Below are 72089 nucleotides of genomic sequence, written 5' to 3' on the forward strand. Positions count from 1 at the left end.
ACTTTCCAATCTATCTTCTTCATCATTATCTTCATCATCTTCTTCATCATCATCTTCTTCATCATCTTCTTCTTCTGCTGCATCTTCTTCTTTTTCTTCTTCAGCATTTTTATCAACCTTCCTGAGCATCATAATCACCATTTTCATCATCCTCCTATCCCCACCTAAATCTTCATCATTACCGTATTTTTCTTCTTCAATAATTGTTTTTTCGGAAACCTGTTCTTCTATTTGAATTTGTGCTGAATTTATGTCCATGTCTTCTTCCTCCTCCTCATCAACACCCTCTAATGCTAACCTCCTTGAAACATATATTTTACTAACAGGTATGCCCTCTCTAGACCTTTATCTTGTTCTTTTTTTTTACTGATAGACTTTGATGGATCTTTGTTCTTTTTCCTCCTATCATGCTTAGAAATTTCAGCATTTCCTTCACTAGGAAATCTTTAGAAGTATCTACATTTTGTTTCCTGATAGTAGTTTTTGAAGGCTCAACATTTGCTTTACTTGGCGATGCTTCTTGTGTTTCTGCATTTCCTTTCTTGTTTGAAGGCTGTACAATTGCCTTCTTTGTCGAAGGAATATGCTTCTTAGCAATTGATTTCTTCCTTATGTTACCTACATACAAATATACAATGTCACATTTAATAATTTGAATTTATGATCGAAATAAGAAAAATAACCCCCAATCCCAGCAAACATCTATGACAAGAAGACAATCCATCACAGGTTTATCAATAAACATTAGTTCGCCAGTCCGACGATATTCTAAAATACAGAGCACAAATGTAGTCCAAGAAGCAAATATGACCACCCACGCCGTATAAGATATGGTTATACACAACCCAATCAATCTTGAACATGCACATGAAAAAATTACTCTACAAAATCCGAACTCACAAATGTAAGAAATGGAATTTTTTAAGGATTTACCAAAATTGACACGTTCTGAGCAACAATACAGTGCTTGTTGGGTTTATAGAGACGATTTTACCCAAAATCGAAGCTTGATTTTTGTCCCTTCCTGCCGGAAACCACCGTGGTCGAGAGGGTTGAGTGAGAGAGAAGAGAGTAGAGAGATAAGAGAGAAATTGGCGGAAAAATAAGAAAGAAAGATTGTTTTCAAACCTTATAGGTGACCCACAAGTTTTAAAAATGTTTAAAAGGCCACATCCACCTTAACCCACTCATTTAACCATTTTCCAACCCAAAAAAATTGAGAAAGAAAATAGGAGGTCACTACCAATTTAAAATTTGAGGAGGAGATCTTCTTGACAATTCCTTTCACATTTCTCTAGTATTTCAATTTGGTATTTTAAATAAAAACAAAAGATTTTTGTTTTTGTTTATGATCACCATTAATTTAATATTTTAAAAGTTATAATTTAAAATTCCTTTAATTATAAATAGAGAATTCTATTAGAAACTTGTTGTAAACTATACATTGGTATTTTTATTTGTATTATTTTTTATTATCTGCATTACATATTTATTCTAAAAGTTATTATTCTCCCTTTTTCATTTCGTAAATAAATTTTCAAATTTTGATTATTATTCGTAAAGATAGTGGTACACACAACTTATTCTTATTTAAAAACTTTTTATTTCTCATTGTTTAATGTAACAAAAAAGTTATTCTAGCTAAACAACTAAAATGATTAGCCACGAATATTTTTATATTTAACTACGATGTATCTGTATATGTAAACATTCTTGTGACTTTTGTTAAAAATATACCTTAATAGTCATTTATTTTCTATTTTCTTACCAATTATCCTAAAACTTTTAAATATATGATATGGCAATTATAATATGTATGATTAAAAAATAAATTTGAAAACATAAAACCGAAAGAAATTAAAAGAACTTATATAATGATCGACTAATGTTGATTTGACTTGATTTTTAAATTAACAAATCGACATAATTAATTTCGTCTTTTTAAGAAAAAGAATCACTCAAATTCAACTACGCCCAACCCTAGCCAGCACAATAATAATAGGTGTTCTTGTTCCATTTGGGTCAATTATCCCTAAAAAATTAAACTAGTTAAATTAATATTTTAAATATTGAAACCAAATCAAACCAATTAAATTAATTTCTTATTGTTTAGTCTTTTGTTTATAGTATTTTTTGTCGAGTTTTTTGAATATAAGACATACATTGCCAAGCACATATTCCGGCGATTGAATTTCAATATACATTATAAATCAATTACCCTCTTTGAAAAAATTTATCGTTTACCAAAATATATTGGTGATAATTAAATTAAATAGTGATACATTAATTAAGGACCATGAAATAGATATTTTAAGTTAGCAAACTAAAACTACCAATCAAGTTAGAACGTAAAATCAAAGAAGAAGCTATATTATCATAAAATAAAGAACTAGATCATAAACTAAGAGTGCAACGATTAATAAGTAGTACCATATGATTTTAAGAAATTTATGTAAAATATTACATATATTTTTGCAATAATAAAATTTAAATTGATATTTCTATAGTCGATTTACTAAAATTTAATTGATTTTTTAAAACTCAAAACCAAACCAGATCAAACCAAAAATTATTATTTTTCATCGTGATTTGATTTTTGATTTGGTTCGATTTATTGATTTTCATAAAAAACCCTAAATTCATGATTTATAGGCCTTCATGGTTCTCTTATGTGTAAAAGTAAATGTTTCAAGTATAAAAAAAAAATTGAGTCATAAAACTAACGGGAGGTTAAAAAAATAAATAAATACTATTTCCAATCAAGTATAGTAGTTTATAAATTTTGCAAATGACGAAAGAAAGAAAGAAGATAACGACGGACCCGATACGGGAAAAGTAAAAGAAGCGGAAACGGAACACTCATCCCGTAATAGATTTGATTCCAAAGAACGATTATTAAATTAAACCCATTTCCGGCAGCCGAAACAACTAAACCACTCAGCAGTGTCAGTAGGTCCTGCATCCACGAATTTCCCATTAAGGGCTGCTAATAACTCCGTTCCTATGGCTATTTAAGTCTTTAAACCCACATCTCGACATTTATCCTTTTCCCCTTCCACTTCAATAATTTTGCCATTTACTGTTTGAACAGGTAAAAATTAAACGAGAGATAGACGAAGGGACACTGGAGAGAGTAGTGGTTGGGGGGTGGGATGCGTGGCTTGGGAGGGGGAGGGTAGAGAAGAATGAAAAGAGAGAAAAAATGGAAGTTTACAAAAATCCCTAGAGACGATGATAGTGGTCAGTGGATATGAAACGATACAATTATTATTATAGATAAAAGAGGAACCTAAAAGATTTCCAATTGGGCAAAGTAATGGGGCGTAAGAAAGTAGAAATCAAACGAATCGAAGACAAGAGCAGCAGGCAAGTGACGTTCTCTAAACGGAGGAAAGGACTCCTAAAGAAAGCCAAGGAACTCTCTATTCTTTGCGATGCCGATGTCGCCGTTGTGGTATTCTCCAACCGTGACAGACTCTATGACTTCTCCAGCACTAACAGGTTCCTCATTAGATCTCTTCATATTGTTAGATCTTCCTTCTAATTAACAGTTTGTTCCTATTTTCCATACTTTTATGCTCTGTTTCTTTGTACTTATCCAAAAGGTGCACTCCATTATTATATTCTTTATTATTGTTACCTCTTCAACATTCGAGAAGCATTATTAGAATGATAACTGGTGAATCTCTAGGATGACACCTAGCCATATATGCTGACACAAAACACGCACGCTTGTACATTAATAGTCAGTCTTGTGCTGTTACTATCCGAGTTTTCCTTTCCAATGCATAGTAGAGACTGTCTTTTTGCATGTGATTATAGCGGTGCTCAGAGAAATTATGACGTGAATATCAGGAACTACCTTCTTGAACATGCTTTTACAGGAATTTTAGTTGGGGATATTCTCATATTTTTCGTCTGTGTATGTTAAAAGACCGATTCATAAGATTCACTTCTTGTTGCTGAAGACTTGTCACATTAAATATTGATATGTAGAAACATTGTTGTTTGAAGAAAATTTTGGAGAAAAAACGGGTTGGCCTGTTTTAACTACGGCTAGTAGGGAATTAGATTTCCATGAATGTATGGTATATTAGCTTAAAAAAATATTGTGCTTGTGGTGTCTTCTGTGAATGATTGCTATTCCACATGAGCAACCTAATTGGTAATAGCACATAGTGATGATTGCTATGATCATTTATAAGATATATCTCCTGAACAGAAGTAATGTAACAGTTCTCTTGTTAGGATTTTATAATTAAAAGTGAAAAATCCATTATTGACCATTTTTTCATTTTATATATGACTTAAGATTATCAACTAAATACTTTTTATCATCCCTATTAGTGGTTTCAATACGTTTGCTACTTGTGTTTGTCTTTTAATAGGATCAGTTAAGTGTATAAGTTTCTACTTGAGACTCCTCATATCCAAAAGATATATATCATATGTTGTTTGCATCTCTCAAGCAAAAATAAGAGGGAAAAACAAAAGCACCCCGCTGAAGTTTTTCACAAAACTAGCAAAATTCTTCAACTCACGTGAGATAAAAAGTATCTTACCCACTCGTTCCTCAATCCCGCAAGATTTCACAAAGTGTTGAATAAAGGAGGAAGAATGAAATAAAAGATAAGTCATGTTTTTGAAGCAAAGCTTAAAAAAACTAATCGTCAATGTTTAGTTTCAACATATTGAGCCCTTTAAATAGGCGTTACACTGAGTAAATGTGATGAGATTAAGGAAAACTAATCCGAATTAAACTGCAATAAGAAAAAGGTGAAGAAAAACCTTTCTTAACTAAAATAGAAAAAAGAATTCTAGTAGGAATTGAATATGCCAACTAAAAATCTTTGTTTGATTACAACTACAAATATAATATTGGCCTTACCCCTACCCTGGGAGGGCAGAGAGGCTGTTTCCAATAGAATCTCGGCTAAATAGAAAATGAAAAGAAGAAGTGACAACAAGTAGTAATAACAGTAAGGTTATAAGAAAATCAAAATGGAAGATATCAATCAACAGTATGTAGTAATAGCAATCTTCGAATAAGAAAGATACACTAGCTACCAGTCAGAGAAAGAAAAAGAAAAAAACGCTCAATTACGTACTAGCCTTCTACCCTAATCCTCGACCTTCACACTCTCCTATCAAGGGTCATGTCCTCGGTAAGCTCCAGTTGCTCCCTGTCCTGTTTAATCACCTCTTCTCAATACTTCTTTGGCCTATCTCTACTCCTATCCTCCAAGGTCAACCTCTCTGTCACGCCCCGAACTTAGGGAGCATGACCGGCGCCTCAACCGAGTGAACCCAGTCGAGCAAGCCTATGTTACATCAACCTCTCATCATAAGTCATGCATGATTTATCAAAACATAATTAAATCTTGACTTTCATATTGAATACATTTTACTCAATGGCCCATACTATTCTTTTTCTCTCGTGACAGGTACATAGTTTCATGAATGTCTGTGAACATAGATACATGGTGAAACTCAAAACATAAGTACATGACCCATAGTGTACATGGAGTTTCTATGACAATAGATACCTAAGTACATAAAACCAACTAGACTCGAATACCCACTGGAATTGTAGCGGGCTCACCATGATCTGTTGCGCAGAAGATCCCTATCAAAGATCCATATCATCCTGTAGAAGTATACCTGCATCCATTAAAAGATGCAGTGCCCCCGGCAAAATAGGCGTGAATACATGTGAAATAGTACTTGCATGTAAGGCAAACATAACAACATATGAAATCATGGTAATTCAAATGAGAGGCATACGAAGTACATCGAGAACTACAAAATATCCTATAGATTCACATTTCAAGTCTCGTTATGCTTACATCATTTAAAACTTCGTTTAGGATTAACTGGACCATATGAACTATGTGTGGAATACATAATATAAAGTAATTGAAACAACATGTACAAGCAAGGCCAATGAAAGTGGAAACTAATGTCTGCGTTAACCATGCGTCTCACTAGGCCGTTCACATCCCCCTCACCTTACAACTATACATTTCACCTATGCAGTGTTGTGAAGAGCGTGAAGAGAGAAAAAGCGACAACCCCCATTTCGCTTAAAGCGAGAAGCGAGAAGCGAAGCGCTTGCTTTTTTGAAGTGAAGCGGAATTTTTTTAAAAAAAAATTTAAAATAAATAATGCATAAACACATGTAATTGTAAGCAAATGTTCAATACTTCAATGTAAAAACTAAATAATAGCATCAATTAAAGCACAAAATGAGCATCCTATTCTTCTACAAAATTGTCAAATTCTTGTATTCCATTATCATTATTATATTGCTCGTCAACTTCTTCAACTTCTTCGCCATTAAAAGAACTACTACATAGAACATAAGAAAGATAATAAGAATTAACAATAAAGGATATAAAAATTAGAGGTGAAATAAAAAAAACTGGGCAGAGGAGAAAAAAAAAACTGGACAGTAAACTGGGTAATTTTTTCTTTCACTGTTAAAAATTGGCATCAATTCTGAGAAAGAACCGAAGATAAAAAAAAAAATCGTCAGCGTTTCGCTGCTTTTTGGACGTTTAAACAGTGAAAGAAAAAGAAAAAGAAGAAGAAGAAGGAGGAAAAAAATCAGAACATACTTGTCGCTTCAGCAGGGTCAGTGTTTTAAAAAGCGATCGCTTCGTCGCTTTAAGCGAGAAGCGAAGCGAAGCGATGGCTCCTCGCTTTTCCATGTCTGAGGCAACTCGACCAGATGAAGCGCTCGCTTCAGTCGAAGAAGCGCGAAGCGACTTTGAAGCGTGAAGCGCAAAAGTGCTCGCTTCAGTCGAAAGGGGTCCGCTTTTAAAAAAAAGAAAGTTTGGGTCTGTCTTTTTTTAATACAAAACAGACCCCTAAGACCAAATTGATCGACCATTTCTCTCTTCTTCCCAAAATCAATTGCTGCTGCTAGGGTTTCAGTCGCCAGAGACTTCCTCCAAGTAATTTTTTTTTCCTTTCTTCTCCTCCTTTTTTTCCTTCTTTCTTCTTCTTCCTTTTCCAGTCCAGGCGTCTGCTCACCCTAAGGTATTTTATCTTTTTTTCTTTCTTCTTCCTTCTTCTTCTTCTTCTTCTTCTCTTCTCTTTTTCAGTTTTTCTCCTCCAGCTTGCACAGCTAGGGCAGGCGCTGGTTTTCTTTTTCCCCACCTTTTATTCTTCTTATTTATTAATTTTAATATGTATTTTAGTTTATAAAATTAATCATTATATATATATGACCGTTCACAGTGTTTACTTACACAATACAACTGTGCGTTCATAGTCCGTTCGCAGTGTTTACTTACACAATACACATACACCTGTGCGTTTCATAGACCGTTCACATTGTTTACGTACACAATATACCTATGCGTTACACAATACACATACACCTGTGCGTTTCATAGACCGTTCACATACACCTGTGCGTTTCATAGACCGTTCACATTGTTTACGTACACAATATACCTATGCGTTTCATAGACTGTTCATAGGATTTCATAGACAATACACCTATGCGTTTCATAGACCGTTCATAGGATTTCATAGACAATACACCTATGCGTTTCATAGACCGTTCATAGGGCTCCATACACAATATACCTACCAAGCCTAGCATTGGGTAGAACAACCACATTTGGATATGACTTGAGTACATAAGCTTTTGGATAATTCTATTTTCGGAGTAAATTTGGATATGACTTGAGTACATAAGCTTTTGGATAATTCTATTTTCGGAGTAAATTTGGAATAGTTGAATCAAGGCTCATTTCATAACACTTCACACATCATTTCATTTCATTGGCGCTATTGGCCACAAACATACTTTCACTCTTGGCACGGTGTCCACACTTTATATCCCCAACTCACTACTTTCACCTTCAAGCATCTTTATAGATTATCGACAACAAGGAATCCTTAATCACGACTTTTAGTACACCTATGAGCAATTAAGAGTCCTATGCACATTGAGACTTCTTACACAATTTGGCATAATAGCCTTCACTTGAAACACTAGTTGGAGTCATAACATTTTTATACCTAACTCATGCTTTTAACACATTTTCGAAGGATAACATCATATGATAAGAGCATCCGGAACACATTTTTAACATATACCTTTCAACACAAAGCTTATTTGGAATAGTTAATTTATAATGGATAACTCGGGACTCACAAGAACATCATGGGATTCAATTCTAGGAGAGAAGTTTAGCCAACATACCTCAATGAAGCTTCCTTAAACTCTAAAATGTTCCGGAATTCTTAGCAACTTCAAGCTATTTGAGAAATATAACAAATTGAACCAAAATTAGGAAGATGATCATGGTTCTAGCTCATTTGAGCATTTTATCAAACACTAGGTGTGCATCAAGATTTCAAGGTCCTTTTATAGAGGACTCCATCATCCCACAACCCATTCTTTACCATTTTAGCTCAACAATCATCCTACACCCCTTGATAACACATGCATGCAAGATGGACAACTCCCATGCCCAAAAATTATCTTACTAATTACCCAATTCTAGACAAAATTCGAAATTGAGGGTTAGGGTGTAGAATCTTACCTTTAGGATGAAGTCCTTGTGGGTTTTCCTTGTTAATCTTCAAGATTTGAGCAAGACTTGATGAATAATTATCCTAGGGTTTTCTCTCTCTAAAACACACTCACTTCTCTCTAAAACATCAGATTTTTGCTCGAAAATGGTCCATTGCGTCTATTTAACGAAGTAGGGTCGGATTATAAAAACCCAAAAATGAAGCTCCGGAACAGGGTCTGCGATCGCATATGCGATCGCATAATTGATATGCGGTCCATATATAGGCCGCATAATTTGGCCTTTGGAACTGGGAAAAATCTGCCTGGGTTCGCGGTCATTTTAATGAACCGCAGACCTGTTCTGCGGTCGCATAATGGACCGCAGAAACACATTTCTCTGCCAAAAATTTTCCTTTAAAAGTCCGAGTCGCGGCGAGCTTAAAAAGATTTTATACAATCCTCAAACACGTAAGCCTACTCCGGCACCACGAAACAGTTCTGCGGTCGCATAATGGACCGCAGAAACACATTTCTCTGCCAAAAATTTTTCTTTAAAAGTCCGAGTCGCGGCGAGCTTAAAAAGATTTTATACAATCCTCAAACACGTAAGCCTACTCCGGCACCACGAAACCTTGAATTCATTTGCGAAATTTTACGGGGCTTTACACCCTCACAATGAAACCTTGAATCTGGAGAATCTGTGCTTCTCCTTTTCACATGCCCAAATCATCTCAGCCTCGCCTTCCGCATCTATCCTTCACTGGGGCCACTCCCACCTTTTCTAACCTGGTATATCTGCACATCTATCTCAACATCCTCATTTCAGCTACTTTCATCTTCTGGATATGAGAGTTCTTGACTTGCCAACATTCTTCCCCATACAACATAGTAGGCCTAACCACCACTTTGTAGAACTTACCTTCAAGTTTTAATGGCTCATTCTTATCACACAAAACACCAGATGTGAATCTACATTTTATCCATCCTTCTCCTATACGATATGTGACATCCTCATTAATCTCTCCATTTTCTTGTATTATTGACCCAAGGTGCTTGAAACTCTCTCTTGAGGATGACTTGTGTATCAAGCCTCACATCCATGTCTGTTTCGTGGGTGCTGTCGGTGAAATTGTACTCCAAATATTCTGTCTTGGTCCTGCTCAACTTGAAACCTTTAGATTCTAGGGTCCGTCTCCAAACCTCCAGCCTCTCATTAACAACACCTTGCGTCTCGTCAACCAGGACTATGTCTTTTGCAAATAACATATAATATGACACAATATAACATACAATTTGAAATTTAGTCTAACTAAATTTCAAATTTTAAGAATATATGTGTGTGTGTGAGAGAGAGAGAGAGATCAAGAGAGATCAAGAGAGAGCTTTAAGAGGAAAATGGGGTTGGTTTTTTTGCTCATCTTGTTTCTCCAACATACCTCAAATAATTCATATTCCTCTTTGAAACATATTCCTCATGCGGAATTGATTCAGTTTTAAGTAATCCTTCCTCTTGTTAATGCATATTTTTATGGACTTTAGGATTAACACAATATGTTGACATATTTGAAATGACAGAGTCGACAATCAAGTCAATGTTGTGTTGAGCATCTCTGAAAGACGGAATGTCAATGATGCACATGGTTGGATACTCCAATAGTTTTGTCATAAAACTTTGATAGTAAATCCTCAACTTGTAGATCCAATGCATGTTTCCACGTGTCTTTGATAATGAACTTCATTAGTCGTCATCTTTACTCCCTTGACTATCTCTGAATATTTATCTTATTGGGCATGGTGCCTTGAAACTATCATGCCTTGGTCAGCTTTAACCTCTTCAGCCTACACAATTCTCTATGCAGTTGAATTGATGAATATCGAAGTGTTTAACGTGGCAGTGATACTGGTATGTTATGTGGTGGAGGAGGTTGTAGGCGTTGTGGCAGATTTGATAGCTAATTTTGAAGCACGACCTTCAACCAATTCAGTCAGATGCCTCATTAATTCTGTCAAGCTATCTAGCTGCACTTTAAAGCCGTCTAGATGCACTTTAAAGCGAACTAGATGAACTATAATTTCTTCATTGCCTCGTTCAAGGACTTTCATTCTTAATTTTTGAATTTTATTCGGACCCCTTAAAGAGGATCCTGAACTTGCTATTTTCTTGTCTGATGACACGATGAATAAGATAGCAAATCAATAATTTGAACTGATACCTTTCAAGATTGTGTACCTCTCAAGCACACTGACGAGAGAAAAACAAAAGTGCCCCTCAATTGTTTTAACAAAACTAGCGAAAGCATTTTTCAAACTCTCGTGAGAAGAAAATAAGATGAAAGAAACTTTACATATTCGTTCTTTAATCCCGTAAGATTGCATGAAGTGTTTAATAAAGGAGGAAGAGTGAAATAAAAGATAAATCACGTTTTTGAAGCAAGAGTTTAGAAAAACTAATCACCAATGTTTATTTTCAGCATATTGAGCCCTTTAAATAGGCCTTACAATGAATAAAATTGAGGAGGTTAAGAAAAACTAATTCTAATTAAACTAAAACAAAAATAAGGTGAAGAAAATCTGTTCTAACTAAAATAGGATAGAAAATTCTAGTAGGAATATAATATCGACTAACAATAAAACAAAAATAAGGTGAAGAAAATCTGTTCTAACTAAAATAGGATAGAAAATTCTAGTAGGAATATAATATCGACTAACAATCCTAGTTTGACTAAAACTACAAATATATTCTTACTAAAACAAGAATCAAATAAGAATTTCTAATCTTTAAGGAAAAGAAACTCTAATCTTGAATGGATTCTTGGACTTCTTGAATTTCTTGGATTTTTGACTTTCTTGATCTTATGTTTCTTGTATGTGATACACTTCTCATTGTATCGAGTATTGATGTTTTAATCCATAAGCGTTTCACGTGGCAGCACAAAATATATAAACGAGTAGCAATCATGAACAATGTGCATAACATTGCATGTTAATTTTTCAAATCCAAAGGCATTCAATGTATGCAAGATTTGCTATTTGAATACTTTCAATTCTGACAATACTTAAGGGGAAATTCCTTCCATTTCTCCAATAGGGAACAGAGCTGAACGACCAGGTACAACATATGAATTCTAATTAACGACCATGGAGGTGTCCATTGTCATAGGGTAATCTTTCATCGAGAAATGATGAGAAAAAAGGACTAGCCGACTCAAGCTCTACTCCTTTTGCTATAAATTCTTCATTTAGTAAACCCTCAATCTCAACTCTAAGAAACTTTGTAAATAACATTTAGGAGAAAGAAACCCTAACATCGATTGTCAAGATTGAATGTGTAAATTATGCATTGGAATACTATTGAGTTAATTAGGGATTAGAGTTGGCGGCCTACCCATTATTTTTAAAGATATATGCATATTTTCTCAACCCACAGCCGTAAAGGAAAAAATCAAAATCCTAGATATCATTCTTTCAACATTGAACCAAAGAAAATATATTGCTCTATCTACTTGTAAAAGGTCTAAAAAAAAGAATTTGATCCAAGTGATCCAAATTCTTACCTATACCCAAAGTATTAGGAAAACCCTATTCAGTCATTTTGATGTAGTTTCAATTTGAATTTAAATTGCCAATTTATTTTTCTTTGGTTGGATAATGAAAGTATGACTATTGATAATATTGCTAATGGAAATTATTACTCAGACATCTTAAAAAAATGGGTACATCAATTATAAATTTACTGATCCATTACAAACACTTCAAAAGATGTTTATTAATATTAGCTTTTAAAATTTTTGTAATTTTTTTTTATTATATACCCCTAGTTAAAATTTCCGGAATAACTTATTAGCCGTAACATAGTGAAAGCGTCTGGCGATCTAACAATATGTGACTATACCATGTCAATAACTCTCCAAATGGATGGGGTTCATATCTTTAATCCCTCTTTCCGTTTCCAAAAATCTCTAAAGTTTGTTGGGGCTTTAAGCGCAAAGCGCAAATGAAGCTTTGGCTTTAAAGAAGAAAGGCGCAAATGGAGAAAAACTACAAATATGTACGTGTAGTCCAAGACTAATATATATAAGCATGAATGCCGAATATATTGACAAAGAAATTGAAGAGAATTTACGATAAAGTGAAATATCAATTGTTTAGTGTCACCTTTTCAGGATTACACTTATTGGCAAGGAAAAGTATGCCTTAGAGCCTTGATGATAACACTGAAGCGCCCGTTAAGCGAGGCGAAGCGCTCAACATGTTTTGAGCTTCGCTTTAGGGCTTAAGCGCGCTTTAAACACGCCTTTGATAACACTGGTTGTTTCTTAATATCGTCTTCTGAAAGAGGTAATGTTTAGTTTTTTGATATTTACTAGGAATTCGGGCTTCTTGACATAAGTTGCTTTTATGAGATCAAGTACATAGAAGGAGAATAGATATTCTACTCTACACATATGTTTAGTTTTTTGATATTTACTAGGAATTCGGGCTTCTTGACATAAGTTGCTTTTACGAGATCAAGTACATAGAAGGAGAATAGATATTCTACTCTACACAGATCCAACAAGGAAGACAGCTTGCAAAGTGTTGTGCTATAATGGTGCGCCATAAGGAGATATTTTGGAATTCAACTAGTTAATGTATGGAGATGTGTCGTGGATAAACTTTTTTATAATTGAACAAGAGTGAGTCTGAATGGGTATACTTAGTCGTGGAGCATTCCGAGTATTTGCTTTAGATGCACGATATTTAAGAGGTGGGTTGGTCAATCCATTTTTGCCATTGGAGAGGCACTTAGCAGCGAAATATGAGCACCATGGCTTTTTCTTTTCCTTTGGAAATTTTCATAGCCACTTCATAAGAAGGATTGATTTGGTTCTTTCTTGATCTAGCTACAAGGATGGGGCAGTAGGGAAAGATAAAAAGTAGAACCTAATAGAAATTACTAGTTTTAAAATCTAGTTGGAAAAAAAAAAAGATTTTTTCTAACGATTGTGTTCCATAGAGCTACGTTGCTCGAACTCTCCGAAAATTTTGTCGGGTACATGGTATTTTTTAAGGATCTGACACGGATGCAGCAGCATTTAGGAGAGTCCGCGCAACATAGCCGCATAGAGAAGTTATTAAGAGAGTCTTAATCTTGGCGAAAAACGTCGTTTGGAAGTCCTGAAGTGCTGTTATGGAGTGTGGTGCCAAGTTTTTATCTCATCGAAAAGATCAACATATTCCACAATATCACAATCTCGATTACACTTCATGCAAGGTAGTACTAGGCATTTGTAGCTATTGTTCAAATACAACTGTGGTAGAGTGCCTTCTGGAATGAGGTTTTTAGCTATTATTCGACTTTGTCTTTTTTTGGATGCGCTATCTATTCCTTCTTTGATCTTGGCTTGTTGATCCATGGAGGAACAACTCTACTTAGTCCCGATGCTCGCTTTGCTTCTTTATGTTAAACATATTTTGTGACCCTCACGCAGGTGTAATAATTTTGTGCTAGGTCTCTCACCATACTAGAGCATAATCTTGTGCCATACGAGGACCATTGCAGTTATTCCTTTGATTCTAATATGAAACTACTATACTACGGTTAATCAAGTTCTAATCTATCAAAGATTGCTATTATAAGTATGAAAGTTAGTATGAAAGTTAGTATAAGGTCTCTGACCTCCTACAGATGAATGAATGAATGATTTTTCAAGTTATACGAAGCTTTTAACGTCCATCTAATATGCTTTACACCCTTTTACCTCATAATAGAATACCTACACAGTATGGTATCACCTTTACCTGGCATGGTTATTCGAGTGATATGATTTTGTGACGATTCGTGTCACCTTAAAAAATTTCTCAAATTTTAGAAGATTATTTCCTTATCGCCAAGGCAACCTCAACAAGATTTGATGCTTCTTATTGTCATGCTCGTTCTTTTCTCGTCTATGTTTTTGGCATGTCAACTTTCTAGAGCATTTTTGCACATGCACTTTATATTTCTAGTTCAAGATATTTCATGTTAACAACAACGTAGAAAAACACACACCTTTGAAACCAATCAAGGGAGCTTGTGTAGCATCATCACCGAGACACCCCATTCTGTTGGCCAAATACGAACTCTATGCTTCGATAAAAGGTCCTTCCAGGCTTGCAACCCAAAGGGAAAAAAAGAAAAAAAAGTCAACGTATGCTAACGAGGTTGTGAATTAAAATGGAAAAAAAAAAAATCAAAGGCACAAGAAATACAAATGAGGGCTTGCAGCTCCTTGGAGAAACTATAAAGCACATCTAGAAAGTATACACCAGCTTGAGGTAATTGTGAAATATACTATATAGGATTGGATAAAATCAATTAAGTTTATTATTTTCCTGTGATTATGCAATTCTCAGCTTCTTTCATAGTTTAGAACATGTAAACTTAACTGCTTAAACATCAAATAACTTGAGGGAATAAGTAATTTATCACTTAATAATTGTATCCTACAATTTTGTGTACTTACACATTAGTAATCGCATCTCACACTTTTGTATGTTTCAGTCTCACAGAGATCGTTCATCGATACCACAGCCATGTGGAAGCAGAAAAAGAGAGCTCTGCAGAAGTTTTGGACACCGAGGTATATGGGTAGTTGACTTGGCAATCCAGTTTATTCTGATGACTTAAAGAGTTCTCTCTGGATACCTGAAATATGTTCACTGCCTGTAAACTAGTAATAACTTATGTACAGTACCCTGAATAATAATCAAACAACCCCATAGATGCATAGTCAATACATACTGATATATGATCAGTCAGAGACTATTTCCAAATGAACTGTATAATCCAGTGTAATTTCCTGTATCCTGAATACGTCTAAAGACACCAACATGCACATCGGGATATTGGCGTGCGGTGTGCCCTCTGACCCAACCTAGTATGTAGTGATTAATGATGGTAACTTGTCATCATGGCATGGCACCTAACAAGTGTCTTGTCTTGTTCATCTAAATGACTTGTGCTTAGACATGGTTAGTATTTTGTTGAAAGCAAAACAACCGGACAGTATTTTTTTCTTTTGATAAGGACAACCTCTGACAGTATTATTTTATAGTCCATTATTATATGGAATAACTTATTATCAATTCATCATGTGTTATTTGATGCATTTAGAGTAGTGATCAATATTTACAGTTCTGATTGCTGAAAGTTTTCTGTCCTTGTGAGGTGGAAATAGCACTCTAAATATGCAAGCTTCATGACAGTGGGACAACTGTTACAAACGGTAGAAAGGTACTGACCTCATGCTCCTCTTTCATTTCTTGAAAGGAATACTACTGATCTTCTGTCTCAATTTGAAAGGCAACTCGAGGAACCTGCTGTTGATGATCTCAGTGTAACTGACCTTGTCCATTTGGAAAACCAACTGCCAACTGCTCTAATGCAAGTCAGATCTAGCAAGGTCACACCAAGTTCCTCTCTACGTTTTTTACTTTCCTAGTTAAATTTGCATTTTTTAGAACTCTGGTAAATGTTGATCTGTACATCACGTTTTTTAGACCGTTACACCCCGTAGCTAGTGTACTTCAGTTGTGTTCTCATTCTTTATACCTCTTGTAATCTTATACCAGGTAGTAATTTGTAAGTTTGTCTTGATTTATTTTCTTGTCCAAAAGCCAGGGACCTGAAAATGTTTCGTGGTTTCACAAGCTAGTCATTTATTTTGACTATTTCGTAATTTTAGAAGTATTTGCATATTCTTTTTAAGTATATTTTGACATTTGTTTATCCTTGGAAGGAGATTTGACTAGTTTGTTTTATGCAGACGCATTTGATGATTGAATCTATCAAAAGTCTTCGTGAGAAGGTAGGTGTGATCGGTTACTACAGAGGCCCAAATATGTGAATTGGTATGGGGAAAGCATTTCTCGAAAAATAAGAGTTTGGTCTATCGTATGAACCCTTCTCTATCAAAATGTTGGTTGTTCTATGCAAGTCAGCTGAGTTGTCGTAGAATATCTACTCGAACTAATATGATGTTAAAGTTGCCATTACACTATGCTTGACAGCAGGCATGACCCTTTGACTCTTTCTCTACAGGAAAAACTGCTGAGTGAAGAAAACAAACATCTGGAGAACAAGGTAAATTTTAGATGATAAATCTTCTCTTCCACTAGCACGAATTAGGTGGAGTCTGCAAAAATATCTTCCATGTTTCTCCAAATGACTAATGTGCATATATATAGATAGCTACGACCAAGAACAAGAGAGAAGTGAAGAATGAGATGGCTTTAGATTTCACTAACCTTGCACCAGCCAGCATGAATTGTCAACAGCAAAAAGCGACCCTGAATTTCCTCTAGTTATAATTCAGGAAAGGTTTCCTGTACTTGCCAAGGTTATCTGGTTTATCTTTACTTTGTTAATTCCCATTTCTGCAAATAAGGAGTGTCCAAAATTAATAAAATGAGATTTGAAATGTGTACGGACAAAAATGTATTGTCATTACTTTCTGTAGAGTGGATTTACCTTTGTTCATTTCTCCTTGTTCTCGATCGGTACTTCTAGTGTTTTATTATTTTAAAAAATGTTGGGCGCCTTAATACAGCCTACTGTATGTGATATTTTTATTCTTGCTAATGTGCTCTATTATTTCCTGCATTGCGCTAATTCATTCTCTGTGTAAAAGCTAACTAAAACAAATGTTTGCACCTAGATTCTCATCCTTTTATGGCAAGTTCTAAAATTGTAATATCTAACACATAATTGTCAATTAATTATAAATCTGTAATTATCAATCAAAGTTCTACCACCTAATTTTGCTCAAATACTTTGCGAGTTGTGACTACTAATTAACAAAAAGGAAAATATCTATTAATTGATCTTGATGGTGATTCTTTTTCATTTCTAATGTAAGCTTGAATATGATAAAAATAACATATACTCTTTTTTTTTCTTCTTAAGTCTAGGTTCAAATCTAGGATTAACAACCAAATTTACCATTACTACAGTGGAAATCCATTTGACACTTACAAAAACAAGAGAGACTTAATTTAAAGGATAAAACCAAGGACGATTTGATGTCTAAAGCTTTTTGTTAAGTAACTTCTATATGTGCAAGATGTAATTCCCATATATCTTGTCTTTCCTCAGTTGAAGTCTGTTATAATCTTAAAAATATATAAAAAGTACGAAAATATATCATAAGAGAATTAACAATTCTAGCCAAAAGATAAAAAAGAAATAAAACCAACAAAATGAAAGAGACATAAAATTAAGCGGAGCGGGTGCAGGAAATAGAAATGATTGGAGAAGTAATATAATGGTTAAAAGTGAAGTGAAGGAAATCAAACATACAAAAAGAAACTTTTATTTTCCTAAAAAAATATTATTCGGGAATATGTGAAATATGAAGTAACAATGTGGAGTTACCGGTTATGGAGCAGCTTCATAGTTTGAAAATTACAGCAAATCAACTGATGTTATCACAATTCACAAGGGAAAGTTCATAACATGACCACTGTCGAATCAAAAAGGGAAAGTTCATATATAATACGCTTAGGCTTTGGGTTTTTCAAATGAAGGGTAGAGTTCTTCATAAACGAAATTCCACAATCTGATTACTGCCCACTATATATATATATATATATATATATATATATTGCAAATGACGCTACTTGTCATTTGCACTTTGGATCTGATTTGTGCCCATTTGAACTCTGCCTACATTCCGACACGTGGAAAACTTTATGTTTCATTAGAAACCGTCCCTTCGCTACTTCTCTGGGGTCTGATTTTTACCGACTTAAACCTATTGTTACGTTTGTGAATGAATTATACTAGAATTATAATGTGCTCATTAGAATATGAAAGATTAAATAATAATAAGACTATTTAGTGGATATTAGGTAAATGTTTAGGTTTGTAAAGAAATTATATTAGAACTATAATGTGTTGTTTATAATACAACAATTAAATAATAATGAAGTTATTTAGTGAATATACTTTATTGATAGAAGTTTGATTTGTTAGACTGGAAATGAGATATGTATTACATTGGCGAAGATACTATTTTCACCAAGTGGATTTAAAAAATAATTAAAAAAAATATATAAGAAGAATGAATATATATAAAAAAATATAACCTTATATATAATATAATTTTTCAGCGGTACATATCTTCTGTCCCCTAACTCCGCCCATGTTCGTATAAGATAAATTATGTATTTAATTTATAATAGATAAACTTAAATAAATTAAGTATCCAAAGTCTATTATTAATAATCCAAATCATACATACTGATAACAACAACTGCTAACCTTTACATTCTTAAAGAAATTTGAAAGAAGAATTTTGAACCAAGTGCGAAGGATAATTTAACAATGAAAATACAGTAAATATAAATTTAATCTAGCTAGGAGATAGTTTAAATTTATGATTAGGAATATAGTTAAAAGTAAGTTCACAACAATTTACAGCGTATTAACCGTGTACGTAATTATTGAAGCAGCAAGTAATTGTATTTGTATCCCAAAGCAAATAGTCCCCTTTTGTCGCCTCTTACACGTAGTAAAGAGTCGATTTGACGTGGAATAAGGTAATGTGGGGGTGGTGAGATTTGAGAAAGTGAAATGACAGGACAGAGCCAGCCAAGTGTGGATGTACAATGCGCAATTTCACCACTCTTCTATCTTTTCATGCATTAGTTCCACATGATGCCCATCTGAAAACCACGTGGTTCTTCCACCAAACCTTATGAAAGTAACTAAGAAATTGCACTCAATCATCGAAACAATAATTACTCTTAATTTTTTCACATCGGCTTACTTCATTGGTAAATCTTTAATATCAAAAGTCAATAATGTTGCCTATGGAGCAAGGGACGGATGACTCTCGTTGAACTTAGGGATCGTTTGGTAATAGGTATAAGTACAAATAGTGGTGAGATAAAAATTTAATGCCATTTTAATACTTATTTGGTTAGTAAATCTGATATAAGTTATTTCGAGATTAAAATTAATACCGGGATAACTTATACCTTATTGAGAGTGAGTTAATTAGTATCGGGATAACTTATATCTTCTTCTTAAAAATTATACAAATGTTATTTTTAATATAATATATCAAACAGTGAATAAAAAACAATCTCAATATAACTAATCTCAATATAACTTATCCCAACATACGTGTTACCCATAAAGCAAAAAATGTCAAAAAACAATAATAGCATTGAAGTATCCCATTTCTGCCCCTTCGCAGCAGAAAGAGAGAGTTGATGTACAAAATAACAAAAACACAGAAGACATGCATGGTCTACAACCAACCACATATCTACTACGTCCACGATTTTGACCGACTGCCCCAGACACGCAGCTGCTACGTCGATGAGAATAGATTCTCTCATTTATTTTTGACATATACGGCGGAAGACTGTACAAACCTATTTACAAACTTAATGACTACGGTATGTATTAAGTTTATTAAAATGATGTGTAATTAGTGGCTAAATCAAGATTTTCATTAAAGAAATTCAATAAATAAATAAAATAAATAGGCAAAAAATCATCTCTCTCTCTCTCTCTATATATATATATATATATATATATATATATATATATATATATATATATATATAAATCAAAATTTTTGTTTACCCGAAAAATCGGATAACGTTAAATTTAGATATGGTTCTAAGGGTATGCGAATCCCTTTGATACAAAATGAAAATACATGTATTTTTGCTATAAAATGGGAATGATGGACGGGAAAACTGAAATGAGCTAGAAAAACAAGCACAATGAAATCTTAATGTATCTTGGAGAACTTGCCTCTATTGCAGTCTATCCCCCTTTTTATAGTAGAGGATCACTGTTTTATCTATAACAACATAATAAAATAATACATATAGTGGAGGACCCATGATGGTTTGTCTCTTCCTTGATTCTCGCCAAGATTCTCTCCCTCGGCGCGGTTGTAAAGGCTCTTGTCTGCGAGCTTGGCACTGGCTCGAGTTCGGTGTTAGGTCGAACCCCCAGTCTTGGTTCGAGCTCGGTTCTGCCTTGGGGCATTGATATTTGGGGCCTGTATCGATCGGTGTTGCCCCATAGTCCGATTCGAACACGGGCTCGATAATGATATCGAGTTTTGCCGTTTATAGCGCGAAGCTCGACGTCCCTACTTCGGAATTCGTCCGAGCTTGTCATATGGATACCCTTCGATTGAAATGTCATTGTCTCGACCAGTCATTATGACTGAGAATCGATTTTGACCGTACACAGATAGTCCCCTCGTTTCTCGGAAAGGATGTGGCGAGGAACGATATAATTTCCCTGCGGCTCGATCAAATTTATGCTGACATTTCTATCGAACCCGATCTTGACGTATGTGATAGCTGTCCCATCGACTCGGTTTTACCGAAGCATTTAATGTGTGTCAGACGGTGGTCGGCCACCGCTGATACCGAATCGTCATGCCTTAGTCCATAAATAGTCTTTCCATACAACCTTTACCACTTTTGCGCCTTCTCTTCTTCCCAACTTTCTTATCTATCCTCTCTATTTCGCTGCTATGGGGCCGCCCATACCAGAATTTTGGTGCTGTCTATTTCTTCACCTTCCTTTGCACTCTTTCCTTTCATATCAATGACGAAAACTTCCAAAACCGTACCTCAGAAGGAGAAAGCTTCTTCCTCACGGTCGTCTGATGATAAGGCGCCGGTGGAGCCGTTAGTTCATGACTAGGTTCCTGGCCCATGCACTTTGAAGACCGATTTTAAGGTGGAGAATCCTTCCTCCGTTCCGGGTCGATGTGAACACGTATCGATGTATACGTGATCTATAACGGAGGATCACCTCGAGGCCGTCCGAAAAGACTGCAACTGGGGTTCTGAGGTCGTGTTGCAAATTTCATCTTCCGATGAGAGTGTTACCACTTACGTGGAAGGGTTTTTAAGTGTTTATACTTATCCCTTCACACTGGGACCCGTCGACCCGGTGATTATTGATTTCTGCAAAAGGTATCAAGTCACCCTTGGCCAAATTCATCCCTCTCTATGGCGTATAGTGATCTTGTTGCGTTTCTTCTCTATCAAAGCCGGGGGGTTGGATTTTTCTATGAACCACCTCATACGACTTTATCAGCCTCAGATCTTTCGAGGACTAATCAGACTCCATCGTTGGGCATTGAAGGCTTTGATGTCAAGCATCGATGAAGACAAGGATCGGGGTTGGATGGGTCGTTATATTCGAGTGAGGACCCGTGATTTCATTCCGAAGGAGAAGATGTCGTTCCCTGAAGAATGTAATTTTGACCGTAAGTGATTTTTGTTCACTTTTCATGTCCTTTTTCGATTTTTTCTGATGTCCTTCCCTAATGTTCAGCTTTCCCTTGGATGCCACAAGCGGTGCCTGACCTCGAGGACTAGGTTCGAAAGTTAGCCTCGACCTCCTCTTACGCCGAGCGCGCTTGGCGCGATTTGGCAAAAGGCAGATGGGAGGCCAAGAACCATGGTGAGGTTTGCTTCTTGTTTCCTTCGAAGTATTCTTTGCGTTCTATTCGTTACTGATTTCCTTTTGTGCAGGCGTAACCAGGGATGCCGCTTTGAGGCCTTCGAGCGGTGAAGAAGGAAACAAGTCCCAAGTCCCTAAACAGGGGGGAGATAAGAAGCGAAGAGCTTCCTCTCGGTCAGAGGACCCCAAGCCCAAAACTCGAAGGGTGCGGAGAAAAGTAATTGCCCTTTCGATTGACTCGGTCCATCGACTGAGAGAAGAAGAAGAAGAAGAAGAAAATAGCTCCTCGGCTTTGGTAGTCCGATCTACGGAGGCCATCAAGGTTGCCAGAGCTCCCGAGCCAATGGCGGCTGTGACTGCCGGGGTTGTTTCCGAAGACCTGAGTCTCGACCGGAGTACTCTGAGTGATTTGCTCGGGGCTATGACAATGGGTCATTCGCCTTCTCTTCCATTTTTTTCTGAGGAGGCGTTGAAGGAAGCTCGAAAGTTGAAGGCTCCCGATATCGACGAAGGCTCTGGTGCAGGGGATCCTTTTAGGGATTGTTTTACTGGAGTCGACGATGGTTCCGATATTGGTGACGCTTCTATTTTATTAGAGGAGGCTCAGCGTTTCATTACTCGGGTAATGATTCTTCCATACTTGGTTTCTTTGTTCTTTTCCATACTTGACTCGTATTTCTTACTGTGCAGGCCATTAGTAGGTTTCGAGTCGATCTTAGCCAGTGTGAGGCCGAGCTCCAGAAGGTCTCAGGTGAGAGAGATGCCCTGCGGCTTCTTTGCAGCCAAAAGGACGAGGCTATAAAGGACCTCCAAGCGGATTTGGCTAAGGTCCATGAAGAAGGGGTCGAGCTCGATAAGCAGGTGAGCCTCGTTCTATTAAAGTATAGGTCTGACTCAACCGTGGAAGTTAACCCTTCATTGTCTCAGTTGCAGCAAAAGATCAAAAAGATCGGGTTACTTCGAGAAGAAGTCGATCAAATCCGAGCTGAATGCAATCGGTGGAAGGAGACCCTCGACCGCCTGGCAGCGGAAAAAGAAACCATCTTAACAAAATTATTATCGGCCGACGTTCAACTTCGAAGTGCCAAGCAAAAGGGGCCGGTTCAAGCTAAGAAGATCGAGGAGCTTGAAACACGACTTGCTGAGGCTAAGGCGGAGGTTGAGTCGTCGAAAGTCTTGGCGGATAAGTCCATTGCTGTATATCGGGCTGATGCTGAGGCTGCTCAGATGGAGGCCCGGGAAGCGGCGAAGACCGCCGATACTCGAGCTCATTGGGTTGCCGAACTTGCCAAATGTAGGTCTCGGAGGGAGACCCTCGAGGAGATACACGCTCGAGGTTTCGACCTTACCGAAGATGTAAAAAAGGAAAAAGAGCTCGAAGCGGAAGCTGAAGCCTTGGCTTCTGATGATGATGGTAGCAAAAGCGGATCCGAGGATGGGGAAGAGCTCGATCAGGAAGCTTAATTTCTAATTCTTCATGTTTTCAATTTAATCACGTAGGCAATTTTTGTATATATATGTATAACGAGGTCGACTTGTTTTTGTTTTGTGAAGACTTTTGATCGAATGCTGACCTTGTAATCTCTCTGATCGATCAGATTTGTAGCCCCTAGGTTTGCTTGTTGATTCGATGATTCAAACTTTGAAGGAACATAATCTGTAGGTGTAATGTACTGGTTGAGTTAATGTAAACTCAAAGTAAAAGTAGCTTATTAGCCGTTGAGTGAATGTTTTGAACTTGAAATATTGTAGCCCGTAGGCGTAATGGTCGAGTGGGTGCTTGTTCGAACTCGGAACAATAGTAGCCCGTAGGCTTAATAGTCGAGTGAATATTTCAAACTCGAGATAGTGTGGCCCGTAGGCGCAATAGTCGAGTGAGTGTTTGCTCGAACTCGAAATAAAGATAGCCCGTAGGCTTAGTCGAGTGAATGATTCGAACTCAAAGTAATGTGGCCCGTAGGCTTAATGGTCGAGTGAGTGCTTGCTCGAACTCGGAATAACAGTAGCCCATAGGCTTAATGGTCGAGTGAGTGCTTGCTCGAACTCGGAATAATAGTAGCCCGTAGGCTCAATAGTCGAGTGAATGTTTCGAACTCGGAATGTCGTAGCCCGTAGGCGCAATGGTCGAGTGAGTGTTTGTGCGAACTCAAAATAACAGTAGCCCGTAGGCTTAATAGTAGAGTGAATGATTCGAACTCGAAGTAATGTAAGTAGCCCGTAGGCGTAATAGTCGAGTGAATGTTTTGAACTCGAGATAATGTGGCCCGTAGGCGCAATGGTCGAGTGAGTGTTTGCTCGAACTCGAAATAAAGATAGCCCGTAGGCTTAGTCGAGTGAATGATTCGAACTCGAAGTAATGTAAGTAGCCCGTAGGCTTAATATTCGAGTGATTATTTCGAACTCGGAATGAAAGTAGCCTGTAGGCTTAATTCTGGTTGCACAATAAATCTCAAGTCATTGCACGTGTTTATGTTTGGGCCAATCTATATGAGCATGGTTCATTTTGACCATTTGGCTCTTACAATTTTTCCTGTTGGAACCCTATTGTTGTGAGATGACTTTCTTGCATCTGAACTCGATGTATTTGAGGGCCCTGATGCCCCCCGGTATTCGAGGTCGGTTGGAAAGAGGCCTCGGATATTGTCAAAAGTGCAGCACGATCGATGGTTGCCTCATTAAAAACCTTGCCGAAAAAACCATTTGGGAGAAAATCGGTCTAAGGAAAAAAGAGTGCAACGCGTGCTTTTAAGCGAAAGATCTTCTTCAGCTCTTGTTCGGACTTTTACATGGGTCAGTTAGATGAATATGGAAAGGTCGTACCTTAGCAGTAGTACCGTTTTAGATGTGATACATTCCAACTGCTTGATAGTTGTTTGCCGTTTATGATGCCGAGCCTGTATGATCCTTTTCCAACATTCTCGAGCACCTGGTATGGTCCTTCCCAATTTGGTCCTAATTTTCCTTCGTTTAGATTCCGAGTATTGATGGTGACTTTTCTTAATACTAAGTCCCCGGGCTTGAAATGGCGAAGTTTAGTTCTTCGATTATAATATCTTTCGATTCGTTGCTTTTGGGCGGCCAATCGGATGAGGGCAGCTTCTCGTCCTTCGTCCGATAATTCAAGGCTGGTGTTCATAGCCTCGTTATTTGATTCTTCCGTCATGAATTGAAATCTGGGACTAGGTTCACCGACTTTGACTGGTATTAATGCTTCGGAACCATATACTAAGGAGAATAGGGTCGCTCCCGTACTGGATTTTGACATTGTTCGGTATGCCCAAAGGACTTCGGGCAGGATTTCTCTCCATTTTCCCTTCACGTCGTTCAATCTCTTCTTCTGGTTTTGAAGAATAGTCTTGTTTGTTGATTCGGCCTGACCGTTCCCACTGGGGTGGTATGGTATTGATAATATCCTCCTTATTTTGTGATCTTCGAAGAATTTTGTGATTTTGCTACCAACGAATTGCTTCCCATTGTCACACACTATTTCGTCGGGTATCCCGAATCGGCATATGATATGATCCCAAATAAAGTCTATAACTTCTTTCTCTCTTATTTTCTCGAACGCCTGCGCTTCAACCCATTTAGAAAAATAGTAAGTCATAAATAAAATAAATTTGGCTTTACCTGGGGTCGATGGCAGAGGGCCGACGATGTCCATTACCCATTTCATGAATGGCCATGGGGATAGGACCGAGTGAAGTTGCTCTCCGGGTTGATGGATCATTGGCGCAAACCTTTGACATTTGTCACATTTACGAACAAATTCTTTCGCATCCTTGCCCATATCGATCCAATAATACCCCGCTCTGATCACTTTTCGAACTAATATGTCGGCACTGGAGTGATTGCCACAAGTGCCCTCGTGTACTTCCCGGAGGATGTAATTGGTATCTCCCGGACCCACGCATACCGCCATCGGTCCATCAAATGTTCTTCGATATAGTGTTCCGTCCGCAGCCAACGTGAATCGAGCAGCTTTAGTCCGTAGGGCCCTGGAATCTTTAGGGTCTGAAGGGAGCTTTCCATTTCTTAAGTATTCAATATACTTGTTTCTCCAATCCCAGGTTAAGCTAGTAGAATTTATTTCGGCGTGCCCATCTTCGATTACCGATCTTGAAAGTTGAACGATAGTCCCCGAGCTCAAATCATCTATCTCGACCGACGATCCCAAATTTGCAAGAGCATCGGCCTCATTATTCCGTTCTCGTGGAACATGCCGTAGGGTCCATTGTTTGAAATGGTGTAAAGTGATAAGCAGTTTGTCCAAATACCTTTGCATCCTACCTTCTCGGACTTCGAAGGTTTTGTTTACTTGACTCACCACCAGCAAAGAGTCACAATGCGCCTCAATGACTTCTGCTCCCAAGTTTCTAGCTAGTTCGAGACCTACAATCATGGCTTCATACTCGGCCTCGTTGTTAGTTAATCTGATAGTTTTAATAGCTTTCCTAATAATGTTACCCGTGGGGGGTTTCAAAACTATGCCTAACCCGGACCCCTTTATATTCGAAGCACCGTCCGTAAAAAGGATCCATACTCCGGACGATATACCCGATTTCAAAAGGAGTTCCTTTTCGACTTCGGGTATGAGGGTTGGCGTGAAGTCGGCCACGAAGTCTGCCAAAATTTGAGACTTGATGGCCGTACGGGGTTGATATTCGATATCGTATCCACTGAGTTCGATGGCCCATTTGGCCAATCGGCCTGATAGTTCGGGCCTATGTAAAATATTACGGAGTGGGCAGGTGGTTAATACGCTTATGGGGTAACATTGAAAGTACGACCTTAACTTTCTAGATGTGCTTACCAGCGTAAGTGCCAATTTTTCTAAGTGCAGATACCTAGTTTCCGCTTCTCCTAAGGTCCGACTTACGTAATAAACGGGAAATTGCATACCTTGATCTTCTCGAACTAGGACACTGCTTACGGTGACTTCCCATACCGCCAAGTACAAGTATAGTTTTTCGTCAATTTTTGGAGTGTGAAGCAGTGGTGGGCTCGATAGATATCGTTTCAAATTCTGTAACGCTTGTTGGCATTCCGGTGTCCAGGCGAAGTCGTTCTTCTTTTTGAGTAGGGAGAAAAATTTGTGACTTCGATCTGATGATCTTGAAATGAACCGGCCTATGGCTGCAATTCTTCCCGTTAACCTTTGTACAACTTTCATGCTGTCCACGATGGTGATGTCTTCGATAGCCTTGATTTTGTCAGGGTTGATCTCAATTCCCCGATTTGACACCATGAAGCCGAGGAACTTGCCCGAACCGACCCCGAAAGCACATTTTTTGGGGTAGAGCTTTATGTTGTATTTCCGCAGAATCTCGAACGTTTCCTGCAAATGGGCCAAATAGTCCTTTGCGCGCAGGGACTTAACTAGCATGTCATCAATATAGACTTCCATTGTTTTACCTATTTGTTCTTTGAATATTCTGTTTACTAGGCGTTGATAAGTAGCTCCTGCATTTTTTAGCTCGAAGGGCATTACGTTATAACTATATGTTCCATGTCGGGTCACAAATGAAGTCTTTTCCCGGTCGTCCGGGTTCATCTGAATTTGATTATACCCGGAATAGGCGTCGAGAAAGGTGAGGATCTCGTGGCCAGCCGTGGCATCGATCATGCGATCGATGTTGGGTAGTGGAAAGGAATCTTTGGGGCATGCTTTGTTCAAATCCTTATAGTCCACACACATTCTAAGTTTGTTTCCTTTTTTAGGTACTACAACTACATTGGCTAGCCATTCGGGGTATTTTACCTCCCGAATGGACCATATCTTGAGAAGTTTGGTTACCTCGTCCTTTATGAATGCGTGCTTTTCCTCGGACTGGGGCCTTCTTTTTTGCTTCACCGGTCTGAACCTAGGGTTCAAGCTTAGCTGGTGCGCTGTTATGTCCAGCAGGATCCCTGTTATATCTAAATGGGACCAGGCAAAAAAGTCGATGTTATTGATAAGAAATTGAATGAGTTTCTTCCTGAGTTCGGGGCTCAAATCCGTTCCCAGGTATACCTTTCATTCGGGCCAGTGTTCGATCAGTATGATTTGCTCCAGTTCCTCAATTGTTGATTTGGTGGCATCGAAATCATCGGGGGTTACGAAGGATCGAGGGATCCATCGGTCGTCATCATCTTCTTCAATGTTCTGCTTGCCTGGCTGGGTCGAAGCCGATGTCTGTGATTGCTATTTGGCGCTGTGCTCTCCGATTGTGTCTCCTTCTGAACCTGATCCTTTTATCGGCGAAGACGAGGATATTGATTTTGCTTCTTCGACGGAGAACATTTCCTTTGCGGCCGGTTGTTCTCCGTACACTATTTTGACACCTCCCGATGTTGGAAATTTGAGGACCTGGTGTAGGGTCGAGGGTACGGCTCTCATGTTGTGGATCCACGACCTTCCGAAAAGGGCGTTATATCTCATATCACCTTCGATCACGTGAAACTTTGTTTCTTGGATGGTTCCGGCCACGTTTATTGGTACAGTAATCTCGCCTTTGGTGGTTTCACATGCCATATTGAATCCGTTTAGAACCAGAGTTGCGGGTACGACCTGATCTTGCAGGCCGAGCTGTTCTACGACCCTCGATCTGATGATATTGGCCGAGCTACCTGGATCAATTAACACACGCTTAATCTTAGTTTTATTCATGAGTACGGATATTACCAGTGCATCGTTATGGGGTTGGATGATTCCCTCTATATCTTCATCACTGAAGGACAAAGTCCCTATGGGTGTATAATCTTGAGTTCGAGATCGCGTTTCCCTCATAATTGATGTTTTAGTGCGTTTAAGCATCGGTCCCTGAGGGGCATCGACGCCGCCGATGATCATGTGAATGACGTGTTGCGGTTCTTCTGGCTCATTTTGCTTGCCGAATTCCTTGTTCCTAAAATGGTTCTTCGCCCTATCACTCAAAATTCCCGAAGGTGTCCTTTGTTAAATAAGCGGGCCACTTCCTCTCTTAGTTGCCTGCAATCTTCCGTTCTGTGGTCATGAGTGCCATGATATTCGCACATTTGATTAGGATTCCTTTGGGCAGGATCAGTCTGTATGGGTCGAGGTCATCTGGTGTCTTTGATGCGTCCGATAGCCGATACGATGGCGGATGTACCAATATTGAAGTTATACTCCGATAATCGAGGGACTTCTATAGGATCGGCATATTTATCAAAGCCGCTCTTGCTCATAAGTCACCGAGAATTTTATCCCCGATCAGTCCTTCGATTTTTTCGAACCGCATCACGTGCTGAACCGTTGTTCATCCGATCTGTGCCGTACGGTTGGTATCGGTCTCTGTTTGACCTTTGTTCTCTGTTGATTTCCCTCTGATTTTTAGTGGTTGTGTGGTTCTGACGTATGGGCCCATACGGAGCTCCCAATTGATCATCTTCAACCCTGATTTTTGATTGATACCGGTTGTGTACATCTGCCCAAGTTATTGCTGGGTACTCGATCAAATTTTTTTTCAGCCGACGTGATGCTGTTGAACTTAGCTCGTTCAGTCCTTGGGTGAAAGCTTGTACGGTCCAATCGTCTGCGACTGGTGGCAAGTCCATACGTTCCATTTGAAATCGAGATACGAATTCCCTCAGCATTTCGTTACCCCTTTGTTTTACTTTGAAGAGATTCGATTTCCTTGTTGCAACCTTTATGGCACCAGCATGTGCTTTTACGAACGAATCTGCTAACATGGCAAAAGAATCGATGGAATTTGGTGGTAAGTTGTGATACCAGATCATTGCTCCCTTTGCGAGGGTCTCTCCAAGCGTTTTCAATAATATGGATTCGATCTCATCATCCTCCAAATCGTTGCCTTTGATGGCATATGTGTAGGAGGTGAAGTGTTCGTTAGGATCGGTCAGACCGTTATATTTGGGAATTTCGGGCATACGAAATTTTTTGGGGATTGGTTTTGGGGCCGCGCTCGAGGGAAAAGGCTTTTTGTATGAATTTTTTCGAATCGAGCCCTTTTGTCTTTGACGGAGCCCCCGGGATTTGATCGACCCTAGCGTTATACGTTTCCCTTATCCCCACGGTGGGTGCCAAACTGTTTACCCGAAAAATCGGATAATATTAAATTTAGATATGGGTCTAAGGGTATGCGAATCCCTTTGATACAAAATGACAATACAGGAATTTTTGCTATAAAATTTGAATGATGGACGGGAAGACTGAAATGAGTTAGAAAAACAAGTACAATGAAATCTTAATGTATTTTGGAGAACTTGCCTCTATTGCAGTCTATCCCCTTTTTTATAGTAGAAGATCACTGCTTTATCTATAACAACATAATAAAATAATACATATAGTGGATGTCCCATGATGGTTTGTCTCTTCCTTGATTCTCACCAAGATTCTCTCCCTCGATGCGATTGTAACGGCTCTTGTCTGCGGGCTCGGTGTTAGGTTGAATCCCCAGTCTTGGTTCGAGCTCGGTTCTGCCTTGGGGCATCGATATTCGGGGCCTGTATCGATCGGTGTTGCCCCGTAGTCCGATTCGGACACGGGCTCGATAATGATTTTGAGTTTTGCCGTTTATAGCGCGAAGCTCGACGTCCCTACTTCGAAATTCTTCCGAGCTTGTCATGTCGATACCCTTCGATTGAAACGTCATTGTCTCGACCGATCATTATGACTGAGAATCGATTTTGACCGTACATAATTTTTATTAAAGAAAAAATCATATATATATATATATATATATATATATATATATATATGTCTAAGAAGAAGGTACTAGGTTCTTAAGGGTTAAGGGCACGAAGAGGGGTAAGGGGAGGGTTCCTTAAGGGTACTTTTCTTAAGGGGATTTAAGGGTACGGGGTAAGAGTACTTTTATTGGTACCCTATGGGTCCTAAGGGTGCGGTACCAGTACCTAGGGGTAATTTTAAATTAAAATTTTAAAAAAATACCAGTGTGTCGGTCATCAACAAATTTTTAAAGTCATAAAAATCACAAATTTCTTTTATTTGTTTAGAAATAAAAATGCTAGTGTGTCGTTCATCAACAAATTTATAATCAATAATGCATTTTTGCATAGCCCAGTTGTTATCTATCCAATGACATTTAACTGTTAAGTAATCATAACCATTTACACTACGGCCTACTCTATAATATAAGTAGAAAAATAAATACCGTAAATATTGTTGATATTCATGTTAAATTTTAAAACATCAAGAAAACCCTTGAAAAGTAGGACTATACGTTTCTTGTATGCAACAAACAAACCCGTCAGATGGCAGAAGACTAAAAAGCATACCCTTTACAACAACTATTTTGGGTATATTTTCCCTATCTTTCTTTTGGTCATAATGGAGAAGACCTCCCGTCACAAGGTTAATCTGTGGTTGTACAGTATGAGAACCGTGCCCGGATTGAGTACGATTTGTTTCAAAACAGGGACGCCCCCTCCCTAGCAAGCCAAAAATCTTTATGATGAAGTTACATATGCTTCATTAAATCTCCCGTTCCACCATGACTAGATTTATTTTTGAAAGATAATCGTTGTTTATAAAGTTTATAAATAGCTTTTTCATTAGCCTTATAATGCGTAAGCCATTACAAATAAATTGTTCTTTATTACGTTCAACTAGTTCTCTAGTGGGAGGTAATGGAACATTAGCTCCAAACTGAGATTGATTCTGAGTTGGAGCTGCATGAGCAGAAATAGTAGTTGTTTCATCTAAGTTCTCTTCTTCCTCACTACAAATATCAAAATTATCATATTGTGCTTGTAGTGTTTCGTCATATAGTGGTTGATAATTAACATTATCATCATGATATTCAGGTGTTTCATCTACATGAGTGAAGTCGTCAACATGAGTAGGTGCACTAGAGCTAGCATTACTCTTAGTCAATTTTTTAAACACGTTTTTTACTTGTTTAGGAACCATTTCTATTAATTAATAATGAAAATAAAAATAAATAGCAACACAAATATAACAAAAATAAATGCAAAAATTAATAAGAGTTGGAGCAAATATACCAAACGCCAACATAAACGCCGACGTATAATTGGTGTTGATGGAAGAAAATTGCTCCAACTAGTATGTAGCGCCAAGAAAAAAATACGCCACTGAGTACTTGATGTTGATGCTTGAAAAGTTATACCAAAATAATTGAGTACTACAAACATTAATTGCAATTAAAGATAAAGGAGATAGAGAATTAGAGAGATACGAGAATTTTTGAATGAAAATTGAAAGAATGAAATGGGATTTTATAGTTTTAAAATAGGGCCAAAAGGTATTTGAACAAACTAGGGTTAAAAACATAAAATAAGGGGTATGGAAGATGTTGGGGGGCTAAGGAGGCAAAAATAGTCGTTTTTGGCATAGCCGTTGGCTAACGGTATAAAAACGGTCAAATTGTTTTTAAAAAAAGGTAATGGTACCGGTTTGGTACCTTAAGAATACCAACCAGGCCAGTACTAAGGGTATTTTTTTTTCTCTGGTACTCTCACATTACCCTTACCCTTTACCCAAATTCCTACCCCTACCCCTACCCCCAATCCGGATAGATACGGTGCAGTAGATCCTTGTGACTTAAGAATCTCTCCGTGACTTAAGAATCAACTATTTTTTCTTTTACCCCTCCTATTTAAATACTTCACCCATTTTAATCTTGTTAACAGAAGAACAAGACAAAACGAAAAGAAACAACAATAATATACAGTTTGGGGAGATTAATGTATGTAGTCCTTACTCTTATCTTGTGAAGATAAAGAAGTTGTATTAAATATACCCTCAGCTCAATCCGATACGAGTATGGGTAATACCCTCCCTTAAGACAGCCTTACCCCAGCTCCACTCCCGTATTCAACTAGTAAGAAGTAACTCTATATGATACGTCTAATTTGATTATATTAAGATAAAATAAGTAACATATTATATAAAAGTTTAAATAAATTAATTATGCAAAGAACAATTACTCTACTTTTCAATTCCTTCGTTCTTTTATTTTGGTTTAAAATTGACTCCGTCGGTAATATTTTACTTGCTTTCTTTTGATTTAATGGTCATTAATTAGTGGGGCAGAAGAAGAGATTTCAGTTTTAATAGCGAACTTCGTGGAGTTGAATAAAGAAAACTCATTATCCTGTGTTAATAGAATATTACTCTATTGTCCTATAGTGCGTCTAATTAGTATATAATTCTCTACTAGTTCAATTACTACCAGAATCATAGAACTAGCACGAGGAAATTGATAATAAAATATAAATAATGTAATATGATTACTTATCTAGAAAGGGCTACAAGGAGATCACAGAACAAATAATGAAGAAATACAAACAGGTTATGGGATTAATATCCGAAGATAGCATAGTCTATCAGAACAAAATAACAGTTACGCATGTGCTCATTTCTTTTTTCTTTTAATGATTTAGAAAAATTGCTTATTTGAAATTCCAATTATGGATTAGCGATAAGGTGATGTGACCAGATTTGGTTGAAAAAAATGTGCCTCTTTTAATTTGCTTTTGGATTAGACTTGAAAGAATTAGCTTTAGGTTTGGTTGCTGGAAAACAAATATTCGTGTTTGGATTTAATTTTAAAAATTATTCTGTCTGAATTTCTGTTTCAAATTGTTTACCCTTAAAATCGGATAACAATTAAATTTATAAGTAGTTTTAAGGATATGTAATTTCACTTGGCACAAACTGAGAAATATAAGAATTGAAGTTAGAAATTAACTGTAAAATGAAACAAGCCAATGTAACGCACAACTTCTGCCCTCGAGCTAGGTCGCCCTCGAACCAACTGAGTATATTATTGAAAAGTAAGAACTGACCAACTGAATAAAAGAGCATAAGAGAGAAAACGTAATATATTGCTTTGTTATGAGTGTCCTTCCAAAATAATTGGAACCCTCTTTATATAGTAGAGGGGTTCTACATATGGTACAATTCTAAATAGAGAAGGAAATCTTCTGATTGGCTAATCAACCGGTCTTGACTCGATATATGCCGAGATCTCCGCCACGATCCTCACCCGGTCACGGATTACTCGGCATTCTGTTATTCGACCTAGCAGGCTTCCTTCGATCTCGCTAGATCTTTATCCTTCTCGGTCTCGACCTTAGCTGGTCTCGATCGGTCCCTGAGTCACGAGCTAGGAAATATTTATTCATGTAACGATCCAATATAACTTGGGATTGAACCTCGGTCTGCCACCCCAGTCTCGATTAACCATACAAAATCGGGCAAGTACGATTTTGACCGTATACAGACAGTCCCCTTATTTTTTAAAGAGTAATGACAAGAAACGATTTGAGCCTTCGATCATGACGTAATCGTCGTGACATAAGCAGTAGAAGTGACAAAAATGTCTCGTCGGTATATCTCCCTAGGTATTTAATGCACGTCAGTCGACGGTCGGCCACTACCAGTTTTGAACCGTCGTTGTGAAAACGATAAATAGCCCCTTTCTTCATCATTCCAAACTTTTATTTACGAAACTTTTCCATTCCTATCTCCATAGTTTTTCGCCTTCTCCAAAGCCCCCTATTTCCAAGTTTTCAAATTCCATTGCTTGTTCTTCTTAAAACACCAAATACTTCAATCTCCATTCTCCTTCGTTCACAAAAACTAAATGGCAAAAACATCTAAAACCGTTATGTAGAAATAGGCTTCTTCCTCATCTCGGTCGGCCAGCGAGAAACCAGTGGTGGAGCCACGCCTTGAGGAACTTATTCCCGGGGTGTGTGTTATTGATTTCGATTTTAAAGTCGAGAAAACCTCATCGGTTGCTGGTCGATGCGAGCCGGTATCGAGATATATATGCTCGATACCCAAAAGCCTTATTGATCTGGTGAAGAAAGATTGCAATTGGAAAAACAAAGAAGTTATGATACCGGCACCAGAGGAAGCGATCACTACCCACGTGGAAGGGTACCTGAGTGTTTGCATTTATCCTTTCACGCTGGGTCCTCTAGATCCGGTCATCGTCGATTTTTGCAAGAAATACCAGGTGACCCTCGTCCAAATTCACCCTTATTTCTGGAGGATCGTGATACTGCTCCGTTTCTTTGTGAGCAAATTCGACGGGCTTCCCTTCACCCTCGACAACCTCGTAAGATTATATAGCCCTTGACTCTACCGAGGCGGACTGATAAAGCTTCAACGCTGGTCTACCAAGGTGTTCACATCAAGTATAGATGAAGACAAAGATCGGGTCTGGATGGGCCGGTTTGTTTGGGTGAAGACCTCGGACCTAATCCCGTCTGAGAGTATGCCATTTCATGAGAAATGAAATATGAAACGTAAGTATGATCCCGTTTTTAGTTTTTGTTGTTTTTACTTCTTCATCTTTTCTTATCAGTGTTTTTCTCGACGTAGCCGTTGCTTAGATGTCGGGTGCAGTTCCCCACCTAGAGAACTGGGTCAGGAGCCTGGTTTCAACGTCAACATGCCCCGAGCGCGTGTGGCGCGATTTGTCAAAGGGCTAGTGGGAGGCTCGTATTCATGGTTAGCCTTCTTCTTGGCTTGCCGTTCAAGCATCTTTTCAAACATGAGTTTACTTACTTTCTCCTTTTGTAGGTCTAGGAAAGGATGTGGCTATGAGACCCCCGTCTGGTGACGAAGAAGCCTTGCCGCCTATCTCAAAACCGGCGAAGGTGATTAAAAGAAAAAGGGCCTTGGACTCCGAGGGTCAAAAACCCAAGAAAAGAACGGCCCGTAAACCCAAGGGGAACATAATCCCACTGACTATGGAGTCGGTCCAAAGACTAAGGGATGAAGAAGAATAAGAAGAAGGTGATTATGGGCTAGTGGCCCGTGCTCGAGCTAGCACCGATACTCAGAAGACTTCGGAACCGGTGGATGTCGATACTGCTCCGTCTAGGTTCGACGAGGTCGAAGGGGAGACTCCGACCCAAGTTCCTGAATTGAGGGGAACCGAAGATACTTTACCTCGGGTTGACGAGACCATTGAAAAGGCGGTGGATGCCGATGCATAAACTGGGCTTGAGGTTCGTCGAGAGGGAGGCGGTTCCCCAAAAAACCTACTTGGGGTAATAGAGATTGGAGATTCCCTCTCATTTCCTTCATTTTTCCAGTCGATGATACGTGATGCTCAGGCCGTGGAGATTTGTCACGGGGAGGGGGCCCACGAGGAGGAAGATCCTTTCTGTGGTTATTTTGCTGGGGTAGAAGATGTCGCCGGTCTGAGTGACTTGGAGGCCCCAAAGAAGAGCTCGGGCGAGGAATGGAAAAAGAACATGGACCGCCTTGCCTCAAAAAAGAGGCTGCCCGAACTCAACTGGCCTCGGCCGAGAACCAACTCCGAAGCTTGAAAGAGAAAGCCTTGGTGCAAGCCAATAAAATCGAGGAATTCCAGTCTCAGTTAGGCTCAACAACTTCTGATCGAGAGAGACTGGCTACAGAACTTGCAGCGGCCAAATCGGAGGTCGAAATAGCCACAACTAATGCTGATGCGATGGTGGCCGTCAACCGGTCCGATGTTGAGGCTGCTCAGGTTCGAGCAAAGGAGGTTGCCGAGGCTGCTCAGGCTCGAGCAAACTGGGTTGCCGAGCATGCTAAATGCCAGTCTTGGAGGGAGACTCTCCAGGAGATCCATGCTCGTGGCTTCGATCTTATAGCCGAGATCGAGAATGCTAAGGAGCTTGAAGCGGAAGCCAGAATGTTGGCCTTTCCTGATGATGATGATACCGGGAGTATGACCGGATCTAAAAGTGAAGGAGGACTCGAGGGCGGAGATGCTGCTCCCGGAGAGGACTAAGTCCTTTAGTATTTTTTGTATTTCTTTTAAGACCGTTTTGGTCTTTTGTAGAGAAATTTGATCGGGCCATGTTGACTTTGTAAATGATTTTTGACGTGCATATATATAAAAACTTTATTCCTTTTTGCCTTATAAAATTATGAAGTTGTATTCTAATGTCCGAGGTTTAGACAATTTGATTGAAACGAACTAGTATAGCCCTTAGACTTTACGATCGAGTGAGTGCTTGCTCGAACTTGAAGTAAGGTAACTCTTAGTTTTTTTTTATTTGAGCGAGGATGGTCTCTCGAACTCAAAGCAAAAACAACCCTTAGGCTTTTGTATTAGGCCGATATAGCCTTTGTAAAAAGATTGTTTGTGGCTTTCTCCCCTTTTTGGCTTGAAAAAGTTTTTTATCATTTGTATTTGCAAAACTTGTAATGCCTTATCATGCAATAAGGAACGTTTCGGGAGTTCGAACAATTTTGTACTCATTAGAGTTTTCGAGGCATGATATTATCGAAGCCTTTTATGATTTTGCCCGGGGTAGACCTTTTAACCGGTTTATGAGAGAATTCGAAGGCCTATTTTGTTATGAAATTCGTACGTCTCTGAACCGTGTTAATTCGTCCGTAGCCTTTTTAATTCAGGATTTGCCCATTGGGCTTATTTTACCGTTTTACTTCGAGCTTGCTGGAAGTGTCTGTCCTCGAGTGGGGTGGCCTTGGCCTATAAAAATCTAGGGTTGCCTAAAAGGTCTTATGACCTCGGAGTTTTAATGATTCGATCTCGTTTCTTTTTGGACGGCAGTTCCCGAGCGTAGGGGTAATTATCCGAACTCTGGTCATGGTTGGCCCTTAAGCCTGTTTACATAATAGATCGAGAGTTTGAAATTGTAAAGTAGAAAACTTTTTTTATGGCATGAGATGTCGGCAAAGAAAAATACTTATCTTTATAAATGATTATACATGCGTACATGTTCTGTGTCAAGGCTCGAGCAAACTACGCGGGCACGATTCGTTTGACCGTTTGGCCCTTACAAATTTTTTCTATCGAGACCCTGCTGCCATGAAGTAATTTCTTCGCATCAAAGTTCACATTCGAGGGCAATGCTCCCCAGTATTTGAGGTTGATTGTAAAGAAACCTCAGATATTTTTGAATTGTTCTAAGTTAGGACGATCAATGGTTGCCTCATTAAAAACCTCGCCGGAAAACCCATTTGGGACAAAATCGGTCTAAGGGAAAAAGAGTGCAATGCGTGCTTTCAGACCTAAAGGCTTCGTGTCGAAGAATCCATCGCTGTTTCTGGTCGAACACTTGCAAGGGTTAGTTTAAAATATAAATGAAAATGGAAGGGGCCGTACCTTAGCAGTAGTATAGTTTTAGGTGCGATACATTCCAATTTCTCAGTAGTTGTTCGCCATTCATCGTGTCGAGCTTGTAGGATCCTTTTCCAATAATTTTGAGAACCTGGTACGGTCCTTCCCAGTTCGAACCCAGTTTCCCTTCATTCGGATTTTAGGTGTTAAGGGTAGCTTTTCTTAGCACCAAGTCCCCGATGTTAAAATGTCAAAGATTGGCTCTTCGATTGTAGTACCTTTCAATCCGCTATTTTTGAGCAGCCAATCGGACGAGAGCGGCTTCGCGTCTTTCGTCTAACAATTCTAGGCTTGTATTCATGGTCTCGTTATTCGACTCCTCTGTTGCATATCGAAACCTGATGCTAGGTTCTCCGACCACGACCGGGATCATATCTTCAACGCCATAAACTAACGAGAACGGTGTTGCTCCGGTGCTGGATTTCGATGTTATGCGATATGCCCATAGAACCTCGGGTAGTATTTCTCTCCATTTTCCTTTGGCTTCGGTCAATCTCTTCTTAAGATTTTGGATGATGGTTTTGTTGGTTGATTCGGCTTGTCCGTTCCCACTGGGATGATAAGGTGTTGATAGGATCCTTTTGATCTTGTGATCCTCGAGAAATTTAGTTACTTTTCTGCCGATGAATTGTTTTCCATTATCACATATAGTTTTGGAGGGAATCCCGAATCGACATATGATGTGGTCCCAAATGAAGTCTATGATTTCTTTTTCTCTGACTTTCTCGAAAGCCTGTGCTTCAACCCATTTAGAGAAATAATCAGTCATAAGCAAAATAAATTGAACTTTACCTGGGGCCGACGGGAGAGGGCCAATGATGTCCATTCCCCATTTCATGAAGGGCCATGGGGACAGGACCGAGTGGAGTAGTTCCCCAGGTTGATGAATCATGGGTGCATGCCTTTGGCATTTGTCGCATTTTTGAACGAACTCCCTTGCATCCTTCCCCATATCGTATCAATAGTACCCTGCTCTGATTACTTTGTGGACCAGTGATTCGGCACCAGAATGATTTTCACAAGTGCCCTCGTGAACTTCCCATAATATGTAGTCGGTATCTCCCGGTCCCAAACATATTGCCAACGGTCCATTATACATCTTTCTAAACAGCGTTCCATCGTCGGACAAAGTGAACCGTGCTGCCTTTGTGGGCAGAGCTCTAGACTCCTTTGGATCTAATAGAAGCTTTCCATTCTTTAAGTACTCTATGTACTTGTTTCTCCAATCCCAGGTTAAGCTTGTGGAGTTTATCTCGGCGTCACCTTCTTCAATTACTGATTTCATGAGTTATACGATAGTCCCCGAGTTAAGTTCGTCATCTTCGACCGATGAACCTAAGTCTGCAAGAGCGTCGGCCTCGCTGTTCTGTTCTCGAGGTACATGCTGCAAGGTCTATTCCCTAAACCGATGTAGAGTCACCTGTAGTTTATCTAAGTACCTCTGCGTTCGGCCTTCTCGGACTTCAAAAGTCCCGTTCACTTGGTTTACCACGATGAGGGAATTACACTTAGCCTCTATGACCTCCGCCCCCAAGCTTCTAGCTAGTTCGAGACCTGCAATCATGGCCTCATACTCGGCATCATTGTTAGTCAATTTTGTAGTTTTGATGGACTGTGTAACTACAATACATGTGGGTGATTTTAGTATGATGCCTAATCCGGACCCCTTCGCGTTCGAAGCACCGTCCGTAAAAAGGGTCCAGACTCCCAAAGATGTACCCGATTGTATCAGTAACCAGCGTAAAGTTAGCCACGAAGTCCGCCAAGATTTGAGACTTGAAGGCGGTTCGGGGTCGATACTCAGTATCGTACCCACTGATTTCTACGGCCCATTTGGCCAATCGACCCGAAAGCTTGGGTTTGTGCAAAATATTTCGAAGAGGATAAGTTATTACAACACATATTGGATGACATTGGAAATATGGTTTTAGTTTCCTAGAGGCGCTTATTAAAGCAAGCGCTAATTTTTCTAAGTGTGGATATCTAGTTTCGGCCTCACCTAAGGTCTGACTAACATAATAGATAGGGAATTGCATACCTTGTTCTTCTCGGATCGGGACTCCGTTTACCGCTATCTCCGAGACTGTCAAGTACAAGTAAAGTTGTTCGTCCACTTTCGGGGTGTGAAGCAGCGGCGAGCTCGATAAATACCGCTTTAGTTCCTCCAAGGCCTGTTGGCATTCCGGAGTCCATGCAAAATTGCTCTTCTTCTTAACCAGCGAGAAGAATTGGTGGCTCCTATCTGAGGATCTCAAAATTAATCATCCTAGGGCGGCTATCTGCCTCGTTAGCCTCTGCACGGCCTTTACATTATCCACTACTGTGATATCCTCGATAGCTTTGATTTTATCGGGGTTGATCTCGATTCCCCGATTAGACACCATGAAACCAAGAAACTTGCCCGAGCTAACCCCGAATGCACACTTTTCGGGGTTGAGCTTCATATTGTACTTCCTCAGTATATCGAAAGTCTCCTGTAAATGCATTAAATGGTCCTCTTCTCGCAGGGACTTAACTAACATGTCATCAATATAAACTTCCATTGATTTTCCTATTTGTTCTTCGAGCATTCGGTTTACTAGGCGTTGATAAGTTGCACCAACATTTTTTAGATAGAATGGCATTACATTATAACAGTAGGTACCGTACTTAGTGATAAACGAGGTCTTTTCCTGATCCTCCGGGTTCATCTGTATCTGGTTGTACCCAGAGTAGGCATCGAGAAAACTGAGAGTCTCGTGGCCGACCGTGGCATCGATCATACGATCGATATTAGGCAAAGGAAAAGAATCCTTGGGGCATGCTTTATTCATGTCTTTATAATCTATACACATTCTATGTTTATTTCCCTTCTTAGGGACTACCACTACATTTGCTAACCATTCGGGATACTTTACTTCCCGAATAGATCCTACTTTTAGAAGTTTGGTCACCTCGTCCTTGATGAAGTCATGTTTGACCTCGGACTGGGGCCTTCTTTTTTGTTTGACCTGGCGGAATTTACGGTCCAAGCTCAGTTTGTGAGTGGTAATTTCTGGTGGGATACCTATCATATTGAAGTGGGACCAAGCAAAACAATCCATGTTAGCTTTAAGAAAATGAATAAGTTTTTTCCTAAGCTCTGGAGTTAGCCCCGTGCCCAGGTATAACTTTCGTTCGGGCTGATGCTTGGCTAGTGTGATTTGTTCTAGCTTTTTGACCGTCAATTTGGTGGTGCCGAAGTCATCAGGAATTATGAAGGATCGAGGGATCCAGTAGTCGTCATCCTCGCCAATCCCTTGCTTATGTAATTGGGTCGGGGCTGGTGTTTGTGGTTGCTGGCCTTCTGCTTTCTCTTCGAATCCGATCCCTTCATTGATGAGAGCGTCGATACCGGTATCACTTCATCGACTGCAAATATCTCCTTGGCAGAGGGTTGTTCTCCGTACACTATTTTGACTCCATCTGATGTCGGGAACTTCAGAACTTGGTAAAGGGTCGAGGGTACTGCCATCATGTTATGGATCCACGGCCTTTCGAGCAGGGTGTTGTACCTCATGTCACCCTCGATAACATGGAACTTTGTTTCTTGGATGGTCCTGGCCACATTCACTGGCAAAGTAATATCACCTTTGGTGGTTTCGCTTGCCATGTTGAAGCCGTTAAGTACTCAGGCTGCGGGCACAATTTGATCTTGTAGGCCGAGCTGTTCTACGACCCTCGATTGAATAATGTTGGTCGAGCTACCTGGATCAATCAAAACACGTTTAACTTGAATTTTATTTATAAGGACAAATATTACCAGTGCATCGTTGTGGGGTCGTAAGATCCCCTCTGTATCCTCGTCATTGAAAGATAGGGTTCCTTCCAGTACGTAGTCTCGAGTCCGTTTTTCCCTCGTGATCGACACCTTGGTGCGTTTGAATATGGGCCCCTGAGGAGTACCGACCCCTCCAACAATTATGTGGATCACGTGCTGCGACTCTTCTTGCTCATTCTATCTATTTGAATCTTTGTTCTTTAAATGGTTTTTAGCCCGACCGCTTAAGAATTCTTGAAGATTCCCTTCGTTGAACAAACGGCCCACCTCCTCCCTCAGCTTTCTGCAATCTTCTGTTTTATGACCATGGGTGCCATGATATTTTCACATTTGATTAGAATTTCTCTGGGCCGGATCAGTCTGTAGTGGTTGGGGCCACCTGGTGTCTTTGACGTGCCCAATGGCTGATACAATAGCTGATGCATCAATGTTGAAGTTGTATTTTGATAGTCGTGGTGCTTCTTTGGGTTCAACATTTCTGTCGAAACTTCTTTTATCATGAGCCCTCGAGAGCTCTGTCCTCGATCATTTCTTCTATGAATTCGACTTGGGTTGCGTCCAGGCCCGCTGTTTCTCCGATCTCCAACGTATGGCTGATATCGATCTCTGTTTGACCGTGGTTCCCGGTCAATATCCCTTTTAACTCTGTCGATGGTCCTGTTTGGATAAACGGACTCGGAATGAGTCCCCAACTGGTCATCCTCGACCCTAATCTTTGACCGGTACCGATTATATACGTCGGTCCAGGTTACAACTGGATATTCGATCAAGTTATGCTTCAATTGTTGCGAGGCTACCGAACTTTGTATGTTTAGGCCTTGAGTGAAAGCCTGAATGGCCCAATCGTCGGCGACTGGGGGAAGATCCATGCGCTCCATTTGGAACCGAGATACGAACTCTCTGAGCATCTCGTTGTCTTTCTGTTTTACTTTGAATAGGTTCGATTTTCTAGTCTCGACCTTTATCGCTCCGGCGTATGCTTTGACGAAGGAATCAGCGAGCATGGCAAAAAAATCAATGGAGTTAGGTGGCAAATTATGGTACCATATCATCGCCCCCTTTGTTAAAGTTTCTAGGAATTTCTTCAGCAGTATAGACTTAATCTCATCGTCCTCTAGATCGTTTCCCTTTATTGCACATGTGTAAGAAGTGACATTCTTGTTGGGGTCGGTAGTTCTATTATACTTCGAAATTTCTGGCATGGAGAATTTCTTTGGAATGGGCTTAGGAGCCGCGCTCGGGGGGAAGGGCTTTTGTACGAACTTCTTTGAATCCAAAACCTTCAAAATCGGTGGTGCCCCCGAAATTTGATCAACTCTGGAGTTATATGTTTCCATTTTTTTGTCATTCGCTTCAATCTTCTTCTCCCCCGATTTAATTCGCTTTGTCATCTCCTCGAACATTTTCAAGATAGCGGGGTCGGTCCCTGGATCATTCACATTTGACCTCCCCAGCACTGGTTCGGCCCTGTGAACAACTTCCTGTGATGGCTCGGGTTCGATTCTACTCGGTGCGTGATTCTAATTTTGAAGTTGTGCTATTGCAACTTGTTGAGCCTGTAGCATTTCGAATATTATTCGTAGGCTGATTCTGTATTCTTCGCAGCCCTGTGCATTCTGACCGGCTGATCAAACGTCTAGGCGGATGTTATTTTCGGGGTCGACACCCAGATTTGCATTCATAACAACATGGGAACTGACGTCGATGGGGTCTGCAACTGGTACTCCCTCGAGATCAACTGGAAGCACTTCGTTTTCTGGGGCGGCTACGTTGTCGTTTTCGCCATGAAAACCAAGACCATTGTCGATATATGTGGGTACTGCTTGAGAGTTTGACATGCTGATCCCGGAATAAAAAATGCTTACAAGAACAAGTGTAAAGCAGTATGTGTTATGAAAATTAGCACCTAGCAATCACTATTATCCTTAGCCTCATGGTGGGGGAAAACTGTTTATCCTTAAAATCGGATAACAATTAAATTTGTAAGTGGTTTTAAGGACATGTGATTTCACTTGGGACAAACTGAGAAATATAAGAATTGAAGTTAGAAGTTAACTGTAAAATAAAACAAACCAATGTAACGTGCAACTTCGGCCCTCAAGCTAGGTTGTCCTCGAACCAACTGAGTATATTATAGAAAAGTAAGAACTGAACAACTAAATAAAAGAGCTTAAGAGAGAAAACGTAATATATTGCTTTGTTATGAGTGTTCTTCCAAAATGATTAGAACCCTTTTTATATAGTAGAGGAGTTCTACATATGGTACAATTCTAAATACAGAAGGAAATCTTCTAATTGGCTAATCAACCGGTCTTGACTTAATATATGACGAGATCTCCGCCACAATCCTCTCCCGGTCACAGATTCCTTGGCTTTCTGTTATCCGACCTAGCAGGCTTCTTTTGATCTCGCTAGATCTCTATCCTTCTCGGTCTCGACCTTAGCTGGTCTCGATCTCGATCGGTCCCTGAATCACGAGTTAGGCAATGTTTATTCATGTAACGATCCAATATAACTTGGGATTGAACCTCGGTCTGCCACTCCGGTCTCGATTAACTATACAAAATCGGGCAAGCACGATTTTGACCGTATACACAAATGTTTGAAGAATATCATTAAATACCTAAAATTATAGGGGCTTTTTTGTGATGACCCAAAATGTGTTCTAAGACCTCAAAAAGCACCATTTATCATTTCTCAACTTGCGTGCGCAGTCCGTACAATTTTCCGAAAAGTTTTTATGTGAAAAATAGATTAAAATGTGAAATAGAGCTTTAAAACTCAACTAAGTTGACTTTAGTCAACATTTTGAGCAAACGGGCCCGGATCAGTATTTTAAAAATTCCGGTAGGTCCGTATCGTGATTTGGGACTTGGACGTATGCCCCCTAGCTCGCGATATGGAATTGTGATGAAAAATTAAAAGCTTGAAAGCTTAATGAGTTTAAAGAAATTACTGATATTGGATTTATTGACTCTGGGTCTGTATTTTGGTTTCTCAGCCCGGTATAGGTCCAATATAATATTTATGACTTTTTTGCCAAATTTGGTGAGAATCGGAGTTGATTTGACGTGATTCAGACGTCCGGTTGTAAAAATATAAGTTTTAAAGTTTTCTTGAAAACTTCCTTTGATTTGGTGTCCGATTCGTAGTTTTTGGTGTTATTTTGGCAATTTGATCACGCGAGAAAGTTCGTATGATGTTTTAGGACTTGGGTGCATATTTGGTTTGGAGCTCCGAGGGCTCGGGTTGATTTCGGGTGGTTAACGGACCATTTTTGGACTTGGAAAAAACTGCAGAAATCTGCTTCTGGTATCCTTCTTCGCGTTCGCGAGAGGTGGCTCGCGTTCGCGAACAAGAAACTGGAGGTAGGTGAAATTTGCTCTTTGCGTTCGCGAAGAGGGGGACGCGTTCGCGAAGGGAAGAGGGCAGTGTTCATCGCGAACGCGTGGAAGCATTCGCATTCGCGTAGAAGGCGAGGCCTGGCCGGGCACCAAGCGTTAAAGCTTCGCGTTCGCGTAGGGTGTATCGCGTTCGCGAAGGGTAAATTTGGCAAGGCTTCGCGTTCGCGACATTGCCTTCGCGTTCGCGAAGAGCAAAGTTTTGACAGCACAAAAATGTGCTTCGCGAACGCGAGGCATTGACCGCGTTCGCGAAGGGTAAAAATCCTTGAAACAGAACTTAAGTTCTGAAAATGGGGTTTCGACCCATTTTCAATTCTTTCCCATTTTTGAGCTCGGGTAAGGCGATTTTTGGGCGATTGTCACGGAAAACCATTGGGGTAAGTGTTCCTTATCCTATATTGATTATATTTCATACTCATTTTTATGATGAATTCGTGAAATTTTGGAAGAAAAATCAGATTTTTATAAAATCTTCCAAAAACGAAAAATTAAGATTTGAAGGTCCATTTGATATCGGAATTGGACAAATTTTGTATGGTTCAACTCGTATCGGAACGGGTGTTCGGATTTCGTGAGTTTTTTTGGGATTTGAGACGTAGGTCCTACTGTCGAATATTTTAATAAATTTCGAATTTTTATCCGAAAAATTTATAAATTCATATGGAATTAATTCCTATGGTTTGTATTGAATATATCGAATTGTTTGTGAATAGATTTGAAGCTTTCGGATGCAAATTTAAAAGGAAAAGCTTTGGTTGAATAATTGATTGGAATTCGCAAAGCGAGGTAAGTGTCGGGGTTAACCTTGACTTGAGGGAGTAGAACCCTTAAATTATTTGTTATGTGAAATGCATGTGAACGACGTATAGGCGAGGTGACGAGTGTCTATACGTCGTCAAATTAATTGTTTGCCTACTTACTTGAAAAATCATAAATTATTTTTAATCATAAATTAATTATTATAATAATTATTTCTCTCTTATTCTTTGTCAAATATTAATTCTTGAATTCCTGCATTAATTGTTACATTCTATTTGAATTATGTGATTTAATTGTTATTTGACATTTAGCATATTAAATATTAAACTGCTTATTTTCTCCCTGATTTTTATAATAATTTGCTATTTGTCATTGTTTGTTTCATAATTAAATCATAATTGTTGTATACCTGTTGTCTTATAATTTTATATTAATTGTTGTATTTATTAGGAAAATTTCTTCTATAAGAATTGATTGAAATGGATATATTGGAGGATCGGGTTGCACGCCGCAACAGACTTATTAAAAGTTAATATTGGAGGATCGGACAGACTTATTAAAAGTTAATATTGGAGGATCGGGTTGCACGCCGCAACAGACTTATTGAAAAGTCAATATTGGGGGATCGGATTGCATGCCGCAATAGACTTATTAAAAAGTCAATATTGGGGGATCGGATTGCACGCTGCATCAGACTTATTTAAAAGTCTATATATATATATATATATATATATATATATATATATATATATACTTGATTGAAATAAATACATGACAGACTTGATTAAAATGAATATATTGGTGGAGCGGGTTGCACGCCGCAACAGAACCGGATGTGAATATATTGTGAGAGCGAGTTGCACGCTGCAACAGAATTGAATGTGAATATATTGTGAGAGTGGGTTGCACGATGCAACAGACTTGATGGAAATGATAATTGGTTATGACTGCTGAGTTGGCTTCAATTATTATAAATGAGTTACCTGATTTATTTCAATTATTTGTTGTTGTTATTAATATTGCGTACAGGTTAATGTGAGTGAACCGCCTTAGCCTCGTTACTACTTCGTCGAGGTTAGGCTCAGCACTTACTAGTACATGGGGTCGGTTGTACTGATACTACACTCTGTACTTCTTATGCAGATTTTGGAGTTGGTCCCAACGGCGTACCATAGACTTGCTCGGATTTCAGCTACCAGAGGAGACTTGAGATATAACTGCATGGCGTCCGCAGTTCTGAAGTCCCCGTCTATTGTACTTTAGCTGTGTGTTTATTTTCAGATAGCTATATTTTATTCAGACCTTTATTTGTATTTATTCTAGAGGCTCATGCACTTGTGACCCCAATTCTGGGATGGTATTTAGACACCGTCGTTTTTATGGATTATTTCACCATATTTCAAATTTTGCTTCCGCATTTGTTTCTTGATTATTAATAATTTAAAGATTGTTTAAAAATTGGTTAATATTATTCTAACGTTGGCTTGCCTAGCAAGTGAAATGTTAGGCGCCATCACAATCCGAATGTGGGAATTTCGGGTCGTGACATTTTTCATATTGTCAAAAGTTACAAGAAAATTTCATTTTTCTTTAACGAGAATATTGATTCGACATCTTATTTGCTTTTACATTTGTGTTCAAGGAGCAAAAAGTGATAGACTCTCTTTTTCGCCATATGAACTGGTACTCTGGTAGGGAGGAAAGACAAGAAAAAAAGGTAAAAATAGGTGAGATAGCCATTTTTGAGTCTCTTGATAATATTTAGCTGCCGTTTAAAATGTAATTAAAAATAATTAGTTTTAATGTGAAATAAAAAATTTGGACAAAATGACCTTAGATAAAAGACGATACACAGTTCAAATACAAAAAAAATGGAATTTATTTCGTGTTAGCTAGGAATATTTTTATTCAATTTTATTTTCGTATTAAAATACGGCTAAATGCTGAATAATTTAAAATAATGGCTATATATGAATTAGCGGTATGAAAAGTGTTTATTTAAATATTGTTTCGCTAGAATAAGAAGGTGTTGGCATAAGATTATGCTGGTATATGGGTTGTGGCTATGATAAAATTTTATAAGTCGTTACTTTTGGGCCATTTTTTATATGTTGGTCCTTTTTTTGAAACTTTTATAAAGTCGGAGGATTTGCATCTATATCCAGTTTTTGGGTCACCTTTTAACCTATACCCGCTTTACAAAAACAATTGCAAGTGTACTCACTTTTCAGGTAACTTCAGACATACGGGTCTGAAGTAGCAAAAATTTATGTTTGAAGTTTGAACTTCAAATTGTTTTGCCTGAAGTGTAGCCTTATCAAAGCAAAACTTCAGATATTTTTGCCTGAAGTTTGGCCTGACTTGCAAAGGCAATCACGCAAATTTCAGTTCAATAATTGCTGAACTTCAGTAATTTTGGCTGAAAATTTTGTTTTATAATTGCTGAACTTCAGCATTCTAGGAGCTGAAGTTTGTTTAGTATCTGCTGAACTTCAGCATTTTAGGAGTTGAAATTTGTTTAGTATTTGCTGAACTTTAGCTCCTAGAGGATGCACTTCAGTTCAATAATTGCTGAACTTCAGCAATTTTGGCTGAAATTTTTGTTTTGTAATTGCTGAACTTCAGCATTCTAGGAGCTGTAGTTTGTTTAGTATCTGCTGAACTTCAGCATTTTAGGAGCTGAAGTTTATTTAGTATTTGCTGAACTTCAGCTCCTAGAGGATGCACTTCAGTTCAATAATTGCTGAATTTCAGCAATTTTGGCTGAAATTTTTGTTTTGTAATTGCTGAACTTCAGCATTCTAGGAGCTGAAGTTTGTTTAGTATCTGCTGAACTTCAACATTTTAGGAGCTGAAGTTTATTTAGTATTTGCTGAACTTCAGCTCCTAGATGTTGCACTTCAGTGCTGGGGTCCTTTTGGGTAATATTCCAAGCAGTCAACTAGAACTTCCCGTCGTCTATCCTCATACCAGGAAGGAAGGTATCAGTGGGTTCATCAAAACTTTGCCATAGTGGCTTCCCTGACAAATCATCAATTAAACCAAGTTTCCTGAATCCAAGAGTTTCGCTTTATGTGAAGAAGATGCACTTGTGCCTACTTGTGTTGAGAAATATGAGTTCCTTGACGAGTCCAACACTTTGAATAATAATATCATCTAGAAGAAAGAATAATATCACCCGAAGAAGAAGAAGGAGGAGAAGAAGAAAAAAATGAAGGAGGAGAAGGAAGAGGAGAAAGAGGCGTGAAGTTGTTTAAAAAGTGAGTACAAGTTAAAACGTTTTTAAAAAGTGGGTATAGGTTAAACGTGTATTTTTTACAAAGTGTTGGACTATATCATGAATATATTATCTATTTATTATAAAAGCACAAATAATTTATGCTAAATGTTGAACGACTAAAATAACCTTGAAATATTGATCGACTTTTATGACCTTAATTATTCGTATAATTTAAGGATATAATTATAAATTACCCGATGCTGATTTTTCTTTCCATTTAAACTACGCATACATTAATGCTACATAGCTGATTTTGGGTCAAATTCTTTTTCTTTGCGGCATACTTCTTCTATCCTACTTTTTGTTGGACAATATATGGCCTACTTTTTGTTGGATATATGGCCGATTTAGTTTCTACATAGCTCAACTTTTTTTTTTTGTAGCCATTTCCTTTTTTTACAATAATATTTTTTCTTATTTAATCTTCTCCCATAGAATTCAGCTTACTCACCGCCAACTTTTTTTTTGGTAGCCTTTTCCTTTTTTGACAACAATATTTTTCCTTATTTAATATTCTTCCATAGAATTCAGCTTAATTGCATGAATCCATGTAGGAAAAGAATATTATTCCTATAAAAGATGATATTGTTCCACATTGTTCATTGTTCTCTAAAGGTTTTGGTGTAGAACGAAGCAATTTTCTCCAAATGTATTATTAGTTATCTCTATTATTCCCGTTTTTCGTAATTGAGTAAGTTCCCATTTTTCGTAATTGAGTAATGCTTTAGGGTCATGTATATGAATTAGAGAGAAAAATAATGACATCTTAACTTTTATTGTAATTGTTTTTGTGTCATACTTCTTTGTTTTTCGGCGTAGTTTTTAGTTTTAGATATCAAAGTTTTTTACATTGACGTAGTATTATGTTTAAATTGTATATCTTTAGAGATTAATGATTTGTGTTATTTCAACTAATGTTAGTGTAAGAATATTAATTTTCAGCTATTACATAATATTTTGCAGCTTTTACTTATATATTGCAGGTATTTCGCGCAGTGTAATGGAATCGGATTTGGACACACGTGCCAAAAGTAATAAACAAATTAATTTAAGTCAATACACAAGAAACACACAAGAAAAAAATTTAAGAAACACGCAACATAAGTTTCACATATTAACTATATGAGACCAAATATTTCTCTCCCTTCGTACAGTTAAAAGACACAAAACGAAGCAAATTTTCATGATACAATCTTCTCATGTGCATGAAAGTCTTCCTTGTACATTTTCTCCATTTAATTAAGAAAAGTATAGTAATAAGAAAATGAATTAGCTAGTAGTAGCAATTTTTTGTATCATAAGGTGCATGATATTAACACTTTTCTGGTAATCAGTATATTCACAAATTTTATGTTAGTTATTATGCACGCCTGTTGTTACACGTGCGAGACACGTACATAGAGACTAGTACAAAAAAATTCACAGATGACTTAAGTTCCTGCGACTTTCCTTCCATCAAAAGTTAGTTAGGAAAACCTCCTTGGTAGCTATTACTTACGATTAGCCAAAAAATAAAAATAAAAAAATATAAAAAATTACTTACGAATTTAAAAATTTCCATTCAAGTTACTTGAGAATTTCAAACTCAAATTACTTACGAATTGTTTCACAAAATTTATTAAATATTCCTGAAAAAAATATTTTGTGAAAAGTTGCAAATAAAAGGATTTTTCTGGGAATTTCATGGCTCCCCGTTTTTAAAGTACATCTCGAGGATAATTTCAGAATTTTCGTGGAACAACTTCACAAGAAAATTCAAATGAAAATTATCGAGTCAATTCGCGGCAACATATTTACGAATAAAAATTCCTATGAAAATTTGTAGCGCAGTTCCCATAAATATTCCCAATTAATATTTTGTAGATATATTGCATAGTTAATTGAAAACTTAATTCTAAACCCTAGAAAAAACCATAGTTAATTTTTAGAAAAAATATCCCAATGTAATATCTGCAAGAAATTTCTCATGTAATTTATTTTATTCTTTTAGGTTTTTCAAATATTGTATCATTTCATAATATATGAGAAAACAAAATAGTATATGATAAGCTTCAAACAATATAATCCACAAAAATTGACGACTGAAAGTTACAGGATAGATTCAAAAACACATTTGTATAATTAAAAATTAACCATGTACAAAACATAATTCTTCTACAACTCATATAATTAAGACTGAAAAAATAATTATAACAAAGTATTAATATGTCACTACAACATTATGCATATATTGCTACGAATTTCATCGTAGCTAAATATAAAAATTTCCGTGGCTAAAACACTATTTATCATTCCTCGACTTGCGTGCGCAGTCCGTATAATTTTTCAAAAAGTTTTTATATGAAAAATTAATTAAAATGTGAAATAGAGCCTTAAAACTCAATTAAGTTGACTTTGGTCAATATGTTTAGCAAACGGACCCGGATCAGTATTTTGACAGTTCCGGTAGGTCCATCTCGTGATTTGAGACTTGGGTGTATGCCCGTAATTTAATTTGGAGGCCCCTAGCTCAAGTTTTGGCCATTTAACGGAAACTAGAAATTTAAAGGCTAAAGATTTTCAAAGTTTGACCACAGATTTGACTTTTTGATATCGAGCGAAATCCGATTATGGAAATTAGAATAGCTCTGTTATGTCATTTATGACTTGTGTGCCAAATTTGAAGTCATTCTGGATTCATTTAACATATTTCGGCACAAGATTTGTAAATTAAAAAGTTTGAAACTCAAAAGTTCGAATCGAGGTGTGAATTATAATTTCTGCGTTGTTTGACGTGATATGAGACCCTGAGTAAGTCCGTATTATGTTATGAGACTTGTTGGTATACTCAGACGGGGTCCCGAGTACCCCTAGTGTGAATCGAATCGAAATCGGAACAAAAATTGGACTTAAGCAAAATCTGGAATTTTGCTGCTTCTGGTGCCTTCGCTTCTGCGAAGCCTTGGCCGCAGAAGCGGCTCCGCAGAAGCGTGAGTTGCGTCGCAAAAGCGGAAGTAGAGGAGCTGGGCAAGAAGCCACATAAGCGGAAAGATGGACGCTCATGCGAGTCCGCAGAAGCGAGGGGCAGCGCAGAAGCGACATTTTCAGTCGCAAATGCGGCCATTTCATCGTAGAAGCGAAAATTGACATAACATTAAGGGGTCGAAAATGGCCATTTTTCTTCATTTCGTTTAGACTTTTAAACCTCGATTTTTGGGCAATTTGAAGGATTTTTTCAAAGGTTCGAATTGGATCAGTGTTCCTTATCCTATAATGATTATATTTCATGAATCCATGTCTATATTCATCATTTAACTCGGATTTAGATGGAAGAAATTAAAATTTTTGTAAAACTTTCCAAAAATGAAAAATTAAGATTTGAAGGTCCATTTTACATTGGAATTTGGTAATTTTTGTATGGTTGGACTCGTCTCAGAATGGGTGTTTGGATTTCGTAAGTTTTTTCGAGATTCGAGACGTGGGCCCTACTGTCAAGTTTTTAGATGAATTTCAGATTTTAATCCGAAAAATTAGTAAATTCATATGGAATTAATTCCTACGATTTGTATTGAGTATATTGAATTGTTTATGACTAGATTTGAGGATATCAGACACGAATTCGCGAAGCAAAGGTTTATTGGAATCTTGAATTTGGTTGCAAAGCGAGGTAAGTGTCGTGGTTAACCTTGACTTGAGGGAATAGAACCCTTGAATTATTTGCTATGTGAATTTCATGTGTAACGATGTATAAGCAAGGTGACGAGTGCCTATATTTTGTCAAATTAATTATTTGCTTAGTTATTTAAACATCTTAAATTATTTTAAGACACGAATTAACTATTATAATAATTGTTTCTCTCCTATTCCTTGTCAAATATTAATTCTTGAATTCCTGCAATAATTATTACATGCTTATTTGATTTATGTGTCTTAATTGCTACTTGACCTTTAGCATATTAAATATTAAACTGTCTATTTTCTCCCCGATTTCCACAATTAATTGCTACTTGTCATTGTTTGTTTCATAAATAAATTATAATTATTGTATGCCTTGATGCTTAATAGTTTCTCATTGAACGTGGTATTTATTGGAGTATTTTTATTACATTTAAGAGTTGCTAAAATATATGGGGGGAACGGGTTGCACGCTGCAACAGATTTATTTAAAGTTTATATTGGGGGGAACAAGTTGCTTGCACGCCGCAACAAATTTATTTAAAGTTTATATTGGGGGGAACGAGTTGCACACCGCAACTGATTTATTCTAAGTTTATATTGTTGGAGCGGTTTGCACGCCGCAATGGAAACAAGTTGAGGAATCATGGCTGTTGAATTGACTTCAATTATTGATATTATTTACCGGTCTTACTACTATTTCTGTTATTATTATTATTATTATTATTATTATTATTATTATTATTATTATTATTATTATTATTATTATTATTATTATTATTATTATTATTATTATTATTATTATTATTATTATTATTATTGTTGTGTACAGGTTAATGTAAGCGACCTGCCTTAGTTTCGTCACTAATTCGTTGAGGTTAGGCTCAGCACTTATAAAGTATATGAGGTCGGTTGTACTCATATTACACTATGCACTTCTTGTGCAGATTTCAGAGTTGGTCCCAGCGGCGTACCATAGACTTACTCGGATTTCAGATACCCAGAGGAAACTTGAGGTATAACTGCACAGTGTCCGCAGTTCTAAAGTCTCCGTCTACTTTATTTTAGCTGTGTGTTTTCTTTCAGACAGCTTTATTTTATTCAGACCCTTATTTGTATTATTCTAGAAGCTCGTGCACTTGTAACTCCAGTTCTTGGATGGTATTTAGATATCACGTTTATTATGGATTATTCACTTTATTTTCGTATTTGTTTCTTTGTTATTAATTAATTTAAAATTATGTTAAAATGGCTAATTATATTCTAACGTTGGCTTGCCTAGAAAGTGAAATATTAGGCCTCATTACGGTCCCGAAGGTGGAAATTTCGGATCGTAACATATATACTTATAGCAAATAATCTTTTTTTTTTTTTGCCACGACAAATAAATCTGTAGCAGTCTTTATATTCTAGTCACAAGGTGTTCTACCGTTGCAAAAGATTTGATTTGGTTGCCATGGAAGTTCAAATTTTGTGGCTATTTTTATAGTTTAGTCTCGTGGCAATAGTACTTATATTTAGCTACGATTTCAAAATTTTATAGCTATAAATTAAAGTATTTACCACATATATTTTCGTTAGTAGCTAACAATCCATTCTTTTTGCTACTAAATATATACAATTTTAGCTAAAGATTGTCTTCATTTGCTTCGAAAATTAAAAATATATAGCCATATTTTTTGTTACGTGGCAATTATATATACGTGTATAATTAGCTACAAAATAAATATTGCATTGCTACAAATTTGAGAATTTGCCACAAGCATTGTTAGTCACAAGAAATTTTATAATGTAACTAAGAATCCAAATTTTTTAGATTCCAAACAGATTTCAAGTTACACATAATTATATATTTAAACTTTAAGAAATTTACATTACATAATTCTTCTCTGTCATTAATTATAGTACTAGAAATCTTGCTGAAGACCCAAATCCAAACAATCTTCTTCTTTCTCTTTTGCCATTGTCTTCAATTGCACCTTAGTTTGATCAACATCAGTCATAGGCTCATAGCTTGTAAATGATACTCTATGATTCCACACACTTGCCTGTCAATTTTAATAAAATAAATTAACATCAGAAAACAGAAGCAATTGATTGCATATATATTCAGGAATAAGTATGCGTATTATACTTATCATGTCAATAAAAAATTATAGATCCATAACAGAGAAACCTGAGGCATGAAACCTAATATTAACATGAACAACAACATGCCTAGGAAATAGCAAGAGTTCATCATTCAAGTAAAAAAATAAATATTTGGTCAAAATAATCGACTGAAAATTACTTTCTTAGTGATATACCAATCTAACAATGAGCATAAAGATTCAAACTTTTCTCTTCCCAATTAACTAAGAAAAGGAATAAAGATGCTTCTACCAAATCAAGCATAAGTTTCAAATGACGAAGTATGAAGTACATATTGAAAACAATAAAGAGGAACAAAGAAATAATAATAATAAAAAAAACAGATTATAGAACGTGACAAAGAGTGAGATTTAAAAAGAAAAAATTATCTGCGCTAATTAAACGCCTTGACCTTTATTCCCCATTGAGCCTTTTTACTTTCTTCCGCATTCAAATGTATTGACGAGGGAAGTGGGGAAGGTGGGGAGGGGTGTGGCCGTGTGGCGGCTGGAGAGAGCGTTTTAGGGCAGAGCAGCCGGCTCATGCTTATCAGACATGGGGTGCAGCAAGTAGTTGCAAATCAGCCCACCAGAAGAGTTTGGAGTAGTTTTAGAAATTTCATCCTCCCCAGTTCAGTGGAGGGGCTTCTGAGGAATCATAGGGTTTCCTAAAAGGTCAGTGTCATCGCATTCTACGTACCATGGGTTTGGTTGAGTCGAGCAAGGTCAATCTTACTACTTTTCAGTTTATGAGGTTGATATACAAATGGTGGAAGACTTATGAGGCAAGTAGGCCAGCTGGCGCATCACCACTTACATGGTCCCAGTTCTCCGATCCTTTATTTATAAAGTTTATTCCACATACATGCAAGGATAAGTTGCGCAATGAGTTTGAGCAGTTGCGCTAGGGTAGTATGACTGTGTCCGAGTATACTATGAGATTTACAAAGTTATCTCGTCATGCACTTTCCTTGGTTTCCATAGATAGAGAGAGAGAGAGATAGATAGACAGATAGAGAGAGAGAGAGAGAGAGAGAGAGAGAGAGAGAGAGAGAGAGAGAGAGAGAGAGAGAGAGTCCGTTGATTTATTGAGGGACTCGCCTACCGCCTCAGATTTGGGATGGCATGGATATTGGAGACTGAGACTGCATTTCATCGGGTTGTAGAGATTGCTAGGAGGTTGGATATCCATTGGCAGGAGAAGGAGGATATGGAGGTTTATATGCCTCGTGGTTTTTGAGGATTTTGTGGCTCCTACTCTGGGGGCAAGGCCCGTCATGGTAGAGGTCATATCAGTTGACTAGTTCAGTCCGCACTTCAGATTTTCAATTATGCTCTAACTAGCCATGGATTTTAGATCACTCATACCGGACAACCATCTTTTAGTGCACATTCTGCACGGGTTCCTACAACGATTATTCCAAGTGTCCGGGGCAAACTCAGTGCCAGTAGCTACGCCCGCAGAAAGGTTGTTTCGAGTGTGATGATACAAGGCATATTATAAGAGATTGTCCCAGACTTCGGATGCGTGGACTTCATCAGGGTACTCAGGCTATAGTTCCCACTCCAGTTAATACTCCACTTGCAGTGCCAGCTAGAGGTGGAGGACTGGTGTGTAGAGGACGTCCTAGAGGGGAGGCCAGTCCTGTTGTTATGCTTTCCCTAGTAGGACTAAGGAAATTGCATCAGATGCAGTCATTACATGTATTATTCTGGTCTGTCATAGAGATGCATAGATTTTATTAGATTCGAGTTCTACTTATTTGTATGTATCATCCTAATTTGCTTCATATTTAGATATGTCTCTTGATTATCTGGATACTCATATTTATGTGTCAACACCCATTGGGGATTCTAATATGGTGGACCGTGTCTATCGTTCTGGTTTAGTCACTATTGTGGACTACTAGACTAAGGTTGATCTTTTATTTATTTAATATGATGGATTTCGATGTGATTTTGGGCATGGATTGGTTATTTCCATATGACTCTACTCTTGATTGCCATGCTAAGAGTGTGACGTTAGCTATGCCGGGGTTGTTGGGGTTGTCGAGGTTGGAATCGAGAGGTTCCTTGGGTCAAGTTCCTAGTAGGGTAGTGTCTTTTCTGAGGGTTCAACAGATAGTTAAGAAGAGGTGCTTGGCGTACTTAGACTTTTTTAGAGATGTGAGTGTTGATACTCCCACGGTTGATTAAGTCCCCGTGGTGAGGGATTTTTCAGATGTTTTCCCTGCAGACTTACCGCGCATGCCACCCGATAGTGATCTTGATTTTGGTATTGACTTGGCACCGGGCACTCAACTCAAATCTATTCCACTGTATTGCATGGCTCCAACAGATTTGAAGGAATTGAAGGAATAACTGGAAGAATTGCTAGATACATGTTTCATCATGTCGAATGTGTCACCTTGGGGTACTCCAGGTTTATTTGTGAAGAAGAAAGACAATTCCATGAGAATGTGTATTGACTATCAACAGTTGAACAAGGTTACTATCAAGAACAAGTATCCACTGCCACATATTGATAATTTATTTGATCATCCTCAGGGTGCTAGGGTATTCTCGAAGAATGACTTAAGATCGGGGTACCATTAGTTGAATATCAGGGCTTTAGATATTCCTAAGACGACCTTCAGGACCCGTTATGGGCATTATGAGTTCTTGGTGATGTCTTTTGGGCTGACCAATTGTAATGACCCGACCTGTCGTTTTATTTTTTTAGAACCCTGTTCCCTTAAATAAGACTCCCCGTATGTGCTTTTACTGTTTTATGACTTGCGGGGATGGTTAGTTCGAGATTTGAAAGGGTTGGGATTGAAATCGGAACACTTAGTTCCTTAAGTTGGCCTTAAAAGGCTAAGTTTGACTTCGGTCAACATTTTGAGTAAACGACCTCAAAATCGGGATTTGACGGTTCCAATAGGTTCATATGATGATTTCGGACTTGGGTGTATGGTCGTAGTGAAAGTTTGTTCTTTGAAGGTTTTGAAGTTCTTCAAATTTGGTTTGGAGTTGGTTTTTGTGATGTTGAGGTCCAAATGGGATTCCGAGACTAGGAATAGTTTCGTATGGTGATTTGAAACTTGCACACAAAATTTGGTGTCATTCCGAGTAGTCTAAGTATGATTCGCGCATTCGGAGCAATTTGGAAACTTGGAGTTCATTTTTTTATTCAATTTGATTTTGGGGTGTGATTCTTGGTTTTGTTGTTGTTTTACATATTTCGAGAGTTTGAGTAAGTCCGTATTATGTTTATAGACTTGTTGGTGTAGTTGGACGGGGTCCCGAGGGGCTCGGGTGTGTTTCGGACCGCCCAGAGTTGAGTTGAAAACACCAGATTTTATGTTCTGGTTTGCTTCTTCGCGAACGCGGACAGACCCTCGCGTTCGCGGTGAAGGATTTGGGGACTGGAGGTTTTTGCCCTTCGTGTTCGCATACGCATGGATGCATTCGCGGAGGCCTGGGCCCTTTGGCCTTCGCGTTCGTATTAAGCAGACCGCGTTCCCGTAGAAGCCTGGGCCTGGGCAACCCAGTTGCCTTACGTGTTAGCGTGTTGGGCCCCGCGTTCGCGAGGAGTAGGCGGCCCAGTGCATCGCATTCGCATGGGTCCTCTCGCATTCGCGTAGAGCCTTTTCCTAGGCTCTTCAGTTTATCCATCGCGATCGCGAGAGCTTGGCCGCGATCGCGTATAAGGACCCCTGGGCAGAATCATCTTTTAAAAACGGGACTTAGGCTATTTTGGCTCATTTTCTTTCATTGCTGGGCGATTCTTGGAGTTCTTAGAGAGGGGATTTCACCTAGCACTTTGAGGTAAGTAATTTCCACACAATATAAGTTTAATATATAGTTCATGGGTAGATTATAACATGTAAATTAGTGAAAATCATGGGTTTAGGTGAAAACCTAGGTTTTTGACAAAAATGAGATTTAACCACTGAATTTGTTATGGAATTTAGTAAAAATCATACATTTGAGTTCATGAGGTTATGGGTAACAATTTTCTTCGAAAATTTCCGGAATCCGGACACGTGGTCCCGGGGGTGAATTTTGGGAATTCTTCAATTGGGGTTGGGTAATCGCTTTAATAGTTAGAATATGAACTTTTGAGCCTATATTGACTATTTTATATAACATTCGACTAGTTTCGAGTCATTTTGGTACCAAATAGAGGGTTTGGGCACATTTTTGGACCAGGAAGTAGGCCTTGAAATGAGGTAAGTCTCTTTTCTAACCTTGTAACAGGGAATTAACCCCATAGGTGAACTTAATCATTATGTACTTCTACTTGTGGGGGTTACGTATGTGTGAAGTGATGAGAGTCCGTGTAGATTTAGTCTTACACCATGTTTTTGTTGATACTGTTGCTTGTTTATGCTTACTAATTGTTTGGATTAAGGCGGAGGTTGAGGATTTCAATATTTTAAAGGTTCCTAGCTAAATTAAGGAATTGAGAAATATTATGATAAATTGAAAAAATCTATATTCAACCGCTTCACAAGTATATTCCGCGAGCGGGGTAAATTTTCACTACTCTCATGGGAGCGGGCCGTTCGCCTCGGCAGGTTAATTGATATATCTATGGTTCGGGCTATTCGACCCTCAACAATGCACAATATATTTATATGTATATTTGGATCGGGCTGTACATCCTCGGCATAATTCGTGCGTAAAGATATTGGAACCCCTTTATATTTAATATTGTTCCATGGACTTGAAAGGTGAAAGGACTAGACAAGAGAAATGACTTGGTTCTTACTTCAAATGAAACAATTGTTTACTTATTTTCTTGTTCTAAGTTCTATTATCATTTTATATATATTATATTTAATTAGAACTTCATACTATTATATTTTTGGCCCATAGTAAGTGTCGAAGTCGACCCCTCGTCACTACTTCTTCGAGGTTAGACTAGATACTTACTGAGTACATGTTGTTTATGTACTCACGCTACACTTCTGCACTTGATGTGCATGATCTGAGGAAGGTGCATCTGGTTATCAGTCCGGCACGCACGCTTGACTTCTGGTCCGAGACCACACGGTGAGCTGCCCTTCCGAGCCGGTCAACAGCAGCCAGAGTCTCTCTTTTGATTTATTTTCTGTCTATTCTATTTTAGACAGTAGAGTAAAGATCTTTTGTATATTCTACTAGTAGCCCACACACTTGTGACACTAGATATTGGCACACACTAGTAGACTTGTGATTTTTGTTTTATTCCTATTGCCATAAATACATTCAGCTGCTTTCATTTTATTGAATTAAATCTGTTTCTTAGTAAACCTATTAAATTAAGGAAAGTTATTTACTTGGGAAAAACGTATAAAAATGGGAAAATCACTAGATTGTTCACTGTTGGCTTGCCTAGCAATGGTGCTGGGTGCCATCACGACCTAAAATGGAATTGGGTCATGACACCAATTCCCAGCTTTCATGCATTTGATGAAAAACGCATTTCAACCTTATCTGGATTCATTCATCATTGTGTTCAATGATGATATATTGGTGTATTCTCGTAGCTAGGATGAGCATGTGCAGCATTTGAGGATCATGCTTCAGACTTAAAGGGGGAATGAACTGTATGCTAAGTTCTCCAAGTGCTAGTTCTGGTTAGACTTGATGGCATTCTTGGGTCACGCAGTGTCCAGTGAAGGGATTAAGGTGGATTCGAAGAAGATTGAGGCAGTTTAGAGTTGGCCCAGGCCTTCTATCGCTACAGAGATTCAGAATTTTCTAGGGTTGGCTGGGTATTATCACCGCTTTGTGGAGGGGTTTTCATCTATCACAGCCTTATTGACTAAGTTGACCCAGAAAGGTGCCCCATTTAGGTGGTCTAACGAGTGTGAGGAGATCTTTCAAAAGCTCAAGACTGCCTTGACTACAACTCCAGTTCTGGTTTTGCCTTCGGGATTGGATTCATATACATTCAATTGTGATACTTCACGGGTCGGCATTGGGTGTGTGTTGATAAAGGATGGTTGGTTGATTTCCTATGCTTCTTCAGTTGAAGCCCCATGAGAAGAAGTACCCAGTGCATGATTTTGAGTTAGCAACTATTTTACACGTGCTCAAGTTTTGGAGGCACTACTTATTTGGCATGTCTTGTGAGGTGTATACGGATCACCAGAGTCTTTAACATCTATTCAAGCAAAAGGATTTGAGCTTGAGGCGACAGAGGTTGTTGGAGCTATTGAAAAACTATGATATCATCATTCTTTATCATCCGGGGAAGGCCAATGTGGTAGCCGACACCTTGAGTAGGAAGGCGTAGAGTATGGGGAGTCTTGCTTTTATTCAAACTAGGGAATGTCCCTTCGCTATGGATGTTCAGGCTTTGGCCAACAGGTTCGTGACGTTGGATATTTCGGAGCCTAGCAGGATTCTTGCTTGCATTGTATCTCATTCATCCTTTCTTGAGCGCGTCAAGGTGCGTCAATATGATAATTCCCACTTGCTTGTCATTAGGGACACAATGCAGCACAGTGAAGTTAAGGAGGTGACTATTAGTGATGATGGGGTATTGAGGCTTCAGTGTTGGATATGTGTTCCCAATGTGGATGGCTTGAGAAAGTTGATTCTTAAGGAGGCTTATAGATTATGGTATTCCATTCACCTAGGCACTACAAAGATGTACCGTGATTTGAAGCAGCATAATTGGTGGAAAAGGACGAAGAAAGACATTGTTGAGCATGTTTTATGGTGTTTGAACTGTCAACAGGTTAAGTATGAGCATCAGAGGCCGGGTGGTTTGCTTCATAGGCTAGATATACTGAAGTAGAAGTGGGAGCATATCACTATGGAATTTATGATTGGGCTGCCACAGACTTTGAGAAAATTTGGTGTTCTGTGGGTCATTGTTGACACACTGACCAAGTCTGCACATTTCATTCCGGTCATGACTTTCTACACTTCTGAGAAGGCTCGGATTTATCTTAGAGAGATTGTCCACCTGCATGGTGTGCCTGTTTCTATCATCACGGATGGAGAGAGGTGCATCGTAAGTTGGTCACATAGGTTGAGTTAAGTATGACATTTCATCCCCAAATGGACGGTTAGTCCGAGCATACCATTAAGATCTTGGAGGACATGTGGATCAGTTTCTACTGCTAGCAAAATTTACCAATAACAACAACTAGTAATGGAGTATTCAGATGGCTTCGTATGGGACCTTATATAGGAGGCTATGTCGTTATCCAGTTGGTTGGTTTGAGCCGGGGGAGGCTAGGTTTTTGGGCATTGATCTAGTTCGTGATGATTTGGAGAAGGTGGAATTGATTTTGGAGAAACTTTGTACAATGTAGTCTTGGCAAAAGATTTATACCGATAAGAAGGCTCGTGATGTGGCATTCATGGTGGGTGAGAAGGTTCTACTCAGAGTTTCGCCCATAAAAGGTATGATAAGGTTCAAAAAGAAGGGCAAGTTGAGCCCACGATATATTGGTCCATTCGAGGTATTAGAGAGATTTGGTGAGGTGGCCTATGGACTTGCTTTGCCACCCAGCTTATCGGGAGTTCATCCGGTGCTTAATGTTTCCATGCTCGGGAAGTACTATGAGGATCCGTCACATGTGTTTATAACTAAGTGCTGTTGGACAAGGATTTGACTTATGATTAGGAGTCGGTGGTCATTTTCGATAGGCAAGAACAAAAGCTGAGGTCGAAGGATATTACATTGGTGAAGGTTCAATAGAGAGGTCAACCGGTCGAGGAGGGGACTTGGGAGACTGAGCATGATATGCGGAGCAGATATCCTCACCTTTTTGATATCTCAGCTATGATTCTAGACTCGTTTGAGGATGAAATTTTGTTTAAGAGAGGGAGAATGTAACGACATGATAGGGAATTTTGTGTATTTTAGCCCTGTTTCCCTATTTGATGTTTCTTGTGTGCTATATAGTTGTTTTGTGACTTGCAGGGATGTTTGGTTTGGTTTCAGGAAGGTTTTGGATTGAAATAGAACAGTGAGTTCCAATGCTGGAAGCTTAAGTTATAAGAGTTGATCAAAGTTTGAATTATGTGTTAACGACCTTAGATTTAAGTTCGTATGATGAGTTTGGACATAGTCGTTTGCCTAAAATTAAATTCGGAGGTTCCTAGTATGATTTGGCTCTTTTTGCCAAAAGTTGGCAATTTGAAGGTTTAGAAATTTCATAAGCTTGACCATGGATTGACTTTGTAGCTATCGGAGTCGGAGTGTTGTTATAGGACTTGGAATAGGTCTGTTTTGTCATTTAGACCTTGCATGCAAAGTTTGGTCTTATTCCGAGGTTGTTTGGAAGGAATCAGACACTTGGTTGTTGATATTGAAGTTCTTGAGTTTCATAGTTTGCATGATGCATTTTGGTGTTCGATTCGTGGTTTTATGTGTTATTTTAATTTTCCGAGCTTGTGACTGAGTTCATATGAGGTTTATGCACTCGTGTGGATGTTTAATGTGGGGCCCGAGGGGCTCAGGTGAGTTTCAGATTTTTTTCGGAGTGGTTTGGTGAACTTCAGATTTGTTGGTGCTGCAGACCTTGCATTTGCGAAGGACTGCTTGCATTTGCCAAGGGCCAAAATTATGGACATCTTGTCGCATTTGCGAAGGGGGTGACTGCCTAGGGGAACTCCCATTTGCGAGGTAGATGGTCACAATTGCGACATTGAAAGGGCAGTAGGGACTTCGCAATTGCGAAGTATGGAGTCGCATTTGCGACATCTGCAGGACAGTCTGGGTTTGCATTTGCGAGTACTATGTCTATTGGCAGGGTTCGCATTTGCGAACCTTTTGCAAATGCGACATCTGCAGCTGGTTAATAGCTGAGTATTTTGGGGCTTAGACTCATTTTATGATATTTTGAGTCCTAGACATGGTGAGAGGCGATTTTTGAAGGAGATTTTCACACATAGCTATTGGATAAGTGATTTAACTTAATTTTGGATATCATATCTTGATTTTACACCAAAAGCTTGGAATTTGAAAGGGAGTTTTGGGGATTTTTGACTATGTTTTGAAAAATAAAAATTGTGAATTTGAGAGTCGAGTGTTTTAAAATCTAATCACATATTTGGACTTGTGGGTTGATGGGTAGTCCGGATCTACCCTTTATCTTTGGTTTTGATTGTGTGGTCCCAGGGTTGACTTTTATTGACTTTTCAGGAATTGGGTAAAGATTTGGAATTTATTGTTTGTAGTTGATTCCTTTAGAATTATTTGATGTTATTGAGTCAATTTTTGTTAGATTTGAGCTGGACGGAGGTGATTTTTAAAGGAAATGCATTTTTTGAGTATTGAATTAGCTTGTTTGAGGTAAGTATCTTGCCTAACCTTGGAGGGGGGGAGGGGGGGGAGGGAGAATACCCATTAGGATTTGGCCTTAATTGATTATTCGTATTATGTGAAAAGCGGCGTATACACGAGGTGATGAGCATGTACACGGGGTGCTATATGAGGCTTATGGACGGATTAGACCTTAGGCTGTTAATATGACTTAATTTGATAATGCACTTTATATGAAACATGCTTAAATCACTTTGTGACTACATAATCATGATCGCTATAATTGATTTAGCAATAGTCATGCTTCATGTGCTGAACACACATTCATATTGTTTCATGTTATTGTCATGTTCTTGTGCACTTTATTGATATGTTGTGAGCTTATACCTTTGATGAAACTTTGATATTATTATTCTGTGATAATTGTGGCACATGAGGACATGTTGAGCAGATTGGTTGGGGTGTCAGCACGAGGTCTTTGTCGTACGATTGTGATTATTGTTGTGTGCATGGGTGAAATAAGGGTGTTATTTTCTCGGGTTGCCCACGTGGCAAAATAAGGGTGGTGATATTCGCATGTGGCGAAAGAATGAGGGACTTTTATTATTATGTACACATACGGTGAAATAAGGGTGGTGATGATGTTATGTGATGATTTGGGGATGTCTTTCTTGATGTTGTTTATGTGTTGCAGCGAGGTTAATATTCTGATCATATGCATTTTTTTTTCTTAAAACTCATCTTGTATTTTTAATGATTTATTGGTTGAATTTGACATGATATCACATGCGCCCACTTATTGATAATTTGTTGACAAAGATGGATTTTTCAACATTGAGTTGTTATCACATGTTCTACGAGATGGTTGATATTATTTTTCCTTACATGTTTTATTTTCAGTTATTGATATATTGCACAAGTTATTGACTAGTGAGTATCATTTGACTTGAACGTCGTCAATACTTCATCGAGTTTAGTCTTAATACTTACTGGGTACAGAATGTGGTGCACTTATTGTTGATACCCAATTTTGCCCTCATATTTTTTTCAAATAGTATATATACTTTTAAAATATCATTTTGCATCATTACTTAATTTACAAGAGTTATACAAGTATTTTCTATAATTTTGTTATAATTGTTTAAAGCTTTAAAATTAATTTTTCTTGCATTTTAATTACTTGAACATGCATTAATTACCCCTTAAATTATTTTGTGATGACTAAATTATCCAAATTTATTACTTGCATCAACATATATGTTCCAAAATATTTTACTTTATTTTTATATAAGTATATTTGTATTTTTAAGCTATTTACATAATTTTGCAATAATAACCTATATGCTGTGTATAGTTACATTTTATTATATTATTTGTACCCAAATAGAATTTTAAACTTTTATAATATTAAATTATTATTTTTGAAGCATCTTACTACAAAAACAATATTTTTATTATTTGTTAATTACTTTTTATAAATATTTTCTTTATCATTTTTCGTGTATTTAATTTGTAGCCTAATTTGGAGCCAATTCTAGACCAATTTAATGGCCCAAACGTCCAAAACCTCTAAGAACAATTTCCTCAGCCCAAACCAGATGACCCATTTAATTTTTAACCCGGTCGAGACCCATTCTCAACCCGCCCCGCCTCTCGTTCAATCCTGGCCGTTGATCTTAAAGGATCAACGATCCGTAGCTTCTCCCTCACTTTTAATTGCTCCAACTCCTGAAAACCTAACCCATTTCCCCTCAAACGGCCGCCCCAAAACACTCTCAATCCCCCATCTCTTGAGAAACCCTAGCAACCGCCTTTCCTAACTCCCTCCCCTAATCCCATTGATAATGGGATTTCACCATTATTTGCTTACCACATATATGTTTCTTCGCTACTGGTCATACATTTATGGAATTACTTAGGTACTTGTCCAATTTTAACAAGTACCATCTCTATATCAGGCTGGAATCGACCTCAATCTTGGAAATTTGGACTATATTTCGTCCATATACATGAAGGAAGCCCTCATTCTTTATACCAGTTGGCTGATTTTTGAGTATTGAACCCTAATGAGGGTTTGGAGATTGATGTCTATCCTAATCTGTTACTCTACTGATTGCATGTGATATTTTACTCGTTCTTGTTTATGTTTGCTTGATTTCTTTCCTTGTTTGCTCGCCTGATTCAACACTATATAAACCCCCTCCCCTGATTCCCAAGGCAGAACTTTACAATCACTACATTACTTTCTCATTCTCACTTATTATACTCTAAAACTTGAGACCTTGGCCGGCTGAAAGCCAAGGCCATTCGAATTTGATTGTGTTGTTTCTTAGTGCGAGCACTGCCCGGGGTTCATTTGAAACCCTTGGGAACTCAGACGCACTGAGCCTTTGGGTATTCTACTGTTCTTTGCTACTGCTAATCGAATTGTTGTTGGAAATTGTTCTTCTCATTTGTTTGTTCGTTAATTTGTAACTGGTAAGTGCCTTTGACTCTCGCAATTTCATTTTTTCTTGTGCTTATGCTCATGCTCTGTATATCTATATCGCTTAAACTTCGATGAACCAATATGCTACTATATTGTCTCTGTTTGGAGTCCCCTTTGCTTTGAAGTTATCTTGTAGCCTTGTGTTTCCTAGCATTAGAACTTGCCTAAAGCTCTAACATTTTGATGCACGCCTATGGCCTCTGACTTTCTTAAGCCGGCTTAGCCTAATGTATTTATGCATGGCTGAATACTATCCTGTTGCTTGTCATGAGTTTATCTCCCTGCTTGTTTCAGATTCTTGTGATAGATTAATTGACGCCCAAAATTTGTACTAATGCATTGCTTCCTATTGAGTCATTCCTGTACAACTTGTTAACTTATTTATGGTTGATCTATGCATGTAATTTCCAAATGTCAGTGTTGCCTAAACTCTTGAACCAGCATGACATGTTTTCTTGCTACTTGTAAAGTATAATGTATGTCCCTGATGTGTTCAAGTCTGTGTTCCTCAAATATTGCCTAATATTTCAGTACATAACCTTTTCTTCTATGTTTAATTGGTCTAAGTCTTGATGCCTACCTATCCTATTAATCTTGGTAATGTCCCTGAACTTTGGTATTATGACTGATGCTCAGCATGTTAAGTTTTCTCATATTCAACTAGGTGATTTCTTGTCACTATTATAGACTATGCCCACTAGCCTATTTGTCATGCTCGTATCATCACTAGGCTCCCATGTTAGAATTTCTATGTGAAGACTAATATTTCATTTGTTCTGATCCGTGATTCTGCTAGGCCCTAACTCTAATGTCTAACATCATTTAGGTTAATTTTGGATCATTATTTCTTTGCAACTCTCTTTGGAATGGTTCATTATCCTGTAGTGGTCAATCCCCTCGCTCTTAAACTGTCTCTCTGGAATTACAAGCCTCAACTTGCCTTATATGAATCTTGTGTGCCTTAACTAGAGATATTGTTAGCTATAGCTTTAAGAATTAAGTGTTTAAGCTGTCTAGTTAAATTCAATAAACTGTTTGTCACTTGTATGGATGAATTTGGCATCCATTTGGGCAAGTAAGTCATTTGTTTGGGCCTGGTATGTCGGACCTGCTGTGGTACTGGAAGTCTGGAATGCATTGTCCGCCTTTGGAGTTTGGGCATGCAGTCCATATGAAGTTCCAAGCCTGTTTGAAGGCCCAGATGTGTTACTAGGTTATTCTATATTCGTATTTGGGCATGTAATCATTCAATATTGTCTGTAATAATTTGTAACAACGAATGATTGGAGGATTAATGAAAGGGGCTGGGGTATTCTAATACTAGCATGAAAGGGTAGAAAACATGCATATAGGTCATTGTGTTCTATTTGTTATTATGTCTAGCATGCCTTATTTGTTGTTTTGTTTAGTGTATGATACACACCAATAAGAACCATGCCTATAAGAATCACGCACACACTTCACTTAGCCTGTCAAAATATGCCGACTCAAGTAATTGCTATACTGTTTCCAGGTCTACTACTCAACGCTTTAGATAATATGCCTATAAGTTACAATAATGCCATGCCTTTATTAATCTAGATATCATGACTATAAGGTTTTAATGATTGATCAACTACTTTTTGTTACTTTGTACTACCTCACTTAGATGACATGCCTATAGGGATAAAGTGTTATAAAATCAAGTCTAATTGTCAATTATTAGAAATTCTGCCTATAGCATGTTTATCAACACTGCTAATCCTGTGTTTTCAAGCAACTTCACTGCCTTATTATACAACTATTAGAAATCATGCCTATAGGATATTTTCACCTACCTAAGACGCATATCTATAAAAATCAGTACTGGTAATTTAGAGTTCTGGGATTGTTTTCACTTCCTTATCACGTAAAACTTTTTTAGAAATTATGCCTATAGGACTTATAATGATTTAATTCACCTATACGTTAGTCCAGAAACTGCAGCACCGCCTGTATAACACTGGAACCATATAGAGATCATGCCTATAAGACTTAATGATTCTAATGCGCTTTAGTTCTGTCTACCGCATAACTAGAAATCTGATCGCGTGCTTTTGAGCTTATGTGTGAAGGTCAACTTGAGCCTTTCATTGCTATTATGTGCAGTTCTATCTGTTTTCAATGTCGCCTAGTTTTATCATTCTGAGCAACCTAAGTAAAGTCTAGAATCACCTAATAGTAGGTCCAAAGAATCCTGGACCATAGGCATGGGACGGGTAGTGCACGCATAGTATACGATTTAGAATTGAATTAGAGCGCCTTTAAGTAATAACTTCAACATAGTAATTGGGTAGCAAGAGATGATAGTCTGTGCCCGCTGAATAATATGAGAAACCCCTACTCTAAAGGAGTTGCGAAGTATTATTTATGTTAAACGGGGTGATCCTTTAGGCTAAAAAACTTAGGTCCCCCCATCCTTTTATATACTTGTTGTACACATTTAGTCATAGATCAATGCAATTGTATTTCTTGTGATTTCTTAAAACTTGTATCAATTAGTCATATAGTTAATTCTTATGTTATACTAGAGTTTTCAACTCCTACATCTTTCTTTGTTTATTTGATCACCTAGCTTAATTCTCTAATCCACATAGTTTAAAGTTCGGTCGGGACCCACAATTATGGACCTCGAAGAGTGCCTAACACCTTCTCTTTGAGGTAATTTGAACCCTTACCCGATCTTTGGTGACACAGACTAGTTAAAACAGAGTTATTCGTAAATAGGTGCCCTAACGCACCTTAAAAGATCGTTAGGTGGTGACTCTTCTCTTTTAATACCCATTTAAAGAGTTGTCACACAATGAAACCCGCTTTTGCGAGAAAACGGGGCGTGGCAGCATGGCGACTCTGCTGGGGATATTCTTAGGCTCTTACCATAATGAACTTGACTTATGTGGATTACTTTCTTTGTCTTAAAACTGCTATTTCATACACATCCCTTTCCCCATTCACCTTTATTTTTTTAAAGCGCTATTACATGCACCTCCTTTTCTTTGTTCACCTTTATTTTGCTATGACATGCACATCCCTGCCCTTACTCTCTATTATTTGCTATGGCATGTACGACCTCTCTCCATCCCCTTTATCTTGTCCAAGACCGTTATATTATGACTCTCCCATCCCTATTTCCCTACCTGCTTCATTACATTCTCGCACATTTTTTATGAGCTAAACTGACTTCTCTCTTTTGTCTTTCTTTTCTTTTCTCTTCATGCTCACTTTTGCTATTTTATGCTTTTACGTACTTTTATCATGCAAATACTTGGCAATGTGTTATTATTTTTGCATAAAGCATGCTCCACATCATACTCCACTCGTGCCAATTATCAACATACCAGCGCTTGATGAGTGTCCATGCTTTCCTGAAATCACCCCTTTTAAAATCGAAAATGCTTATTTGCGGTAGACTAGTCGATCAGCAGTGCAGTCGATGGTCTCGTGCCTTTCCCTCTCAAGTCGTACACTTGAGAGTACCAGTCTAGACCTTTCTAGAAACCTTACTCCAATTTGAAATGTACATGCATCATGCTAAATCTAGTACGGATTGAAGCGTTATTAACGTAATAACCCGCTAAGATGAGCCTAGTCCAACGTCCGATGGGATTTCCACAGTCCCAATGGACACTATCATATTATGTGCATTACTTGGAGAAAATGTGCCAACTTGTTGATCATTATTAGGTAAGTAGTCAAATCTGGAGGGGAAAATGGCTAACCTTTGTTTGTCTGCAGAAAATGAAGCACAAAATCTCCAGGTTCGGTATGGTCCAGAATATCCTCCCTCTGCTACTTGACTGGTGGAAAGAGCTTGAGCCTTGTGACAAGAATTATGTGAAGAGAGTACTTGGTGACCTACCATCTTTGCTGAATATTCAACCAAATAGGGAATTGACCGAGGCCGCTACCATATTCTAGGATGAGAAACGAGCTATTTTTCGGTTCGGCGATATAGAAATGACTCCTCTCCTAGAAGAAATAGGGGGTTTCACCAAGTTACCATGGGATAGTCTGGGACTACTAGTACCAGAGGATTGCACTCCCTACAGTTTTTTGAAAATATTGGGTTTCAAGAAAAATGATGAACTACTCTGTCTGAAGAAATCATACATCCCTTTTGATTTCTTTACGAGCGTTATGGGCATAGCAAGTCATATCGTCTTCATCATTATGAACTAGCCATTACTTCTTTGGGATGGGTACATCCCCGGGTTTATGTTTTCATTGTTTGCTTCCTGGGGTTGTTGATCTTTCCAACAAAAGGGAGAAGAATTCATACTTGCTTAGCCATGGTCGCCAGGACCTTAATGGATGGTATCGAAGGACAAACTTATACTATAATCCCAATGATATTAGCTTGAGATGTACCATGCTCTAGATCGGTGTAAGTGTGGGTTCGGCCACTTTGAGGGTCAATCTGTTAATATAAGTCTGGCTGCTGGAACACTTTCAGATGGGTGAGTATCATCAACAGCTTCTGCAAAGGCCTCTAAATGACTACATAGCCAACCATCACCCAAAGAAAATGACGTTTATTCCAAAAAAGTTTGAAAATCCTGGAAATGCTGTAAGTTAGGTGCGTTTCTTTGGTAATCTGACAGACGAGCAAGTGGATTGGATGTTTGAATGGTTTCCTAGTAGTGAGTTCATCATTAGGTCAAGGAGGACTACTCATTTGGTACTGATCGGGCTGCGAGGTATCTACCCTTATGCTCCTATAAGGGTAATGAGACAAGTAAGAAGAAAATAAGTCATACCTCGAGTTTCCAACATGGTCCAGTACAAGGCATATTTCAAGGGAGATGTCATCCCGTTCAAGTTTGAAGCGTAGCATATGTGGAACTAAAAGATTATTATGGAAAGAGAAACTATTGATCCAGACATGTATCACGCCGGTCATATGTACTACTATCTATCATGGATGGAAGACGACGTAGCTGGGGACGTCAAACCAGGAGTCAACCTGAAGGATATGATCATAGATGAAGTGGCTGAGGCACATGTGAAGTACAAAAGGCTACGCAAAAGGGTGTTCGAGTCTGAAGCTAAACATCTGGAGCAATACAAAGTAAACATGGAAGCCATAAGGAAATGGAAGGAGATTGCCGCTAAGTCAATAGAAAAATTGGAATACCTGGAACAAGGACTGATGGACTAGAAGAGAAGATGAGAAAGATACTCTCGGATTGTCAAGGCATGGA

General features: G+C 38.3%; 2 protein-coding genes and 2 long non-coding RNA genes across 5 annotated transcripts; 2 read left to right on the plus strand and 2 right to left on the minus strand.

Moving 5' to 3' along the window:
• The first annotated feature begins 2816 nt into the window (after positions 1-2816).
• On the plus strand, positions 2817-17165 carry LOC104091957 (agamous-like MADS-box protein AGL27). Of its 2 annotated transcripts, none has more exons than XM_009597406.4 (7): positions 2817-3501; positions 15057-15135; positions 15733-15788; positions 15858-15957; positions 16321-16362; positions 16596-16637; positions 16742-17165. In XM_009597406.4, the coding sequence occupies exons 1-7, from the start codon at positions 3317-3319 to the stop codon at positions 16856-16858; spliced, it is 621 nt and encodes a 206-aa protein (XP_009595701.1). In that variant the 5' UTR covers positions 2817-3316; the 3' UTR covers positions 16859-17165. The 2 variants fall into 2 exon arrangements, with proteins under 2 accessions (XP_009595701.1, XP_033510906.1); XM_033655015.2 differs by having other exon boundaries at positions 16321-16405; positions 16742-16837.
• Positions 5005-18127, minus strand: LOC104091956 (uncharacterized). Its single transcript, XR_685320.3, has 5 exons — positions 17928-18127; positions 16802-16930; positions 15019-15200; positions 14565-14665; positions 5005-5661 (listed from the first exon to the last, which is right to left on the minus strand). It is a non-coding gene; the product is annotated as an uncharacterized lncRNA (long non-coding RNA).
• Positions 6976-10949, minus strand: LOC138906344 (uncharacterized). The gene is made up of 2 exons (XR_011413602.1): positions 7507-10949; positions 6976-7313 (listed from the first exon to the last, which is right to left on the minus strand). It is a non-coding gene; the product is annotated as an uncharacterized lncRNA (long non-coding RNA).
• A 43315-nt stretch (positions 18128-61442) lies between the features above and the next one.
• On the plus strand, positions 61443-61901 carry LOC138906824 (uncharacterized). The gene has a single exon (XM_070196528.1). It carries the CDS (start codon positions 61443-61445, stop codon positions 61899-61901), a length of 459 nt encoding a protein of 152 aa, XP_070052629.1.
• The last annotated feature ends 10188 nt before the right edge of the window (positions 61902-72089 follow it).

This window comes from Nicotiana tomentosiformis, chromosome 2, assembly GCF_000390325.3.
Source record: "Nicotiana tomentosiformis chromosome 2, ASM39032v3, whole genome shotgun sequence".
Taxonomy (NCBI): Eukaryota; Viridiplantae; Streptophyta; class Magnoliopsida; order Solanales; family Solanaceae; genus Nicotiana; species Nicotiana tomentosiformis.

Coding starts and splice junctions, on each gene's coding strand:
- LOC104091957 (XM_009597406.4), top strand. CDS start 3,317: ATGGGGCGTAAGAAAGTAGAAATCAAACGAATCGAAGACAAGAGCAGC. Junction 15,958..16,320: donor TGCAAGTCAGATCTAGCAAG/GTCACACCAAGT, acceptor TGTTTTATGCAG/ACGCATTTGATGATTGAATC. Junction 16,363..16,595: donor TCAAAAGTCTTCGTGAGAAG/GTAGGTGTGATC, acceptor CTTTCTCTACAG/GAAAAACTGCTGAGTGAAGA.
- LOC138906824 (XM_070196528.1), top strand. CDS start 61,443: ATGGATGTTCAGGCTTTGGCCAACAGGTTCGTGACGTTGGATATTTCG.